Here is a 72,089-nt window from a genome sequence, read left to right as displayed (position 1 = left end):
TTCATAGTGTACAAACTCCACCAATGTTCATATTTCATCCAATTTGGCTTAGATAACCAAGGAGCTCCAGAGAGCTGAGGAAAGTATAAAAGATGGAAGCCAAAACAAACAGAAAGTTCTTTGGAGGGAAGAGAAATGATGTACTTTTAAGAAAACTTAAAAAAAAATACCCTACCATTAATTATTTTAGATATATAAGATGGGATATTACATGTATGAAATGAGAATGGAATGGTATTAAAAAGCAATTAGAGGACAAGACAATTCTTAGAAATTTCCAACATGCTAACAGAAATAAAAAATGCAATAGAATGACTGGAAGATAAACTTGGAGGAAATAAAGAATTAAGATAAAGAGACAGAAAAGAGAAAAGTAAAGAAAATTAGAGGATTTGTCTAGGAGATCTAACATCTTACTAGTAAGATTCCAGGAGACATCAGAGGAAATGGATAGAATAGCCTAAGAATTTATCACAGAAATAATTCAATAATTTTCCCCAAATGGAAGGACATAGGTTTCTAGATTGAAGAATTCCATTAGGTGATCAGCACAGTGGAGAGATACAGACCCACACTGAGATGCATCACTTTTGGAACACTGTAGATAAGGAGACAATGCTCAAATTTTCCAGAGAGAAATAAAAGACCAAGAATAAAAAATCAAATGGCACTGAACTTCTGAAAAATAACTGGAAACTGATTAATCATGCTTTCACAAACTTTATTACTTACTCTTTTTTTATTGAAATGTAGTTGATATACCATTTTATATTGGCTTCAGGTGTACAACATAGTGTGATTCTACAATATATACATTACTCAATAAATGTAGTTACTATCTGTCAACATACAAAGAAATTAAAATATTTTTGACTATATTCTTAATGTTGTACTTGTGTCCCTGTGACTAATTTATTTTATACTTGGAAGCCTGTACCTTTTTAAAAATTCATTTTATTATCATTAATCTACAATTACATGAAGAACATTATGGTTGCTAGACACCCCCCTTCACCAAGTCCTCCTCCCCACAAACCCCATTACAGTCACTGTCCATCAGCGTAGTAAGATATTGTAGACTCACTACTTGTCTTCTCTATGTTGCACATCCCTCCCTATGCCCCCCCCCACATTATACATGCTAATCGTAAGGCCCCCTTTCTTTTTCCTTGCCCTTATTCCTCCCTTCCCACCCCTCCTGCCCAGTCCCTTTCCCTTTGGTAACTGTTAGTCCATTCTTGGGTTCTGTGATTCTGCTACTGTTTTGTTCCTTCAGTTTTTCTTTGTTCTTATACTCCACATATGAGTGAAATCATTTGGTACTTGTCTTTCTCCACCTGGCTTATTTCACTGAGCATAATACCCTCTAGCTCCATCCATGTTGTTGCGAATGGTAGGATTTGTTTTCTTCTTATGGCTGAATAATATTCCATTGTGTATATGTACCACATCTTCTTTATCCATTCATTTATTGATGGACACTTAGGTTGCTTCCATTTCTTGGCTATTGTAAATAGTGCTGCAATAAACATAAGGGTGCATCTGTCTTTTTCAAACTGGGATGCTGCATTCTTTTTTTTTTTTTTTTTTGTTTTAAATAATTATTTTTTATTGAAGGGTAGTTGACACACAGTATTACATTACATGAGTTTCAAGTGTACAACACAGTGGTAGAACATTTATATACATAATTCTAGGTTCCAGCTATCACCCTACCAGGCTGTTATAATATCTTGACTATATTCCTTATGCTATACATTACATCCCGGTTTTTATTTTACCATTGGAAGTCTGTCCTTTTTTTTTTTTTTTTTTTTTTTTTGTGAGGGCATCTATCATATTTATTGATCAAATGGTTGTTAATGACAATAAAATTCTGTATAGGGGAGTCAATGCTCAATGCACAATCATTAATACACCCCAAGCCTAATTTTCGTCAGTCTCCAATCTTCTGAGGCATAACAAACAAGTTCTTACATGGAGAACAAATTCTTACATAATGAATAAGTTACATAGTGAACAGTACAAGGGCAGTCATCACAGAAACTTTCGGTTTTGCTCATGCATTATGAACTCTAAACAGTCAGTTCAAATATGAATACTCATTTGGTTTTTATACTTGATTTATATGTGGATACCACATTTCTCTCTTTATTATTATTATTTTTAATAAAATGCTGAAGTGGTAGGTAGATACACGATAAAGGTAGAAAACATAGTTTAGTGTTGTAAGAGAGCAAATGTAGATGATCAGGTGTGTGCCTGTAGACTATGTGTTAATCCAAGCCAGACCAGGGCAATAAAACATCCACGTATGCAGAAGATTTCTCTCAGAACGGGGGGGTGAGGTTCTAAGCCTCACCTCTGTTGATCCCCAATTTCTCACCTGATGGCCCCCCTGCGACTGTGCCTGTCTTAGGTTGTTCCTCCCTTGAGGAATCTTACCCGTCTCTGGCTAACCAGTCATCTTCCGGGGCCATACAGGGAAATATGAAGTTGGTAAGTGAGAGAGAAGCCTTATTGTTTGAAAAAGTTAGCTTTTTACTTCTTTGCATATTTATGCCCTGTGGCTTCTATGCCCAGCATTTGTCTTGAGGTATCTTTACCACTTGGAAGAGTTATGATACTTGGTAAATTTGATATGAGGCATGAATTCTATTTAAGGGTTGTAATTAGGAAGGAAGAAGAAAAGCTATAGAAGTAGCAGGTGGAAGAAAACATGGGAAGATTGATTATTTCTTTGATATATCTTCTTGTAGAGTAACTTCAGCATGTATAGGTTTTAAGCTACTACTTAAATTGCAAACACACATTAACATAATAGGAGTATAGTTACATAACCAAAGCATATCTGTAATTACCAGCCATCTGCAGTGAAACCAAGAAAACCAGTAAGGCACCTTAGGCATTTGTGAAAAATTATCTATGATATGGTGGATATTGTCCAACTGAACTTGAACAGTCTGAGAGAAATCAGACAAATTAAAACAACCCATTCCTGGGGACTGTTCACATGCCATATGTTCTTTTAACAGTAAATAGTTTGTAGTTGTAAGACTTTGGAGCGCTGCAATTTGCACTTCTCCAAATTCTTGGTTGAGTTCCAACAGTATAGATCCAGTCCAATTTTGTTGTTTTACTGTATGCACAGGCCAGCTTAGATATCTCCTTCCTCATTCCCATGGCAAGTCCAGGAACTGGTGGGATGACTGCATCTACAGCTGTAGCAGTGCGTGGATCTTTGTTGGGGTTTTTTGATGATCATCTTCTGGCATGAGTCTTCCAGAGAGTGCAGATGTTGGAAGTTCTTTTTCATATCGTATCTTAGTTCATTTTCGGGGTAGCCCAATTAGGCTTTGATCCTTTGTATAAACACAAACAGACCCTTTGCCTACACTTTTATATGCCCTTTATACCCTTGTGTAGAACTCGTTGGAGGTTACCACACAGGAACTGCTCTTTTTTTTTTTTTTTTTTCTATCACTAATCTACACTTACATGACGAATATTATGTTTACTAGGCTCTCCCCTATAAACCCCTTTACAGTCACTGTCCATCAGCATAGCAAAATGTTGTAGAATCACTACTTGCCTTTGCTGTGTTGTACAGCCCTCCCTTTTATCCTACCCCCCCATGCATGTTAATCTTAATACCCCCCTACTTCTCCCCCCCTTATCCCTCCCTACCCACCCATCCTCCCCAGTCCCTTTCCCTTTGGTACCTGTTAGTCCATTCTTGAGTTCTGTGATTCTGCTGCTGTTTTGTTCCTTCAGTTTTTCCTTTGTTCTTATATTCCACAGATAAGTGAAATCATTTGGTATTTCTCTTTCTCCGCTTGGCTTGTTTCACTGAGCATAATACCCTCCAGCTCCATCCATGTTGCTGCAAATGATTGGATTTGCCCTTTTCTTATGGCTGAGTAGTATTCCATTGTGTATATGTACCACATCTTCTTTATCCATTCATCTATTGATGGACATTTAGGTTGCTTCCAATTCTTGGCTATTGTAAATAGTGCTGCAATAAACATAGGGGTGCATCTGTCTTTCTCAAACTTGATTGCTGCGTTCTTAGGGTAAATTCCTAGGAGTGGAATTCCTGGTTCAAATGGTAAGTCTGTTTTGAGCATTTTGATGTACCTCCATACTGCTTTCCACAATGGTTGAACTAACTTACATTCCCACCAGCAGTGTAGGAGGGTTCCCCTTTCTCCACAGCCTCGCCAACATTTGTTGTTGTTTGTGTTTTGGATGGCAGCCATCCTTACTGGTGTGAGGTGATACCTCATTGTAGTTTTAATTTGCATTTCTCTGATAATTAGCGATGTGGAGCATCTTTTCATGTGTCTGTTGGCCATCTGTATTTCTTTTTTGGAGAACTGTCTCTTCAGTTCCTCTGCCCATTTTTTAATTGGGTTATTTGTTTTTTGTTTGTTGAGGCGTGAGAGCTCCTTATATATTCTGGACGTCAAGCCTTTATCGGATGTGTCATTTTCAAATATATTCTCCCATACTGTAGGGATCCTTCTTGTTCTATTGATGGTGTCTTTTGCTGTACAGAAGCTTTTCAGCTTAATATAGTCCCACTTACTCATTTTTGCTGTTGTTTTCCTTGCCCGGGGAGATATGTTCAAGAAGAGGTCACTCATGTTTATGTCTAAGAGGTTTTCGCCTATGTTTTCTTCCAGGAGTTTAATGGTTTCATGGCTTACATTCAGGTCTTTGATCCATTTTGAGTTTACTTTTGTATATGGGGTTAGACAATGGTCCAGTTTCATTCTCCTACATGTAGCTGTCCAGTTTTGCCAGCACCACCTGTTGAAGAGACTGTCATTTCGCCATTGTATGTCCATGGCTCCTTTATCAAATATTAATTGACCATATATGTCTGGGTTAATGTCTGGATTCTCTAGTCTGTTCCATTGGTCTGTGGCTCTGCTCTTGTGCCAGTACCAAATTGTCTTGATTACTATGGCTTTATAGTAGAGCTTGAAGTTGGGGAGTGAGATCCCCCCTACTTTATTCTTCTTTCTCAGGATTGCTTTGGCTATTCGGGGTCTTTGGTGTTTCCATATGAATTTTTGAATTATTTGTTCCAGTTCATTGAAGAATGTTGCTGGTAGTTTCATAGGGATTGCATCAAATCTGTATATTGCTTTGGGCAGGATGGCCATTTTAATGATATTAATTCTTCCTAGCCACGAGCATGGGATGAGTTTCCATCTGTTAGTGTCCCCTTTAATTTCTCTTAAGAGTGACTTGTAGTTTTCAGAGTATAAGTCTTTCACTTCTTTGGTTAGGTTTATTCCTAGGTATTTTATTTTTTTTGATGCAATTGTGAATGGAGTTGTTTTCCTGATTTCTCTCTCTGTTGGTTCATTGTTAGTATATAGGAAAGCCACAGATTTCTGTGTGTTGATTTTGTATCCTGCAACTTTGCTGTATTCCGATATCAGTTCTAGTAGTTTTGGGGTGGAGTCTTTAGGGTTTTTTATGTACAGTATCATGTCATCTGCAAATAGTGACAGTTTAACTTCTTCTTTACCAATCTGGATTCCTTGTATTTCTTTATTTTGTCTGATTGCCGTAGCTAGGACCTCCAGTACTATGTTGAATAACAGTGGGGAGAGTGGGCATCCCTGTCTAGTTCCCGATCTCAGAGGAAATGCTTTCAGCTTCTCGCTGTTCAATATAATGTTGGCTGTGGGTTTATCATAGATGGCCTTTATTATGTTGAGGTACTTGCCCTCTATTCCCATTTTGCTGAGAGTTTTTAACATGAATGGATGTTGAACTTTGTCAAATGCTTTTTCAGCATCTATGGAGATGATCATGTGGTTTTTGTCTTTCTTTTTGTTGATGTGGTGGATGATGTTGATGGACTTTCGAATGTTGTACCATCCTTGCATCCCTGGAATGAATCCCACTTGGTCATGGTGTATGATCCTTTTGATGTATTTTTGAATTCGGTTTGCTAATATTTTGTTGAGTATTTTTGCATCTACGTTCATCAGGGTATTGGTCTGTAGTTTTCTTTTTTGGTGGGGTCTTTGCCTGGTTTTGGTATTAGGGTGATGTTAGCTTCATAGAATGAGTTTGGGAGTATCCCCTCCTCCTCTATTTTTTGGAAAACTCTAAGGAGAATGGGTATTATGTCTTCCCTGTATGTCTGATAAAATTCCGAGGTAAATCCATCTGTCCCGGGGGTTTTGTTCTTTGGTAGTTTTTTGATTACCTCTTCAATTTCGTTGCTGGTAATTGGTCTGTTTAGATTTTCTGTTTCTTCCTGGGTCAATCTTGGAAGGTTATATTTTTCTAGGAAGTTGTCCATTTCTCCTAGGTTTCCCAGCTTGTTAGCATATAGGTTTTCATAGTATTCTCCAATAATTCTTTGCATTTCCGTGGGGTCCGTCGTGATTTTTCCTTTCTCGTTTCTGATACTGTTGATTTGTGTTGACTCTCTTTTCTTCTTAATAAGTCTGGCTAGAGGCTTATCTATTTTGTTTATTTTCTCGAAGAACCAGCTCTTGGTTTCATTGATTTTTGCTATTGTTTTATTCTTCTCAATTTTATTTATTTCTTCTCTGATCTTTATTATGTCCCTCCTTCTGCTGACCTTAGGCCTCATCTGTTCTTCTTTTTCCAATTTCGATAATTGTGACATTAGACCATTCATTTGGGATTTCTCTTCCTTTTTTAAATATGCTTGGATTGCTATATACTTTCCTCTTAAGACTGCTTTTGCTGTGTCCCACAGAAGTTGGGGCTTAGTGTTGTTGTTGTCATTTGTTTCCATATATTGCTGGATCTCCATTTTGATTTGGTCATTGATCCATTGATTATTTAGGAGCGTGTTGTTAAGCCTCCATGTGTTCGTGAGCCTCTTTGCTTTCTTTGTACAGTTTATTTCTAGTTTTATGCCTTTGTGGTCTGAAAAGTTGGTTGGTAGGATTTCAATCTTTTGGAATTTTCTGAGGCTCTTTTTGTGGCCTAGTATGTGGTCTATTCTGGAGAATGTTCCATGTGCACTTGAGAAGAATGTATATCCCGCTGCTTTTGGATGTAGAGTTCTATAGATGTCTATTAGGTCCATCTGCTCTACTGTGTTGTTCAGTGCTTCCGTGTCCTTACTTATTTTCTGCCCAGTGGATCTATCCTTTGGGGTGAGTGGTGTGTTGAAGTCTCCTAGAATGAATGCATTGCAGTCTATATCCCCCTTTACTTCTGTTAGTATTTGTTTCACATATGCTGGTCCTCCTGTGTTGGGTGCATATATATTTAGAATGGTTATATCCTCTTGTTTGACTGATCCTTTTATCATTATGTAGTGTCCTTCTTTATCTCTTGTTACTTTCTTTGTTTTGAAGTCTATTTTGTCTGATATTAGTACTGCAACCCCTGCTTTCTTCTCACTGTTGTTTGCTTGAAATATGTTTTTCCATCCCTTGACTTTTAGTCTGTATATGTCTTTGGGTTTGAGGTGAGTTTCTTGTAAGCAGCATATAGATGGGTCTTGCTTTTTTATCCATTCTGTTACTCTGTGTCTTTTGATTGGTGCATTCAACCCATTAACATTTAGGGTGACTATTGAAAGATATGTACTTATTGCCATTGCAGGCTTTAAATTCGTGGTTACGAAAGGTTCAAGGTTAGCCTCTTTAGTATCTTACTGCCTAACTTAGCTCGCTTATTGAGCTGTTATATACACTGTCTGGAGATTCTTTTCTTCTCTCCCTTCTTGTTCCTCCTCCTCGATTCTTCATATGTTGGGTGTTTTGTGCTGTGCTCCTTCTAGGAGTGCTCCCATCTAGAGCAGTCCCTGTAAGATGTTCTGTAGAGGTGGTTTGTGGAAAGCAAATTCCCTCAGCTTTTGTTTGTCTGGGACTTGTTTAATCCCACCGTCATATTTGAATGATAGTCGTGCTGGATACAGTATCCTTGGTTCAAGGCCCTTCTGTTTCATTGTATTAAATATATCATGCCATTCTCTTCTGGCCTGTAGGGTTTCTGTTGAGAAATCTGACGTTAGCCTGATGGGTTTCCCTTTATAGGTGACCTTTTTCTCTCTAGCTGCCTTTAACACTCTTTCCTTGTCCTTGATCTTTGCCATTTTAATTATTATGTGTCTTGGTGTTGCCCTTCTTGGATCCTTTCTGTTGGGGGTTCTGTGTATTTCCGTGGTCTGTTTGATTACTTCCTCCCCCAGTGTGGGGAAGTTTTCAGCAATTATTTCTTCTAAGATACTTTCCATCTCTTTTCCTCTCTCTTCTTCTTCTGGGACCCCTATAATACGGATATTGTTCCTTTTAGATTGGTCACACAGTTCTCTTAATATTGTTTCATTCCTGGAGATCCTTTTGTCTCTCTCTATGTCAGCTTCTATGCGTTCCTGTTCTCTGATTTCAATTCCATCAATGGCCTCTTGCATTCTATCCATTCTGCTTATAAACCCTTCCAGAGTTTGTTTCATTTCTGCGATCTCCTTTCTGGCATCTGTGATCTCTTTCCGGACTTCATCCCATTTTTCTTGCGTATTTCTCTGCATCTCTGTCAGCATGTTTATGATTCTTATTTTGAATTCTTTGTCAGGAAGACTGGCTAGGTCTGTCTCCTTCTCTGGTGTTGTCTCTGTGATCTTTGTCTGCCTGTAGCTTTGCCTTTTCATGGTGATAGGAATAGTCTGCAGAACTGGGACGAGTGACGGCTGGAAGGACTTCCCTTCTTGTTGGTTTGTGGCCCTCCTCTCCTGGGAGAACAGCGACCTCTAGTGGCTTGTGCTGCGCAGCTGCGCGCAGACAGGGTTTCTGCTTCCTGCCCGGCTGCTATGGAGTTAATCTCCGCTGTTGCTGTGGGCGTGGCCTGGCTCGGGCAGCTACTCCAAAATGGTGGAGTCGCGTTGGAGCAGGAGCTGCTGGGAGGCTATTTATCTCCGTAAGGGGCCTCCCTGCTCCCTGCAGCCCAGGGGTTAGGGGGCCCAGAGATCCCGGATTCCCTACCTCTGGATTAAGTGACCCGCCCTGCCCCTTTAAGACTTCCAAAAAGCACCTGCCAAAACAAAACAACGACCACAAAAAAAAAACAAGAAAAAAAATTTTTTTAATTAAAAAAAAAAAAAAAAATTTTAATTAAAAAAAAAAGGTGGTCGTTCGTTTTTCTTTATTCTCCGGTGCCAGCCTCAGGCCTCTGCTCACTGGTCTTTCTGCCCTGTTTCCCTAGTATTGGGGTCCCTGTCCCTTTAAGACTTCCAAAAAGCGCTCGCCAAAACAAAGCAGCAAAAAAGCAAAAAAAAAAAAAAAATGGTCGCGCGCTTTTCTTATGTCCTCTGTCGCCCAGCCTCCAGTGCCTGCTCACTGTTCTTGCTGCCCTGTTTTCCCAGTATCGAGGGCCCTGCACTCTGGCCCGGATGGCTGGGGCTGGGTGTTCTTCAGCCCAGGGCTCCGTCTCCCTCCCGCTCTGCCTGCTCTTCTCCCGCCGGGAGCTGGGGGGAGGGGCGCTCGGCTCCCGCCGGGCCGGGGCTTGTATCTTACCCCCTTCGCGAGGCGCTGGGTTCTCTCAGGTGTGGATGTGGTCTGGATATTGTCCTGTGTCCTCTGATCTTTATTCTAGGAAGGGTTGTCTTTGTTATATTTTCATAGATATATATTGTTTTGGGAGGATATTTCCGCTGCTCTACTCACGCCGCCATCTTCCGTCCCTCCCTGGCTGCTGCATTCTTAGGGTAATTCCTAGAAGTGGAATTCCTGGGTCAAATGGTATTTCTATTTTGAGCTTTTTGAGGAACCTCCATATTGCTTTCCACAATGGTTGAACTAATTTGCATTCCCACCAGCAGTGTAGGAGGGTTCTCCTTTCTCCACAACCTCGCCAACATTTGTTGTTGTTTGTCTTTTGGATGGTGGCGATCCATACTGGTGTGAGGTGATATCTCATTGTGGTTTTAATTTGCATTTCTCTGATGACAAGCGATGTGGAGCATCTTTTCATGTTGGCCATCTGAATTTCTTCTTTGGAGAAGTGTCTGTTCAGCTCCTCTGCCCATTTTTCAATTGGATTATTTGGTTTTTGTTTGTTGAGATGCTTGAGCTCTTTATATATTTTGGATGTCAACCCTTTATCAGATCTGTAATTTTTATGAATATATTCTCCCATACTGTGGGGTACCTTTTTGTTCTATTGATGGTGTCCTTTGCAGTACCGAAGATTTTCAGCTTGATATAGTCCCACTTGTTCATTTTTGCTTTTGTTTTTCTTGCCGGGGGAGGTATGTTCATGAAGAAGTCACTCATGTTTATGTCCAAGAGATTTTTGCCTATGTTTTTTTCTAAGAGTTTTATGGTTTAATGACTTACATTCAGGTCTTTGATCCATTTCGAATTTACTTTTGTGTACAGGGTTAGACAGTGATCCAGTTTCATTCTCAAGCTTGTACCTTTTTAACTCCTTTATCTATTTCGCCTCCTCCCCACACCCACCATGGTAACCAACAGTCTGTTCTAGAGCACAGTCTTCTAGAGGTGGCATCAAGGAAACGAGGAATCCCCTAAAAGATAGAGGGGAAGAGAATCTCTAAAATGATGGTGAAAGAAAAAGACAAAAACAATGATAATTTAGTCCTCCATAATAAGATTAGCCTTTATGGGTTAGTCAAGGTTTAGAAAGGAATAAAGTTAAATTTTTAACAAAATATGAATTTTTAATATTTTATTGGAAAAATCACTTCAACCTCTTTTAAATAATGCACAGTGGCTTTAAAACATGTCCACAGACTTTTTTTTTGAAACTCCATCCTTGAGGATATAGAGGTTAATTCCCTCTCTTGATTATATGTTGGACTTAGTGACTCATTTCAAAGGAACAGAAAAATGTGGAAGTGATGATATACATCGTCATAGGTCTTTAAAACCCCCTTTCTCTCACTCTCTCCTGGATTGCTTTCTTGATGGAATTCAGCTGCCAGGTTTTGAGGATTTTGAAGCAACTTCTGGAGATGCCAAAGTGGTGAGGAACTGAAACCTCCTTCAGTAACTAAATGAGTGTCCTGTCTAAGCCATTGAGTTATAGGGTTATTTGTTACACAATAGAAGCTAACTAATACATAGTCTTTTGAAATTTACAACTTATGACTATAATGTTCACCCTCCCAACTATTGGTGAGTGACTGTACATCTTATTTATTTACCTGAATGTCACAGGCTTCACTTTCCCAGCTCATCAAGCGGCAATTTCTGGAGAGTTTTACACTGTACGCATGTGTGAAAAGAACTGTAATTTTGATGGGTGTAGGAACTGGGACTTTTATGTGTCCTGGCTGCTCAGCACCTCTTGTGCCTTCCTGCATTGCAGTTCTCAACAACATCAAAAGCTTATTTAAATTTTGAGTCAGTTCTTTCCATGCTGTAATAGTTAAGCAACAGGACAGCATCAGAAAGCTTGAGTCTTCTTTAAGAAGTGAACTGATAGAAAACTAAATGTGCTTGAAAATAATGAGAAGAGATTTATGCAAGGGGGGAAAGAGTTTGAGGATTAATGATAAGAACAGAGAAAGCTGAGAAACTAAAAACTATTCTACTATTAAAACCAAAAGCTGTGGAGGAAAGGAAATCTACTCTTATGCTGCTTGGTCCAGTGGTCAATAGTGTTTACACAGATATGTGTAACCACTGAGTATTGATTTAACTCCAATTACATAGTAATAGTGGGGATAAGGGTCAGGAAGGTTGCCTGTGTGGGTGGTTATGATGGAAGCCGTGTATGAGAAAGTCTTATAATTCTTATGTGAAAATATAACCATACTATTTACAAAAACGAAGCAAATGGCAGAATAATTGGTTACAGGAGTAGGAAGGAGACATTGATTGTGAAGCAGGAAATGGCAGAAGTTTGGAGAGGTGAAAGACAAGGAGGGAAGGTAGGCACATGATTTGCACTTTTATCTGACTCTGAATTGTTTGCATGAATACGTTTTTTTTCTATTAAGGTATGATTGATATACACACTTATGAAGGTTCCACACGAAAAAACAATGTGGTTACTATATTTACCCATATTATCAAGTCCCCAAACATACCCCAATGCAGTCACTGCCCATCAGTGCAGCAAGATGCCAAAGATGCACTATGTCCCTTCTCTGTGATACACTGTTCTCCCTGTGATCCCGCACACCATGTGTACTAAACATAATACCCCTCAAAACCTTCTCCCTCCCTACCCACCCGCCCTCCCACACCCCTCCCCTTTGGTAACCACTAGTTCATTCTTGGAGTTACTGAGTCTGCTGCTATTTTGTTCCTTCAGTTTTGCTACATTGTTATACTCCACAAATGAGGGAAATCATTTGGCATTTGTCCTTCTCCACCTGGCTTATGTCACTGAGCATAATGTCCAACAGCTCCATCCATGTTGTTGCAAATGGTAGGATTTGTGTCTTTCTTTTGGCCAAATAGTATACCATTGTGGATATATATGACATCTTCTTTATCCATTCATCTACTGACAGACACTTAGGTTGCTTCCATATCTTGGCTATTGTAAAAAGTATTGCGATAAACATCGGGGGACATATGTTTTTTTGAGAAGTTGTATTCTGTGGGTAAATTCCAAGGAGTGGGATTCCCAGGTCAAATCATATTTCTGTTTTTTGTTTTTTGAGCAACCTCCATATTGCTTTCCACAATGGTTGAACTAGCTTACATTCCCACCAGCAGTGCAGGAGAGTTCCCCTTTCTCCACATGCTCACAAGCATTTGTTGTTCTTAGTCTTTTTGATGCTGGCCTTCCTTACTGGTGTGAGGTGATATCTCATTGTGGTTTTAATTTGCATCTCCCTGATGATTAGTGATGTGGAGCATCTTTTCGTGCATCTGTTGGTCATCTGAATATCTTCTTTGGAGAATTTTCTCTTCATATTCTCCGCCCATTTTTTAATCAAGTTATTTGCTTTTTGGGTGTTGAGGCATGTAAGTTCTTTATATATTTTGGATGTTAACCCTTTGTAAGATATGTCATTTACAAATATATTCTCCCATACTGTAGGATGCCTTTTTGTTCTGTTTATGGTGTCCTTTGCTGTACAGAAAGTTTTTAATTTGATGTAGTCCCATGAGTTCATTTTTGCTTTTATTTCCTTTGCTTGAGGAGATGCATTCAGGAAGAAGTTGCTCATGCTTATATTCAGGAGATGTTTGCCTATGTTGTCTTCTAAGAGTTTTATGGTTTTATGACTTACATTCAAGTCTTTGAACCATTTCAAGTTTACTTTTGTGTATGGGGTTAAACAATAATCCAGTTTCATTCTCTTGCATGTAGCTGTCCAGTTTTGCCAACACCAGCTATTGAAGAGGCTGTCATTTCCTCATTGTATGTCCATGGCTCCTTTATCATATATTAATTGACCATATATGGTTGGCTTTATATCTAGGCTCTGTAGTCTGTTTCATTGGTCTATGGGTCTGTTCTTGTGCCAGTACCAAACTGTCTTGATTACTGTGGCTTTGTAGTAGAGCTTGAAGATGGGGAGCATAATGCCCCCAGCTTTATTCTTCCATCTCAGAATTGCTTTGGCTATTTGAGGTCTTTTGTGGTTCCATATGAATTTTAGAATGATTTGCTCTAGTTCATTGAAGAATGCTGTTGGTATTTTGATAGGAATTGAATTGATATAGATTGCTTTAGGCAGGATGGCCATTTTGAGAATATTAATTCTTCCTATCCATGAGCAAGGGATGTGTTTCCATTTATTGGTATCTTCTTGAATTTCTCTCATGAGTGTCTTGTAGTTTTCAGGGTATAGGTCTTTCGCTTCTTTGGTTAGGTTTATTCCTAGTTATTTTATTCTTTTTGATGCAATTGTGAATGGAATTGTTTTCCTGATTTGTCTCTCTGTTAGTTCATCATTAGTGTATAGGAATGCTACAGATTTCTGTGTACTAATTTTGTATCTTGCAACTTTGCTGTATTCAGATATTAGATCTAGTAGTTTTGAAGTGGATTCCTTAGGGATTTTTATGTACAATATCATGTCATCTGCAAACAGGGACAATTTAACTTTTTCCTTGCCTGTCTGGATGCCTTTTATTTCTTTGCGTTGTCTGATTGCGGTGGCTAGGACCTCCAGAACTATGTTGAATAGAAGTGGGGAAAGTGGGCATCTTTGTCTTGTTCCCAATCTTAACAGAAGCTTTCAGCTTCTCACTTTTAAGTATGATGTTGGCTGTGGGTTTGTCATATATGGCTTTTATTATGTTGAGGTACCTGCCCTCTATACCCATTTTGTTGAGAGTTTTTATCATGAATAGGTGTTGAATTTTGTCAAATGCTTTATCAGCATCTATGGAGATGATTATGTCGTTTTTGTCTTTCTTTTTGTTGAAGTGGTGGATTGTGTTGATGGATTTTAGAATGTTGTACCATCCTTGCATCCCTGGGATAAATCTTACTTGATCATGATGGACTATCTATATTTGAATTTGTTTTGCTAATATTTTGTTGAGTTTTTTTGCCTCTGTGTTGATCAGGGATATTGGTCTGTAATTTTTTTATGTGGTGTCTTTACCTGGTTTTGGTATTAGAGTGATGCTGGCCTCATAGAATGAGTTTGGAAGTATTCCCCCTTCTTCTACTATTTGGAAAACTTTAAGGAGGATGGGTATTAGGTTTTCACTAAATGTTTGATAAAATACAGCGGTGAAGCCATCTGATCCAGGAATTTTGTTCTTAGGCAGTTTTTTGATTACCAGTGTGATTTTGTTGCTGTTAATTGGTCTGTTAAGATTTTCTGTTTCTTCCTTGGTCAACCTTGGAAGGTTGTATTTTTCTAGAAAGTTGTCCATTTCTTCTAGGTTATCCAGTTTGTTTGGCATATAATTCTTCATAGTATTCTCTAATAATTCTTTGTATTTCTGTGGTGTCCATAGTGATTTTTCCTTTCTCATTTCTGATTCTGTTTATGTGTGTAAACTCTCTTTTTTTCTTGATAAGTCTGGCTAGGGGTTTATCTATTTTGTTTATTTTCTCAAAGAACCTGCTCTTGCTTTCATTATTCTTTCTATTGTTTTATTCTTCTTGATTTTATTTATTTCTGCTCTAATATTTATTATGTCCCTTCTTCTACTGACTTTGGGCCTCATTTGTTCTTCTTTTTCTAGTTTCATTTATTGTGAGTTTAGACTGCTTATATGGGATTGTTCTTCTTTCCTGAGGTAGGCCTGTATTGAAATATACTTTCCTCTTAGCACAGCCTTGGCTGTGTCCCACTAATTTTGTGGTATTGAATTATTGTTGTCATTTGTCTCCATATATTGCTTGATCTCTGTTTTTATTTGCTCATTGATCCATTGGTTATTTAAGAGTGTGTTGTGAAGTCTCCATGTGTTTGTGGGATTTTTCATTTTCTTTGTGTAATTTATTTCTTGTTTCATACCTTTGTGGTCTGAGAAACTGGTTGGTACAATTTCAATCTTTTTGAATTTGCTGAGGCTCTTTTTGTGGACTAGTATACAATCTATTCTTGAAAATGTTCCATGTGCACTTGAGAAGAATGTGTATTCTGCTGCATTTGGGTGTAGAGTTCTGTAGATGTCTGTTAGGTGCATCTGTTCTAATGTGTTGTTCAGTGCCTCTGTGTCTTTACTTATTTTCTGTCTGGTTGATCTTTCCTTCAGAGTGAGTTGAGTGTTGAAGTCTCCTAGAATGAATGCATTGCATTCTATTTCCCCTTTTAATTCAGTTAGTATTTGTTTCACATATGTAGGTGCTCCTGTTTTGGGAGCATAGATATTTATAATGGTTTTATCTTCTTGTTGGATTGACTCCTTTATCATTATGTAATGCCCTTCTTTGCCTCTTGTGACTTTCTTGGTTTTGAAGCCTGTTTTGTCTGATACAAGTACCGCAACACCTGCTTTTTTTTCTCTATTAGTTGCATGAAATATCTTTTTCTATCCTTTCACTTTTAGTCTGTGTATATCTTTGGGTTTAAAGTGAGTCTCTTGTAGGCAGCATATAGATGGGTTTTGCTTTTTTACCCATTCAGTGACTCTATGTCTTTTGATTTGTGCATTCAGTCCATTTACATTTAGGGTGATTATCGATAGGTATGTACTTATTGCCATCACAGACTTTAGATTCATGGTTACCAATGGTCCTAGGTTAACTTCCTTACTATCTACAAGTATAACTTAACTCACTTAATAGGCTATTACAAACACAATCTAAAGGTTCTTTTCTTTTTCTCCTCCTTTTTCTTTCTCCTCCATTCTTTATATATCAGGTATCATATTCTGTACTCTTTGTCTATCCCTTGATTTACTTTGGGGATAGTTTATTTAATTTTGCATTTGCTTAGTAATTAGCTGTTCTACTTTCTTTACTATGCCTTTATTTCCTCTCATGACAGCTATTAAACCTTAGGAACACTTCCATCTATAGCAGTCCCTCCAAAATAGACTGTAGAGATGGTTTGTGGGAGGTGAATTCTCTCAGCTTTTGCTTACCTGGAAATTGTTTAATCCCTCCTTCAAATTTAAATGATAATCTTGCGGATAAAGTAATCCTGGTTCCAGACCTTTCTGCTTCATTGCATTAAATACATCTTCTGGCCTGCAAGTTTCTGCTGAGAAGTCTGATGTTAGCCTGATGGACTTTCCTTTGTGTGTGATCTTATTTCTCTCTCTGGCTGCTTTTAATAGTCTGTCTTTATCCTTGATATTTCTCATTTTAATTACTATGTGTCTTGGTGTTGTCTTCTTGGGTCCCTTGTATTGGGAGATCTGTGCACCTCCATGGCCTGAGAGACTATCCCCTTTTCCAGATTGGAGAAGTTTTCAGCAATTACCTCATCAAAGACATTTTCTATCCCTTTCTCTCTTCTTCTTCTGGTATCCCTATAATGCAAATGTTGTTCCATTTGGATTGGTCACACAGTTCTCTCAGTATTCTTTCATTCTTGGAGATCCTTTTTTCTCTCTGTGCCTCAGCTTCTTTGCATTCTTCTTCTCTGATTTCTATTTCATTTATCATCTCCTCCACCGTATCCAACCTTTTAGTACCCTCCATTGTGTTCTTCAATGATTTTTATCTCTGACCAGAATTCATTCCTGAGTTCTTGAATATCTTTCCCTACCTCCATTAGCATGTTAATGATTTTTATTTAGAGCTTCCTTTCAGCAAGAGTCTTGAGGTCCATGTCATTTAAATCTTTCTCGGGAGTTGTATTAATAATTTTACTGTGGACTAGGTTCCTTTGGTGTTTCATATTTGTATATGGCGCCCTCTAGTGTCCAGAGGCTCTACTCTCTGGAGGTGCTCAGCCCCTAAAGCAGTGTCGGGGGTCAATACCACAGGGGAGTGGTATTGGTGCCTGGGGGGAGGAACGAGCTGTTTCCTGCTTCCTGGCTGCTGTGCTTGTCTCAACTGCCTGAATCAGTGGGCCGAGCACACAGGTATAAGGTTTTGCCCAGAGCAGCCGGATATGAATCCCTGCTTTCCACAAGCAGCTGGAATCCCAGTCTCCCCAGGAACTCTGCCTGTCCCAGCTTTCCCACCCCGTAATCACGAGAGTATGATGAAAGCACCATGAAATGTAGGTTTGTGCTCCCAGAGCAGATCTCTGGAGCTAGGTATTCAGCAGTCCCAGGCCTTCAATCCCTCCTTGCTCTGTTTCTCTTCCTCCCACCAGTGAGCTGGGATGGGGGAAGGGCTTGGGTCCCACTGAGCCACAGCTTTCATAGGTTACCCTGTTCTGTGAGGTCTGCTCTTTTCTCCAGGTGTATGCAGCCTGTCAGATTCCTCTTTCCTGTTGCTCTGTCAGGGTTAGCTGTATTAATTATATTTTCTTATTATATGTGGTTTTAGGAGGAAGCCTCTGTCTCACCTCTCACGCTGCCATCTTTCTGCTTCTACCCATTTCTTTTCTGCTCCTGCTCCTAGGCTGCCAAAGGCACCTGGGAAAAATCTCACAGCATGAATATGTTTTTAAGTAAATTTAAAAAGAAAAGAGAAAAAGACAATTACTAAAAAAGTCACTGAAATGTGTGGAGAAAATCTGTAAATGTTTCCATGTTACTAACAGGTGCTTTACATCTTTTACAATTATCTTCCAGGGATTTCCCAAGTACAGTCTTTACATCTACAGAAAGGAATATGTACATGATATTAACTTCCACTTAAGATCTTCCAGCATTTTCTGAAATTATTAAAAATAATCCTATGACTTGAGCCATAATAACTGGCTCTTGGAAAGGAATGTTTTTGTGTTCTGAGATGGAACAAAGTCTCTAGTGACCACTTGAATTGGTTCTGGTGTCTATTATTTCTCTCTTGATTTCAAGTATGAAAAACAATATTCTTGTTATTAAATAGGCTTTGCTTATTTTAGCCTTTCCTTCTTGTGGCAATGTTACTCAAACATTTTTGAAGCAGGAGTCAGTTTGATTTAATAAATATTTATCAAGCATTCATTACATTGACCATTGTCTAGTGTGTGATCCCTGTAACCAAATAACTAAATGAAATGAGATTTGTGCAGAGATTAATGTGTGTACCTTTCAAAGAAATAGTAGAGTGATAACTTGCCTTGGAACTGCCTCAGATATTTAAGGAATAAGGAAAGATGATAAATTGTCTAAGGAGTGGGAGAGAGGTGATAAAGGCTTTAGAGAACATTAACCCTGAAGAGGTTTTTGGAAGATGAATTGTTTGCCAAGTGTACAAGCAGGGAAACTGCACAAAGAAGGAATAGCATGTGAAGAGACACAGAGGCACAAAGAGTACTGTATATTTATTTAGCAACCATTACTTCAACATTGCCCTAAACTCAAGGGCTGGAGAGGACAGCAAAGGGCCAGTCACAGAGGGCTTCATTCATCATCATAGGCAATTTATACTTTGCCATGAGGACAGTGGAGAGGCAGGCAGGAAATTGGTGATACCATCGGGTATAGGTGGATCATTCTGGTAAAGGATTTTTTAAATTTGATATTATGAAAATTATATAAACATAGAGAAAATATAACGAGACACTACAGACATAGGTTGAACAATTGTTAAAAAATTTAAAAAGTGTTTATAATGGGAAATTTCAAGAATAAACAAAATAGAGAAAATATAATGAAGTCTCATGTACCCATAAGTCAGTTTCAACAATTAACAATTTCTTATTAATCTTATCTATGCTCCAACACACTTACCTCCATCCCCAGATTATTTTGAGGCACATGTTAAATATCATATAATTTCTTCTGTAAATATAAATACATCTCAAAAGAAAAAGATGCTTAAAAAAAAACACCCATGGAATGCATACAGTGAGCCATAGTATAAACTATGGACTCTGGGTGATTATGATGTGTTCATGGAAATGTTGATAATGAGAAGGCTATGCATGTGTATGGGGAAGGATGTAAATGGGAAATCTCTGTATCTTCTTTCACTTTTGCTGTAAATATGAAACTGCTCTAAAAATTAAAATTTTAATTGAAACAAAAACAAAAATCACCTCAAAAGCAAACAAAGAAAACTTGACAATACTGTTATCACACACACCTAAGAAATAGCAGTAATTCCTTAATATCATCAAATATCCAGCCAGCATTTAACTTCTCACTTGCCTTGTAAAGAAAGGTATTACTTGTTTGAATTGGTGTTCAAATAAGGTCTAAGTACTGCAAAATTGATATGTCTCTTAAATATCTTTTAAAAATCAATTCTTTGTTGTAGTCATCAATCCATTGTTATATTTTAAACTGTTAATTGTGTTAATTATTATGTATGTTAACATAACACAAAATGATAACCATGATTAAGTGTACGATTCAGTAGTACAGGTATCCCCAGGGTTCTGAAAATTCCATTTGCAGATCTACTATACATAGTTTACTCAATCAGTCCTCTAATGATAGACATTTGGTTGTCTTTATTCTATAGTTAATAAATGTATAGTCTTTTACGTACATCTTAAAGTAATATTTTGCCATATTTGATTAATCTTTGTGAATTAGCTTAAGGAAAAACAAAAATATGTTATATTTTCCCAAAATTTTTTAATATATATCTCTAAAAATATGCTATTTCCTATATAACTACAATGCCATCCTCACACATAACGTAATTAATAAAATGGTAGTTGTGTTTCAGGGAGAGCAAGAAGAGAAAGCCATTTCTCTTGTGGTGATAAGAATGAAAACCAGAGCAGTGGCCATGTATAGGGAAAACAGGAAACTGATTCAAGGAACAGGAAGGATGGGTATTACTCAGCAAGACTTGGTTGTATAATTAGCACTTCTTTTGTGGTTCTTTTAACATAACTTTAACTATGAGGGTAAATTAAACCTCTTTTGATAAAAATGTGCCCACTTTCATGCTATAGTAATTTATAGGGTTTTTAATTTTAAGAAGCATATGCCTTGAGGAAAAATAGCCTTGGAGAGAAACAAAGGACAAACAGAACATTTACCCTATTTGTCATGGAGACTGGTCACACAAGAAAATTAAGAGGCAGAGCAAATATGAGTAAAGCTATGGCCTCCAGCCTAATCTCCACCTTCTTGAGCAGAGCAAAGAACATGGTTCTGTGCATGATCGGTAAAGGCCTCCTAGGTATGCTCATGACCAAAAGAATCTGTGATTACCAGGGCACGTTCTATGTGCTTTATTTTGGTATTTTGGGGAACCTTGTTGTAAAAGCTTGACATTGGCAATAAAAGGCCAAATGAATAAGATAAAATGGAGAAAAATCTTCCAAGATGGGCCAGTTAGACCCATCTCATTCATTAGTATCTCATTCATTAATTCATTCTGCACGTTTGTCTCTCAAAAAACAAAATGCTATCTAGTATTGATTGAATGTCAGAGACTGTGCCAGGTACTGGGAATACAAAGATAAGTAAGATGTGCTCTTTGCCAAAAAGAACTCACAGAGTAATTGGGAAGGAAGACATATAGGAAAATAATCAGCATATAGGGGAGAGATATGTGAAAGGCACTAAAGAAACCAGAGATTAGGGGGCAACTCACTCAGTCCAGAGGTGGGGTGGGGAGATGGATCAGTTAGGATAGTCTTCACTGAGTAGATGACATATGCAGGAGGTTTGTAAGCTGGATGTCACTTGACGGCTAAGGAGTATAGTATGTTCTAGAAGCTATAAACGTCTGAGAGGCTTGCTGTGTAGCTGTTCCCTATCTGATTTGTATTTTATAAAGATCATTTGATTTCAGTGTGAAGAGTGAAATGGACATGGGAAACCAGTTGGGGAACAACTTAAAGAGTATGGAGGAAGCCCTGAACTAAGGAGAAAAGAAAGATCTAGAGTAGTTCAGGATGTAGAGTTAATAGAACTTAGTGACAGGTTGGATGTAAGTAGTGAGAGGAAGGGAGTTAGAAATGAATGGGAGGCTTTCAGTTTTAACAATGGGACCATTAACTAAGAAATGGAATGTTGGAAGAAGAAGAGATTTAGCAGGAAGTAAGGGGAAATAATGAACTGAATTTTGGATACACAAAATATATGCTTCTGGGATATGTAGGTAGGTGGAGTGATAGTAGGGAATAGGAGCAGATGGGTGAAGAGTGTAGAAAGCAGAGGTTTTCTGTGAAAGGGTTGTATTATCTAGGGGGAATGTGTACCTTGAGGGAAGTGCCAACTACAGAGACTGCATATATCAAAATTTGGGGAAGGAGGAGGGACCAGAGGAAAATGAAAGAGCTTTAGGAATAGTCAGTTGAGATACAGGGGAAAGTATCAGGGTAGAGAAATTTAAGGTAAGTATTTTGACACAGGTTTGTCCAGTTTCAAAGCTGGTACTCTGTCTTAGTTTAGGGTGCTATAACAAAATTTCATAGACTTGGTGGTTTAAACAAAAAAAACTTTTATTTTCCACTGTTTTGGAAGCTGAGACATCTAAGATCAGATGCTAGCAAACACAGTGTCTGGTGAGCCCCTCCTCCCAGAAGGCCGCCTCATATTGAGCCTCTTTCTTTAGGAGCACCGGTGCCAGCAGGAGAGAGCACCCTCAAGGCCTTGTCCAGCCGTGATCACCTCCCCAAGTTCCCACCTCCAGATATGATCGCATCGGGGATTACAGGGTTGACATAAGGAAATCTGAGGGAGGCAGTCAGTCCATAGAAGGTTCTTTCTGCTGTATCATGTTTTCTTAAAGTTTGCCAGTGAAAGGGTGAAGGAAGTACTGTTAGGGAAGCAGTGTCAAGAGAGTGATTTTTCCAGAATGGTGGAGACTTAAGCATGCTTTTAGATTCATGAGACAGAGCCACGGGGAAGGGGAAGGTGGGTAAGGGACAAAGTTAAGGTCCCTGAGGAAACTAGGGAATGCTTGTGTCTCTTTACAAATAACCAGTTCTACAGACCAATGATTATTTATTCAATTTACTCCTCCCTGGGGTCTTCCTCATGACATCATTATCAACTTTTCCAGTCTCTGTAATCTTATCAATTTAAAAAAGTAGGATACTTTAGATAATACCCATGGCCATCTTTGGTCCTCAACTTTTGTATTTATAGCTTTTTCTATAAAGCCTACCGTCCCAGAACTGGAAAAGGCTTTTGGAGTTAATGCATGGTTGGTCTCCCTGCTCCCAAGCCAAATTTGCTGTAAATACACTCACCTTCAAAAAGCAGCCACCATGCATATTGTTGAGACCCAGTTCAACTATGTTTAGCCATATTAAACTTTAGACTATAGAGTACAAATCTTTGTCAAGAGACAGCTGGCCCAGTCTATGCATAGGAACACCATCTTAATTAACTAGTGGTCTGGAGAAGTGGAATTCTTGGCAAAGAATTGCACTTTGAGCTGTCTAAACTCAAGCAACAAGTTTTGGGGCTCTTTTCCCCCCATTCGTTCATTTTGGTTTTACATCCTCATATAGGACTCCACCCAGCAGGTGCTTAGAAAAGCTGAAGAGGCAATTTTTTCACCTTCAGGGGGATTGGAAAGTATACACTGTTTAGACCTGGAGCTCTTCCAGACTGTCTGAAATGTCTAGGCAGCCCAAGACAGTCACATGGTACAGTTTTTAGGGACTGCTGACAGTGGGGGAGGGGATTTTCTTATTTCTGTCAATTTTTTAAGTGTCTCTCCAGCAGTAAAAATTATGCCTGTGGACATTTTACTCATTAGCTTCAGTTTTTGTGTGCTTTTCCGGGAGTGTTTTTTTCAACAGTGGCGTTTGTCAGCTTTTCATGGGATTCTGTGTGAACCCTTGGAAAAATCTTTTCTAAATGGGAGCAATGCCATTTCTTTTACATCTTTGTGAAAATCACTTCAGAAGTCTTGGTAGTCCAGTTATGTTGCTCAGTGGTCATTTCTCTGGGTACCATCAGTAGTTAAAGAATGCGGGAATCCCTGGGAGCAACTCTGTAGCCACAAGTCTTCTCTGCATAGAAGAGCTCTCTAGGAGAGCTCACAGTGCAATCTTCTGTCTGCTTCTGAGACAGAGGAAATCCTGCTTATGATCCAGGTGGAGTCTCAGGTAAGCACATCCAGTCAGAATGTTATCCCTTTTCTGTTGGTGTGAGGGTGGCGAATCGTTCATTGGAGCACAGGTGATTCTATTTCTACCCCCAACCCTCCAGGCATATGTATGATCATTCCACCTGAAGGTTAGGGCATCCCCTTCTACCTCCTCACAACGTTGCTTCATCAGCTATTCCTCTCTCCTATATTTTCCAAATGCCTACATTCTTTTTTTTTTTTTTTTTTTTTAATTATTTTTTATTGAAGGGTAGTTGACACACAGTATTACATTACATGAGTTTCAAGTGTACAACACAGTGGTAGAACATTTATATACATAATTCTAGGTTCCAGCTATCACCCTACCAGGCTGTTATAATATCTTGACTATATTCCTTATGCTATACATTACATCCCGGTTACTAATTTATTTTACCATTGGAAGTCTGTACTTTTTTTTTTTTTTTTTTTTTTGTGAGGGCATCTCTCATATTTATTGATCAAATGGTTGTTAACGACAATAAAATTCTGTATAGGGGAGTCAATGCTCAATGCACAATCATTATTCCACCCCAAGCCTAATTTTTGTCAGTCTCCAATCTTCTGAGGCATAACAAACAAGTTTTTACATGTAGAACAAATTCTTACATAATGAATAAGTTACATAGTGAACAGTACAAGGGCAGTCATCACAGAAACTTTCGGTTTTGCTCATGCAAATGCCTACATTCTTAAGAAATAAAAATAAAAGCAAACCGCCCAGCTTTACATCAAGTACCCCAATGTCTCTTCCCATGTGTGGTCAAGGTCCAAGATTTATCTAAACACAGCGTCTCACTTCCCGCTGACTCTTCGACCCCCCACAGTGAGGTTTCTGCTTCTATTTTACCCTGAAATTGCTCTGAGGCAAAGAGCTCCCTACCAAATACGATGTCCCTTTTCTGGCCTAACTTTCTTGGTTTTTCTGTGGCATCTAATACCTCTGCCCACACTTTTCTCCTTTGGCCTCTCTTGGCCCCAGTGTTACCAGCTTCTCCCACCTCCATCTCTGACGGGAAGTGTGGTCTCACTTGTGCTCTTCTTTCTGGCTGCCTCTTGGAGGGCGGCATTTTTCGAGATTATATCTTTGTTCCTTATCTTTTCTTTCCCCAGTGTTTCCATCCACATACACTGCTTTTACTATTAGCCATATACTGATGACTCCAAAGTCTATCTTCAGTTCAGAACTCTCTTCTGAGCACCTAATGTTGTTTGGATGTTTCATAGGTACCTCAGTCTCAAAATACTCAAAGCTTATTAGCTTCTTTCCTAAACTGCTTCTTCTTCCTGTGGTCCTTCATTCAGCCTCTTAAGTTAGACACTCTGGGGCCATTGCCACCTCCCTTTACTCACCAGCCCCAGGTCTTAATGCAGTTAAACCACTAGCAAATTCAACTCCTTTGTGGTTCCATATCCAACCCCTTCTACCTGTTACCACCCTAATGCCTCACAGATTATTATGAAAACTAAGTGACATACCACATAATTAATGTGCCTAGCATCTGATAAAAATCTTAATTGAATCTCAAACCAAGAAAGCAGCATTTCCAGGTGTTTCTATAGTTTGTTATATACAGTCCACTGGGAATTAACATTTCCTCTTTTAAGCCATTACAATTTATGTGATTTACACACTAAACTGAAATAGCAAGGCACTAAATAAAGATTTAAGCCACTGAGAGTCTCCAGAAATTAGAGGATTATTCTGACTTTGTAATACTCAAGTGACTCCTGATGTGATTTAAATTTCCAGTAAAAAGTTATGTAGTGACAACGACTTCTAGAAGAAAAAAAATTGAAGACATAAGAAAATGAAGGGGAAAAAAAGCAAAGAAAGATTTAATTGGGGAAGACAGTCTGAGTTTAAGGGAGAACAAGGAATTGTCCTAGAACATTTATTTCTCAACTGTTCTCCTCTCCTAATTAACACTCGAAAAATAAAATTTTGCTAATGATTGTTGTAGTAATATGCTGTTTTCAATTTTAGGGTGACTGTTGCTGATTGAATAAGAATTGGGTATTTCCTTCCAGATCATAGACTGGTACATTTTACCAGCTGCATCCCTTTTCTGTCTACTGTTTATCTGCCATAGCCACTGCTTGTTGACCATTGTTCTGGAAGGTTTACCAGAATTAGGAAGTATAGAAACTGGACAGATTTTTCAAAGAATATTTAATCAAGCAGAATAAACAGAACTTTGCTCTCTTTTTAAAGAAGGAAACAGAGTTTTCTTGTTTTCATGGGACTACACCTCACTGTAAGCTTTGAAAATTTTAGCACTGAATTGAGATGTACTAAAAATATAAAATACACACTAGCATTTCAAGACATAGTATTAAAAAAAGAATGGACAATGTCTCATTAAATGACTAAAGGTTGAAATAATATTTTGGATAATTAGTCTAACTGAAATACATTAATAAAATTAGTGTTACCTCCTTTTTATTTTTAAATGTGGCTTTTAGAAAAGATATAGATGTGGCTGTCATTCTAATGAACAGGACTTTCTAGATTGTCACATTCTTTAGGATGGAGTGCCTACTGAATACAATAGTCCCTTATCTTCAATTTTGCTATCTGTGGTTTCTGTGACCTGTGGTCATCCACAGTCCAGAAGGAGATGATCCTCCTGACATACCATCAGAAGGCCAATGGTAGCCTAACTCTGTGTCATCCACCTCACTTCGACTCATCATGTAGGCACTTCATCATCTCACATCATCACAAGGAGGGTAAGTACAGTACAATGAGAGATTTTGAGAGAGAGAAATCACATTCACAGAACGTTTATTACAGTATATTTTTATAATTGTTCTATTTTGTTATTGTTAATCTCCTACTCTGCCTTATTTATAAATCAAACTTTGTCATAGGTATATAGGGAAAAACATGGTATATATACAGTTCAATACTGTCTGTGGTTTCAGGCATCCACTGAGTCTCTGGGAACATACCCTCACAGGTAAGGGGGGACTGCTGTGCAAACAAGACTCTTGGATATACAGATCACCTTCCATTGTATAAATTCAATGCCCAGAGAGTAGCCTCCCTCTTTAAGGTGAGGAAAAAAATGGGTGGAGGAAAAAAGCTCATACTAAAGCAATCATCAGTTCTAAAACTCAGTATCATTAAGAGTAATAGTTGCAGATGCCTCAGGGGGTGGGTAATGAAGACACTGAGCCAAGGGAGTTGTGATGGCTGGCTTGAGGGAGAGAGGACAGGAAGGCATTACCAGGCATGAAATACTCCAGGGACATTTTCAAGAGGGCCAGTCGGGTGCTGATTTAAGAGCGAGGCCCTTAGACATTAATATCTTGGGTTCCTGGAGGGGTGAGTGTACTGTAAAGGAGCAGGAAATTGAGAAAAAGAGGGAAACATCTTGAAAAGAAGCTTTGGGATACATTGTAGACAAACATTCTTCCAGAGGCATAAGTTTAAAATGCATGGCATTGTGATATCCCTTCTGGTATCAGATAATATTCTTCTTCCCGATTTACTCCTGGTCTTCTGTGGAACTGGCTTGAAGTTCTTTCATGGATGCCGCAGCTGCCCCTGTCACCATATTTGGTCCTTAATGCCTACCTCAATGTCCTGTTGAAGAGACAGCTGGGTAGGTGGGGAATAAACTAATTTCCCATAGTCTTCTAAAGTCCAAAAATGTGAGATTTCAGTGGTTACTGATGTCATTTGAACTCATGGCTATAATGTTAGATATTTATCATGTCCAATCTTGTCGTTTTACAGATGTGAGAGAAAGAGAGAGAGGAGAGAGAGAGAGAGAGAATGTTGAGAGTTTCGGTGCCTTGCCCAAGCTCAGACAATAGTCAGGATCAGCTGAAGCTGCTGCAAGTAGAGCAGGGACTGTGTCTTCAGGCTCCTGAATCCCAGCTGAGCTCTACTGCTACCATACCGCTTAAGCCGGTTTTAACTGATGTGCCAGACTAGCTGTAACTTTTACTTGTAATTTGAGTTCTCTGTAGAGCCCAGTAGATTCTGGACTGCTGGCTGCCCCTGTGTGCCAATGATCTGGTAAAGATTACTGTGTTTTATTCAATCCAATACATTTTGAATTTTAAATATGTTCTAGTCACAAACAAAATAAATTTTCTAAGATTTTTAGGGGATAAAAATGATAGCAAAAATTCTAACTGCCTAAGTTTGGCGTTAAGAAAGTACTCTCAAAAATCATTATTTACTATTTGTTTTAGAGATTTCCACTTGATCATCAGCAGTATATCATGAGAGAAGGAAGAAATTTGGTTAAAACTAGCTACCTGAAAATTAAATGAATTAAAATTAAACGCTATTTTTAAAATTGTTATGTAATATGTGGAATTCATGTTTGCTATACTTATAAGGAGTTATTTATATATGAAGTCCTGTGGACATGAGATAAAAAATGTGTGATTTACGAGCAAAGAAAAATAACAGCTTTAAATCCTACTGCCCTGCATTTCATATTTCTAGCTGACTTATAAGCCTTTTAAAGTCCATGCTATTAAACAATTTAAAATTTCTTTAGCTATATGTGTTTCACTAATATTAACTCCTCAACTAGCCACCCTGTGGCATTTTGCATGTTATTCTTCATTTTTTCCGTCTATATTTTTTCTCATCTAGCTTTTTCAGAAATGTTATTCCTATTTCTGTAATGCGGTCACCTTTTAGTCTGTCTTGCAAAAATGTAACATCAGCAGCCAAATGAACCTAGGAAGGAAAGAAAGACAAAAACAGCCCTGGGTCATTAGGGTGTTTATTTAAAACTAAATTTTTCTGTCTCTTTTTTCCAGCTTTATGTACCCTATAAGGAGCTAACTTTATGGAATGATAAAAAGAGCTTGTTCTGTGGATGAAGGGCCCTTTGCTGAGTGTTCTCCAGTTCAGTGGTGTGAGTCTGCAGAGAGAAGGGCAGTCCAGGCCAGGCCCAACTTGGATGACTCTGCTGCAAGACCAGCCAAATGGGCCCATTGTTGCTCACAGTGCAGGGCTGAACATGGATCCATCTCAAGAAGAACACAAATTTCCAACTCAAAGAGAGCCTTGACCCAGTGTGCCTTGCCAAGTGGAATTTCCAAGGATAAATGGATTCTTAACTGATTCCTCTCCAACTGACTTGCTATAAATCATTCTGTCATGAGCTAAATAACATAATCATGTGTCCTCACAACATTTAGCAATCACTTAAGGCTTTGAGAGCTTTGGAAAAATATTGATTAAATAAATTATAAATATAAAATTAAAGATTAAAATTATAGACATGAATATTTGAAAGCCAGGCCTTCTCTTCCACCGTAAAGCATTTCCCATTTCCCAGACATTGAAGCCCTTGGGGTTACTTCTCTATTCATTAAAATATATTCACTTAAAAGCAGCATATTGCTGATCTATCTTCAATAGAGTATCCGTTCAGCTATTTAACTCATTGAGATGAATAAGATAAATAAGCAAAAGTACCTAGTGAAAGCACATAATGAGTGAAAAAGCCTGGGTCTAGTAGGCAATTAATTACTATTTATTGAATCTTATTTGACCCACTCCCCTCTCTTACTGAGAATCCCTTGACCCACCCATCCGTATTTGTTAAACCACAGACTTTGTTGTGCCAAATTACCCAACTCATGGAGGGTACAAAACCCTTGCCTTTGTGAAGCCCACCTACCACCCAGTAGAAAGATACAGACTGCATTTTGAAATATAGAAGCTAAATTAACCCTCATTCTCCCCTGCTAAAGATTTTCTTTGTCTTTGTTAAAATGTAACAGAAAATCAATTAAAATAACAAGGAATCTACATTGAAGCTACTTGGGTATTTGGGGCCACATGAGGCCTGATATCTCTTTGTCATTCGATATATATAATGAACTGTCAGCCGTGAAAGCTGCAGACCTTCTTCATCCTATTTTTGACTTGGTTTTATGGTTCATCCCTTTGCCAGTAAGCTCTCAGAACAGTTTCATTGCCCTTTCTTGACTTCATGGCTATCAGTTGTTAAGAAAAGCCTGAAAAATAGGGTAGAAGCATGAAGGATCTGTGTGAATAATACATTATTTATATTATTTTGTTCTTTTGGATTAACTGTAACTATATCCTTCCCATAATTACCACTCATAAATAAGAATTATATGGCTGCCTCATTAATAGGCCAACACATGTCTAGCCTTTGGCTACTCTCTGGTCCCACATTTCTTAATAGTTATACTTTTGGAAAAATGAGACTTATTTGACTATAACCTCTTTTTAAGCTGCCCTTGGCTCATGAGTCTTTGACAGATTATCTTCTTCCTGCACATCCCCAAAAAGCTTTTACCAAGGTCTTTCTTGACTTTTTAGTCCTTACAAATTGTGAATATCTTTCAGGCTTTAACTTAGCCTCTCTGCTATCCTTGATCTTGTGAGTCACCCCCTCTTCTTGCAATATTCTCGGCCTTTGTGTGGCTCCATTTTTCCCTGGTATTTTTCCCTCATCTGATTCCTCCTTGTTTGTGTCCTTTGCAGCCTGTGTACTCTCTCTCCCGTCTACTGATATTGTTTCTTCGTAGGGTTCCATCTGTGACTCCTTTTACTTCTTCCTTGACACTCTCCCTAGACATTCTCTGACAGCTCCAATGCCTCTTTGGTTTGCATCTCTGTGACTTCCAGAAATCTCTAACAGCTGCTTGCTGGACATGGCCACTTGTGTGTGTGTCAGACATCCCATCCCTACGGCTTTGAAAGTGAGCTCCTCACTCTGCCTCTCCCAAGCCCCGGTGTACTCCTCCTGGCTTTGCTCTCTTGGTTAATTGTGCCATCATCCTTATGTATTGCTCAAATCCTAAAAATAATTCCTGAATCTTTTTTTTTCTCAATCTTATCCCTTTTAGTCAAATGATAACCAAGTCTTAAGTCTCTTCTACATTCTTACTGTTGATCAAATCAGTCTTCTCCTCTCCACTACTACTATCAGGGCTTTATTCTGATTTTTCCTGAGGTTACCCTCATCAACTGCTCTCCCTCCCTGCAGCATTGTACCTACCAATACACTTTCACTTTGCTGACAAAGGCATAAAATTCCTAGAATGTTGATTTCAAAATATCATTCCCTTGTTTATAAACCTATAATAAGTCTCTATTGCTTTCCATTTAAAAATCCCAATTCCTAGGCTTGTCATATATAAATCCCTTTTTTAAAAATCAGGCTTCTGTAAAGAATTTAAACTTCCTTTCTCATGACAATAATTTTCTCAATCTGCATGTCACTCATATTGAACTAATTGAAGTTCCTAGTTCCTTGAATCAAACATATTGTTGTGCCTTTGATGTCTTCTATTACTTGGAATATTAGTTTCCCCTGCCTTCCTTACCCCAAGGCCTTAACCTCACTCCTATTTATCCTCCAAATGCCAGCTTAGAGTTTCTCTAGGACATCATCCCTTCATCCTCCTACCCTACCCCAGGTCCTCCCTTAATCATACTTCTTTACACATCTGACTTCTCTACTGGAGAGAAGATTCTTGAAGGGCAGCAATGGTGTTGTTCATCTTTGTATGTTCAGTGCCTCTTCACATGCTGATCATTGTCTTAGTCAAATCAATGAACAATACAGTGTGAAGGCCAGCCTCCAAGAGAGCCCTCAATGGTCCCCACCCCTGTTATTCACACCCTCAGGTGGTGCCCTCCCACACTGCCCCAGGTTTGGCTGCACCTGTTGTGATTAGAGCTACAAAGAGGCCTATGTGGCAAGAAACTTCCTGAAGCCTCTAGCCAACTGCTAGCAAGACATGGAAGCCATATGAACTAGCCTGAAAATTGGTTCTCCAGCCTTGGTCAAGTCTTCAGAGACTGCAGCCCCAACCAAGAGCTTGACTGCATGCGTATTTAGCTGTGAAAGGCTCCAAGCCACAGCCATCTAGCAAAGCTGCTCCTAGATTTCTGATGCTCAGAAACCATGTGAGATAGTAAACATTTGTTGTTTGAAGTGGCTCTATTTGGGGGTAATTTGTTACACAGCATTAGATAATGAGTATACAAGCAAAATGAAATATGTGCTTTACCATTTCCAGGGCACCTCTGATAATGCCACAAAGTAAATTGCAGTAGCACAGAGAAGATCGCCCAGCAGGGAGCTCCTCCACAAACTCCACCAGAGGATTCTTGTCTAGAATCAGGGAAAATTCATTTCTGCTTGAATTATTACAGGTCACACTTGGTGTAACTCCCAAGTACATCTTGAAAGCAACCTAATAAAGAAGGGGAAAAAATTTACTCAAACTTGATCTAGAACAAATATCTATTAGTAGGGCACTCAAATACCCTGTTCAGTCATGCGATACAATGATTAGGCACATGGAGTTTGTCATCAGGAAATCTAGGCTCACACTTAGCTTTGGAATTTACTGATCCTCTCTGCCTTGTGCAAGTCTTAACCCCTTTTATTCTTATCGAATATCCTAAGGGACTAGTTTTCTGTGGGTACAATATGGTTTATGAAATAGTTGAAGCATTAGTTCAAAAAACCTTTTTCAAAAATAAATATTCTTTAGGAGGGTAACAAATTACAGAAATTAAAGTATTATTAATCATGAACATACTAGCATGATGGTTGTCAGTGAGCCTAGTAAAGGATAAGATCCTGAATTAGAATGGACCTAAGATACATCTACCAGATAGGAAGGTGATAGAGCAGAGGGTGCTCTGGGAAGATTAGACCCAAGAGTGTGTTTTGGGAAGTAATGGGAGTCGTATCACTAAGGATGAAAAGTCTTTGCGAAGGAGCAAGTGGTAGTTGGTGGGAGGCACATAAATGAGTCATGAAATAACGTCTCAAAAATGTCTGCTCTCTTAAAGGGTTTAAAGAATTTTACAATGTAGAAATTGTGGAAACCTTGGAAACTATTTCTTTTATACATCCAGTTTCACAAATGAGTAAACTGGGATTCAGAGAAGTGAAATGACATGGCCAAGATTATACAATAACTTAGCTCCTTGGTTTCTAGTCCCAGGCACTTCTTTTTCACAAAATGCATTGGCCTGGAATTTGAAATTTATTAATGGAAATTTGTTAGCTTGATTGTTGTAGTCTTTCAAGTGCCTTAATTAATTCAATTTTAAAAATTAAGAGCAGTGTAGCTCAGAAATAGAAACAATTACCTTAAATGATTTATAAGTAGAAGTACTAAAATGTTCATCATACATTCATTCATTCATTCATTTATTACTGACTGAGTACTGCCTGCCTATCATAGTGCCAGGCACACAGTGGGAGTTTAATAACTATTTGAAAAACAGATTATTGAATGAGCATCCATTCTCTGTTTGACACCACTATTAGACCCAGAGTACAATAGTTAATAAGAAGTAGTTCCTGTTTCATAAGAGCTCATGGTCAAAAGGGGGTTGCAGATATTAAACAAATAACTACAATTGTATGATAAGTCTGGCAAGTTCAATGTTATATGCTAGGAAGTAACCCTGAAAATATTTCCAGAGGAAGATGTCTATCCTGCTTATGAATATTGAGTAAGAGTTTGTTGGGTGGACAAGGTAGGGCAGGGTAGGGGGTTATTTTAAGTGGAGGGAACATGTCACGGATGTGTAATACCATGGTGAGGTTCAGAGGAGGTTGCATCTATCAATATGGGCAGCAGGGAGCCCCAGATGTGTGAATCAGCTAGGGCAGAATTGAATTTCCATTTTAAAGAGATATTCTTTGCATCATCATGGAGGATGGATTTAGGGTTGAGGGTTAGGGTGGGCATGAGATCAGAGGCTAAAATAAGAAGTTACCATGATAGTGTAGGGAAGAAATGAAGAGTATCTTTCTCATTTTGTCTTTCAAAACTCAAACTCTCCCTAAACTTTTCAATATAAATTTCAAATAGTCCAAATCCTAAAATTTGGTTCAAGTCTCTAATGCTAGTCAGTTTTAAAATATATAAAATAAATCTTCCATATCTTAAGCTGAAGTAGCAAAAATAGTAGTTTTGAGTAGCAAGAGAAAATAAACATCATGGACCTCCAGACTTTGAGACTTGATTTGGCTCCAAAGCAATTGACTGAGACCCATTTCTGCTAATGCTGATTCTGCTGGCTGGAAAATTCTTAAACTAATTTTTTTTTATTTTATTGAGAGTAAGAATTTCTTTGAGAATCAGAATTTCTTTCAGATTCTCAATCAAGTGCATGGCAACTGAAAATGGAGGCTGTGCCTTTTAAATTTACTCTAGTTCTCAGTGTTTTGCCTCTAGTTTCATGGCCCAGTATCCACCAGTAGGAGGCATTATCTGAACGGGGTTGGGAAATATTCATTCCTAGGGAATGACATTGTTTCCTTATCTGGCTGAATTCAGTCTGAGAAGGAGGACTGTTGTTTGTAATGAAGAAAGAGCTCCACCCTCGGTCACCGACACAACTGCTCTGCTAATAAATAAGCACAAAGCATTTCCCTTTGTTCATCTCCAACATGGATGCTTTTCAGAGGATTTTAAAATTCTTCCTTAACCAGAAGACTGCTATTGGCTACAGCTTCCTGGCTCTGCTGGCCGTGGGAAGTGAGCGTCTCTTTTCACTCGTGGCTTTTAAGTGTCCCTGCAGCACTGAGAACATGGTCTATGGGCTGGTTTTCCTTTTTGCTCCTGCCTGGGTGTTACTGATCCTGGGATTCTTTCTAAACAACAGGTCCTGGAGACTCTTCACAGGTTTCTGTTTGAATCCCAGGAAGATCTTCCCCAGAGGCCATAGCTGTCGCTTCTTCTACGTCCTCAGCAAGATCACTCTGAGTTCATTGGTGGCTCCCACAATGTGGCTTTCTGTGGCTTTGCTCAATGGGACGTTCTACGAATGTGCCGTGAGCGGGACGAAGAGCTCAAGACTCCTAGGACTGATTTGCAAGGGTAAGCCCCAGGAGTGCTGGGAAGAACTCCACAAAGTATCTTGTGGCAAAACCAGCATGACCCCTGCGGACAATGAAGAGCTGAAACTGTCCCTGCAGGCCCAGTCTCAGGTAAGGAAGGACAGACTTGCCTTTTTGTCCAGCATAAGCAGTACTGTTGGCTCTGTACTCCTCAGCCCCGGCTGAGACTGAGTCCTGTTAGAACGCTTTAAAACTAAATGGAAATTGCAACATGAATCAGGGGTAAGACACTCTCAGGAAAAGCTTTTTAGAGGTTAGATGGCTTAGTAAAATTGCTGATTGGATTGTCTTTCCACTTCTGAAAGAAAATATCCTCTGGGTTATGCAAATGTAAATACTTAAGTACTTTAAAACAATCTCTCTAGGTTGACTCTCTAAATAATGCATGACACTAACTCATAATTGAGTGTTAAGGGCAGAGCTGTAATTAGAAATTGCTGCCTTCTATCAATTATTTTCAAACTGGTTTCTCAGAAAAACCCACACACAGAGCATTCACCTATTACAATGTAGCTGAACCAAATGAGTTAAAACTTTTCAAAGTTGCACGAAATATAATTACTGTGGAGATTCCCTTGAATGATTTCTGGCAACTGCTATCTCTCTATATAAATATTGTCAAGATTGAAAAGAATTTCCCCATAAAGTAGGAGTTGGCCATCTTTAAATAGTCTTTAGTGAAAAGTGACCATATTCTCTGGGGACGTTACGTTCTATGCTCTTTGTGCTGTACAGCTGAAGTTCTTACCTTACTTTAGAAAGCTCAGGATTTGGGGCATTGTTTTATTTAACAGAAGGAAAGCATAGCTTTACCTAATTGATGCAGGGAATCCTTCCAAGCGTATAAGCACAAATCCAGATGTGAAGCCTTGCCCGGCCCTCAGGAAAAGACTGAATTCCTGCTTGTGAGTAGTAGGAATTGCATTCTTCAAATCAAAGCAAGCAATAAGAGTGGATAAACCAATCCACAATTTGTCAGGCATATAATTTGTTTCAGAATAAGTGCACTGAAAATAGTAAAATTTTGCTTTTCAACAAGGACTTGCCTTGTCAACAACACAGCAAGGCAAAGTCTGTTTTTCAGATCATACTTTCTGAAGCTAGTCATACTCTTTTCATAAACTGGTTAAGTCTAAAAATACCCGCAAACAAAATCTTTTGTTTAATGCACAAAGCACATCTTAGGTAAAAGTAAGCCAGGCTCCCAAATGTCTTTCTTCTTTTGTTGAAGGAAGATATGAATTACAAATGTTATGGTACAATGAGTGATTTATGATTTACATCCTCAGGCACCAGCCTCCATTCAGTTAGTGCCAGATCCAGATATTTATCACTGTGTGAGTTTTTCTTCTCTAAACACAGGCATGAGGAAATCATGCACATCCTGTCATAGCTTAGCCTGGGCACAGTGACCTCTTTACTGTTCAGCAGAAAAGAGAAGGACCTGGGCAGATTCATGGGGGAAGATGGATGAAGGATGTGGAAAGGGGAGCTGTGTTAGTGGCAGGTGCTGACCATGGTGGTTCAGATAAGCAGGAGCAAAGAACAGTCCAGACTTATAGCTGGGAATGCGGGAAAAGGGCCCCATCCATCTCGCCAGGTGGCTCTCTGTTCTTAAGGAAGGTAAAGTGGAGTAGTGGCAAAAACTCAGTCTGGGAGTCGGCCAGCCTTGGGCTTGAATCCTGACTCTAACATTTACCTGCTAGGTGACATAGAGCTAATGGTTTGATCCCTCTGAGTCCCAGTGTCTTCATAGTTGGGGGTAATAACACCTACCCTGGGGGGTAATAACACCTACCAGATGAAGATAATAACATCTTCATTATAGAGAAAATGGATATAGATGGGCTTAAAGCTGCTGGGACAGTGAAAATTCTTAATTGAGAAGAAAATGGCCAGGGCTTGAGAAGGATACTCATGCAGAATGGGACACTGTTGAGGGCTGGGGTGGGAGCACCTACCATGTCTAGTTAGATTCTGGATACTGTGAAGTGGGGAGACTGAGAGAGCTCAATGGTCAGCATTCAGGAGAGAGAGCAAGGTAACGTGAAGGCCATGGTGTGTGGGGAGGAGGAGTCTGAAGCTGATCGAATAGTTTACGACTCAAGCAGAACTGGCTCAGACACTGAGGTGGCATGGCCCATGGCTCTGGAGACCGGGCTTTGTGCAAGATGAAGAAAAGAGGCAGATTTGAGATAGCCACCCACGAGTGATTTAAGGCAAATATAAGGACACTAACATGATAGGAGCTGTCCTTCACTCATTAATCATAATGACAGAAAGATACTGTGAGTTCAGTAATGCTTTTACACAAACATATGTGCATTTGAAAAATAACAGCATGTCATGATAGCTAATATTGAATGCATGTGTATGTCTGCATCATCTCATTTTAATCCCCAAATTACCCTCTGAGGTGGGTAACCCCATTTCACAGTTGAGGAAACCGAGGCACAGATAACACCCATAGTAATGGGAAAGTGGACAATTAAACCCAATTAGTGCCATTCCAGAGATGGCATTTATGTGAAGTCTGAGTCATGTGCAGTTACAATGACTCCATGGTCTAAGCCAGAGTGTGGGAACCACTGGTTTAAAGCATTGAGGCTTATTTGTGGTTCTGTTACTGTGTGAATGGATTCATTTGTAGGTTATTGTTTCTATTCTCAAATAGGCCCATCTGAGAAATACTATGGGTCATTTAACTAAAATGTCAAGAGAACTTTGAAAGAGCTCTGTTAGTTTTCTGAATATGAAATTAATTCCAATTGTAAAAAATATAATTAGAACAACAAAAAACCTTAGAAGATAAGTTGAAAGAGGCATATGCTTTTAAAATTCAGAAAAAACCCAGTTTGTATTTAGAGAGGAATTTGTTTTCTCCAATTACCAAAATTCAGAACCAATAATACTAAAGGTTTCAAATGAATCTAATTATTTTTTTCTCCACTTTTACACAGGGTTTCAATGATTATAGCTTCAGTTTCCTTATTGTATTACGTCTTTGTTGCCTTATCATGGGTAATCAGTAATATTTCTCTCAGTAATGAATCACAGAGGTTCTGATGTTCTCTGTAAATAATGTAACATGTATATGGAATGTAACATGTAACATACAAACAATGTAACATGAAAAAATCAGTCAGTAGCCATGAATATGTATTTATTATCAGTGTCTGAAAACACTTGGCTAAGGAACACTTACTCAAACGACCACATTTACTCATGCACAGAATTCTTTTCTCTAATAACTAATAGTACTTGAGGGCTTGGTTTATCTGATTCTTAGATAATCTATACTTTCTGCTCTTCTCCATTTTCCTGCCTTCTGGTTATTTCTTTGCACACCAGCAATGGTGGGCAGAGTGGCAAATAGAGATTAGGTAAACCCTAACTTGACTTTGTTAAACAATTCAGGTGAAATATTTCAGTTGAAGTATGGCAGTGGCTGTGGTATTAATTCATCCTTAATCTTCCCAATAACACTACCCCAGCACCCTAAGAAATGGCTTTGCTTTTTTACATGCCCTTAATATTTCCTTCTTTCTAAGATTCTAGGATGGTGCCTGATTTGCTCAGCATCTTTCCTCTCTCTGCTCACCATTTGTTATGCTCGCTGCCGATCTAAAGTCAGCTACCTTCAGCGGAGTTTTTGGAAGATGTATGCACAAAAGGAGAAGGAGCATTTGGAAAATACGTTCCTGGACTATGCCAACAAATTGAGTGAGAGAAACCTGAAATGCTTTTTTGAAAACAAGAGGCCAGATATCTTCCCCATGCCCACTTTTGCTGCCTGGGAGGCTGCTTCCGAGATGCATTCCTTCCACCAAAGCCGGCAACACTACAGCACCCTCCATAAGGTGGTGGAGGATGGTCTGGACCTTAGTCCTGAGGACGATGAGACCACAATGGTACTCGTGGGTACTGCCCACAATGTGTAGCTCATCCACCATCGCTGACTCATGGTGTCCAGATTACACTCATTCTGACATCTTCCTACTGCTTAACAACAACCTCTGTATCTCGGTGTTTTCTCACATTTAGCATTTCTTTATAAGCCAATAACACAAAAGAAAGCAGCTTGCCAGCTCCCAAGTCCAGACAGTGTCATCATGTGCTCAAACTGATGCTGGGAAAGTGGCAAGCACAGTGACAAAGGTGCTCCTGCACTGCTTGGAGCTGGGCTTGGTGACTTTGAGTTCTAAGATTTTAGGATTCAACAGTGGACTCATGCAAGGTCTGCCACTCTATATAAATACTGGTCATTGCATCTGGGGTCAGCAGTGGTGACTGGTGAGTGAGCAAGTGACTTTTAATAGACGGCTGTACCCAAGGGGACCTGTGGTAAAGTCAGTGGAAATTCTTGTCCTGTAAATCTATCCTACTGATTTTCAAGGACGTTTGAAATTCATTCCCTCAGAATCTGAAGATAATCAGTTCTTAAAAATAACACACTGAAAGGATATGATGCATAAAATTCAGAGTTTTTCACATATTCCCACTGTGCACTGAAAATATGCTCCTACAGATAATTTTTCCCTCTTTGACCCCTTTCTACATTAAAAAAATACACATACACACAGAAATATACACACACATATGTGTACTTATATTTATGACTATATTGATATAAAGACAAATATATTAATACTATATATTAAAACATTTTTTTTCAATCCAAAAGTTTGGTTATTTCTTTCAGATTTTAAATAAATTCAAAATACTTTTGTGAGCCCCTACAAGTATTACGGGCTCTAGGCACAGTGTCTACTGTGCTGAATGAGTAAGTCAGCCCTGATTGGAGATCTGGGGAAATTGTCCAAAGTGGTGTTGGTTTGAAAATGTTCTGAAGTTTTATATTTATCAGAAATAACACTTATTTTTCATTTTTCATCCCACATTAGTTTAAATACATATGTTGTATGTGCCATATATATAATATATATTTAGAATTCCCCTTATACCTCTGAGTGCAACTGATGTTTAAGGGACAGGCGCAGTGTTTTATATTGTGATTCACACCTTATTTCACTAAGAGTCCTTGTCTCCTAGTAGAGAATCCTGGGGATGAAACCTTTTCACCATGGAACATTATCCTTAATTGGAGAAAGGCCCTTATTAGGTATAAGACCTGGAAAATACCCTTGGGAACTTGGAGGTACAGGATCTGGTGTGTGTGTAGGTGGGAGAGTGAGAGGTGGGGGTCGTGAGGTTTCAATATTAGAAATATTATTTGGGTTTTAAACATGGTGCATGATAAAAGTTTAACCACTGACACTCAAAAGAAAAAAAAAGTCTTGATTTGAAGTGTTTGCCAATTTCCATGTGTAATTTCAAGTTACCAGGTTATGTCATTGAAGGCAGAATTAGTGCCTAACTTCAGTGCATCTGGGTTTCACTTTAATAAACTTAACCATGGTAAATTAAACATGGCTCAATGTCTCCAGTTGAGAGATGGCATCTTATTCTCTTCCTCTTGGATATGGCCTGAATGAACCAATAGAATGTAACCAAATGGAAGACAGACTGTAAAAGTGTTGCATCTTATGCCTTAGTCTCTGGCAATGCTCAGCCTGGTGGAAGCCAGCCACCATGTAGGAAGTTCAATAACCCTGAGAATTCCAAGCTCTGAAGGAGGCCATGATAGCCAAGTGGAGAGACAGAGAGGTGGAGTGAGAGAGAGAGAGACAGGTGCCTGATCAGGCCCAGGACTTCCAGTTATTCTAGATTAGGTGCCAGACATGTGAGTGAAGAAACCATTTTGGACATTTCAGCCTCAGTGGACATTCATGGAGAGGAACCAGGGAACCCAGCAAACAGCCAACCTCAGACCTGTGGTCCTCGTGAAGCCATCCCAGCAATCAGACTTCTGAGCTGCCCTGTCTGAGCCTGCAGACATTGTACTCCCCATTATGTCTTCTTCAAATTCCTGATGCAGAAAATCATGAGCTTAAATAAATGTTTGTTTTTAAAGCCACCAAATTGTGGTAGTCTATGAAGCAATAGATAGCCTGAACACTAATACATGAAAATAAGAATTTATTAAAGGAGAGAAATTAGAGGCAAATTGAATTTAAGCATAGATTTATACAAAGATTTTGTACATAGGCTTTTCCTTAATATGTTTTCCTTCTAGATCCAGTTAGCAGTATATCTCCTATAGAATGATTTGATAGATGCTGAATAGGTACCTCTCCAAAAGAGCTTCACCAAAGCCTGAGGTTCATTTTTAATTATTTCTGGTTAAACTTGGTTTGAGAAAAACACAATTACTACTGGTTAAATTCTTTTTAAAGTAAATATTACTGGGAGGAGTAACATCTCATTTGTCATTAATAACTAAAAAATGGTAGGGGAGGGTACAATACAGGTCTTGAGTGAACTAGAACCAGATTGTCTTCTAGTCTTGTTCCTCAACATGTTGTATTCAGATCGTCAGCATCATATCATGAGGAATTTTGTTAGAAATGCAGAAACAGACCCCATCTCAGACCTGCTGGATCAAGTCTGCAGTTTCACAAGATCTAAGATGACTCCTATGCAACCTAAATTTTAGAAGTGCTGGGGAGGATTAAAGATGGCAGCGTGAGAGGTGAGACAGAGGCTTCCTCCTAAAACTGCATGTAATACAAAAATTTAATTAATACAACCAATCTTGAGGGAGCAACAGAAAAGAGGGCTGTGCCAGACTGCATACACCTGGAGAAAAGAGCAGACCTCACTGAACGTACCAGAGCTGTGTCCCAGGGGGACCCGAGCCCTTCCCCCACCCCAGCTCACCAGCGGAAGGAAGAGAAACTGAGCAGGGAGGAAGTGGAGGCCTGGGACTGCTGAATACCTAACTCCGGAGATCTGCTCTGGGAGCACAAACCTACATTTTTGGTTTCATGATACTCTCGTGATTACGGGGTTGGAAAGCTAAGCAGGCAGAATTCCCGGAGAGACTGAGATTCCAGCCACTAGTGGAAAGCAGGGATACATATCCAGCTGCTCTGGGACAAAATCTTATACTTGTGTGCTCGGTCCACTGGTTCAGGCAGTGGAGACAGGCACAGGAGCCGGGAAGCAGGGAACAGAGCGTTCCTCCCCCCAGCCACCAATACCGCTCCCTTGTGGTAATGACCCCCGGCATTGATTCAGGGACTGAGCACTTCTAGAGAGTAGAGCTCCTGGGTAATAGAGGGCGCCATATGCAAATATGAAACACCAAAGGAACCTGGTCCAGAGTAAAATTATTAATACAACTCCCAAGAAAGATTTAAATGACATGGACCTTTGGGAATCTTGCTGAAAAGGAGTTCAAAATAAAAATCATTAACATGCTAATGGAGGTAGAGAAACATATTTAAGAACTCAGAAATGAATTCTGGTCAGATATCCAATCATTGAACAACACAATGGAGGGTACTAAAAGCAGGTTGGATATGGTGGAGACGATAAATGAAATAGAAACCAGAGAAGAGGAATACAAAGAAGCTGAGGCACAGAGAGAAAAACGGATCTCCAAGAATGAAAGAATACTGAGAGAACTGTGTGACCAATCCAAACGGAAAAACATTTGCATTATAGGGATACCAGAAGAAGAAGAAGAAGAGAGAGAAAGGGATAGAAAATGTCTTTGATGAGGTAATTGTTGAAAACATCCCCAATCTGGGAAAGGAGATAGTCTCTCAGGCCACGGAGGTGCACAGATCTCCCAACACAAGGGACCCAAGGAAGACAACACCAAGACACATAGTAATTAAAATGGGAAAGATCAAGGATAAAGACAGACTATTAAAAGCAGCCAGAGAGAGAAATAAGATCACATACAAAGGAAAGCCCATCAGACTTCTCAGCAGAAACTTGCAGGCCAGAAGGGAGTGGCATGATGTATTTAATGCAATGAAGCAGAAAGGCCTGGAACCAGGATTACTTTATCCAGCAAGGTTATCATTTAAATTTGAAGGAGGGATTAAACAATTTCCAGATAAGCAAAAGCTGAGAGAATTCACATCCACAAACCATCTCTACAGTCTATTTTGGAGGGACTGCTATAGAGGGAAGTGTTCCTAAGGTTTAATAGCTGTCACCTTATTAGGTGGAAATAAAAGTGTAGTAAAGAAAGTAGAAGAGCTAATTACTAAGAGAGAGAGGAAATAAAAGCACAGTAAAGAAAGTAGAAGAGCTAATTACTAAGCAAATGCAAAATTAAATAAACTATCCCCAAAGTAAATCAAGGGATAGGAAAAGAGTACAGAATTTGATACCTAATATATAAAGAATGGAGGAGGAAGAAAAAGGAGAAAAAGAAAAGAACCCTTAGATTGTGTTTATAATAGCATATTAAGTGAGTTAAGTTAGACTCTTAGAAAGTAAGGAAGTTAACTTTGAACCTTTGGTAACCACGAATCTGAAGCCTGCAATGGCAATAAGTACATACCTATCGATAATCACCCTAAATGTAAATGGATTGAATGCACAAATCAAAAGACATAGAGTCACTGAATGGATAAAAAAACAAGACCTATCTATATGCTGCCTATAAGAGACTCATTTTAAACCCAAAGACATACACAGTTTAAAGGGGAAGGAAAGGAAAAATATTTCACACAACTAACAGAGAGAAAAAAGCAGCTCTTGCAGTACTTCTATTAGACAAAATAGACTTCAAAACCAGGAAAGTCACAAGAGACAAAGAAGGATATTACATAATGATAAAGGGGTCAATCCAACAAGAAGATTCAACCATTATAAATATCTATGCACCGAACATAGGAGCACCTACACATGTGAAACAAACACTAACAGAATTAAAAGGGGAAATAAAATGCAATGCATTCATTCTAGGAGACTTCAACACTCCACTCACTCTGAAGGACAGATCAACCAGACCGAAGATAAGTAAGGAGACACAGGCACTGAACAACACATTAGAACAGATGGACCTAACAGACATCTACAGAACTCTATACTCAAAAGCAGCAGAATAAACATTCTTCTCAAGTGCACATGGAACATTTACAAGAATAGACCATATACTAGTCCACAAAAAGAGCCTCAGTAAATTAAAAACGGTTGAAATTGTACCACCCAGTTTCTCAGACCACAAAGGTATGAAACGAAAATTAAATTCCATAACAAAAATAAAAAATCCCACAAACACATGGAGACTTCACAACATGCTCCTAAATAACCAATGGATCAATAACCGAATGAAAACAAAGATCAAGCAATGTATGGACAAAAATGACAACAATAATTCAAAACTGCAAAAGTTGTGGGACACAGCCAAGGCTGTGCTAAGAGGAAAGTATATTGCAATGCAGGCCTACCTCAGGAAAGAAGAACAATCTCATATAAGCAGTCTAAACTCACAATTAATGAAACTAGAAAAAGAAGAATAAATGAGGCCGAAAGTCAGCAGAAGGAGGGACATAATAAAGATTAGAGCAGAAATAAATAAAATCGAGAAGAATAAAACAATAGAATCGATGAAAGCAAGAGCAGGTTCTTTGAGAAAATAAACAAAATAGATAAACCCCTAGCTAGACTTATCAAGAAAAAAAGAGAGTCTACACACATAAACAGAATCAGAAATGAGAAAGGAAAAATCACTATGGACACCACAGAAATACAAAGAATTATTAGAGAATACTATGAAGAACTATATGCCAAACAAACTGGATAACCTAGATGAAATGGACAACTTTCTAGAAAAATACAACCTTCCAAGGTTGACCAAGAAAGAAACAGAAAATCTGAACAGACCTATTACCAGCAATGAACTTGAACTCATAATCAAAACACTACATAAGAACAAAACCGCTGGAACAGATGGCTTCACTGCTGAATTGTATAAAACATTTAGTGAGGACCTAATACCCATTCTCTTTAAAGTTTTCCAAAGAATAGAAGAATAGGGAATACTTCCAAACTCATTCTATGAGGCAAGCATCACTCTAATACCAAAACCAGGTAAAGACACCACAAAAAAAGAAAATTACAGACTCATATCCCTGATGAACATAGACACAAAAATATTCAACAAAATATTAGCAAACCAAATTCAAAAATACATAAAAAAGATCATCCATCATGATCAAGTAGGATTTATTCCAGGGATGCAAGGATGGTACAACATTCGAAAATCCATCAACATCATCCACCACATCAACAAAAAGAAGGACAAAAACTATACGATCATATAAACAGATGCTGAAAAAGAATTCAACAAAATTCAACATCCATTCATGATAAAAACTCTCAACAAAATGGGTATAGAGGGCAAGTACCTCAACACAATAAAGGCCATATATGACAAACCCACAGCCAACATCATACTTAACAGCAAGAAGCTGAAAGCTTTTCCCCTAAGATCGAGAACAAGAGAAGGATGCCCACTTTCCCCACTTCTATTCAACATAGTACTGGAGGTCCTAAACATGGCAATTAGACAACACAAAGAAATAAAAGGCATCCATATTGGCAAGGAAGAAGTTAAACTGTCCCTGTTTGCAGATGACATGCTATTATATATTTAAAAAACCCTAAAGAATCCACTCCAAAACTAATAGATCTAATATCTGAATTCAGCAAAGTTGCAGGACACAAAATTAATACACAGAAATCTGTGGCATTCCTATACACTAACAAAGAACTAGCAGAGAGAGAAATCAGGAAAACAATTCCATTCACAGTTGCATCAAAAAGAATAAAATACCTAGGAATAAACCTAACCAAGGAAGTGAAAGACCTATACCCTGAAAACTGCAAGACACTCTTAAGAGAAATTAAAGAAGATACCAATAAATGGAAACTCGTTCCATGCTCATGGATAGGAAGAATTAATATTGTCAAAACGGCCATCCTGCCAAAAGCAATCTACAGATTCAATGCAATCCCTATCAAAATACCAACAGCATTCTTCAATGAACTAGAGCAAATCATTCTGAAATTCATATGGAACCACAGAAGACCTCAAATAGCCAAAGAAATTATGAGAAGGAAGAATAAAACTGGGGGCATTAGGCTCCTCAACTTCAAGCTCTACTACAAAGCCACAGTAATCAAGAAAATTTGGTACTGGCACAAGAACAGACCCATAGACCAATGGAACAGACTAGAGAGCCCTGCTATAAACCCAACCATATATAATCAATTAATATATGATAAAGGAGCCATGGACATACAATGGGGAAATGACAGCCTCTTCAACAGCTGGTGTTGGCAAAACTGGACAGCTACATGCAAGAGAATGAAACTGGATTATTGATTAACTCCATACACAAAAGTAAACTCGAAATGGATTAAAGACTTGAGTGTAATTCATGAAACCATAAAACTCTTAGAAGACAACATAGGCAAAATATCTCCTGAATATAAACATGAGCAACTTCTTCCTGAATGCACCTCCTCAAGAAAGGGAAACAAAAGCAAAAGTAAACTCATGGGACTGCATCAAATTAAAAAGTTTCTGTATGGCAAAGGACACCATCAACGGAACAAAGAGGCATCCTACATTATGGGAGAATATATTTGTAAGTGACATATTTAACAAGGGGTTAATATACAAAATATATAAAGAACTTAGATGCCTCAACATCCAAAAAGCAAATAACCTGATTAACAAATGGGCAGAGGATATGAAGAGACAATTCTCCAAAGAATAAATTCAGATGGCCAACAGACACATGAAAAGATGCTCCACATCATTAATCATCAGGGAAATGCAAATTAAAACCACAATGAGATATCACCTTACACCAGTAAGGATGGCCAGCATCGAAAAGACTAAGAACAATAAATGCTGGCGAGGATGCGGAGAAAGGGGAACCCTCCTATACTGCTGGTGGGAATGTAAGCTAGTTCAACCATTGTGGAAAGCAATATGGAGGTTCCTCAAAAAACTAAAAATAGAAATACGATTTGACCCGGGAATCCCACTCCTTGGAATTTACCCACAGAATACAACTTCTCAGATTCAAAAAGACATATGCACCCCGATGTTTATCGCAGCACTTTTTACAATAGCCAAGATGTGGAAGCAACTTAAGTGTCCATCAGTAGACGAATGGATAAAGAAGATGTAGTACATATACACAGTGGGATACTATTCAGCCAAAAGAAAGAAACAAATCCTACCATTTGCAGCATGTATGGAACTGGAGGACATTATGCTCAGTGAAATAAGCCAGGCAGAGAAAGACAAATGCCAAATGATCTCCCTCATTTGTGGAGTATAACAATGAAGCAAAACTGAAGGAACAAAATAGCAGCAGACTCAGAGACTCCAAGAATAAACTAGTGGTTACCAAAGGGGAGGGGTGTGGGAGGGTGGGTGGGGAGGGAGGGAGAAGGGGATTGAGAGGTATTATGTTTACTACACATGGTGTGGGGCATCATGGGGAGAAGAGTGTAGCACAGAGAAGGCACGTAGTGGATTTGTGGTATCTTACTACACTGATGGACAGTGACTGCATTGGGGTATGGGTGGGGACTTGATAATATGAGTAAATGTAGTAACCACTTTGTTTTTCATGTGAAACCTTCATAAGAGTGTATATCAACCATACCTTAATAAAATAAATTAAAAAAAAAAAGAAGTGCTTGAGTACTGGTTTTCAAACTTTTGCCCATGTTGAAATCATCTGGAGGGCTTGTTAAAATGTCAGTCGCTGAGCTCTAGGGTGAGGCAGGAGCATTTGCAATTCTCCTGACTTATTATGTGATGCTTATGCTGTTGGTCCAGGGATCACATCTTAAGAACAACTGCTCTGAAGCATCAATCAGGCCATGCTGGAGAAGGCAGGCTAGTAGAAATTCAGAATCTTGAGCCTCACCTCAGATCTGCTGAGTCAGACATCTTTGTTATGATGCTATCCATGTATCTGAGAACATGGATGGGGTGCCTTTCCATTTATTTTCCATTTATTCAAGGCTACCTTGTCCTTTGGGAATATTTTAAAGTTTTCCTCACATGAGTTTTCCAAGTTTTGTGTATTTGTAGGTATTCTTCTTTGCTGCTATTTTATATGGTTTCTTTTTTCCATTTTATTTCTAAGAGATGGTTATTTGAGTACATGAAAAAGCTATTTATGTATATAAGTTTTATACTTCTCTATTTTTCATTTATTGTTTTATCCTTTGTTGAGCTTTTCAGAATTAGAAAACCACCATTTTTCAAACTCTAGTGATGTAATGTATCTGGGCAATAAATAATGAATTCTAAACTACCAGGTGAAAGCATGATGGGGTAAGGACTATGCAATTGGAAGCCATTCATCCATCTTATCATCCCTAAAAATGGACAAATACTATGTGCCTCCTAATGTTATGCAGTGAAAGAGTAAGTGCATGGTACTACCTATAAAATATTGTTTCCTAAAAAATTGAATATGAATCTAACCAAGACCTTAGACTAAAGAACTAGCTTCCAGGAAACACAGGCAAAATAATAATTTAATTAGCACCATGAGGAAGCAATCACATAAACCTAGAATATAAGACATTCTATTTGACATATGACATAGTGTTGCACAGACCAATGACATTAAAAAAGGAAGAATAAGAACTGCATAAGAGATACAGCAAACAGAAACAACATGTGGGCCTTACTTGCATCCTGTTTCAAACAACCAACTACAAAAGGATATTTCTGAGATCATTAGGGTAATATGGATGGGTATAAAATGGATATTAGATGATTACAGGGAATTTTTCATTTTGTTTTTCATAATAGTAATGTGGTGATTTATGTTTTTTAAAAAGTCCTTGTCAGTTACATACCAAAATATTTATGTTATTCTAGTCTGGAATAATAATGTGTAAAATTTTCTTCAAGGTATTTCAGAACAAAAGGGAGAGCTGAAAAATGAAACAAGATATGCAAAATATTGATAATGATTAAAGCTGGATAATAGGTACATGGGATTTATTACATATTAGTTTTATATTTTTATGCGTTTGAAAGCTTTCATAATAGTTTTTCAAGGAAATAAATTGTACATGCTCCTCAGTTCTTTTGCTGAAGTTTAGTCAATCAACTCCTACTTGCCTGGAGTTTACCTTCTAGTATCATTCTCAGAAAACGTTCTCAGGAATACTATTTCCTGAATTTCTGTATTCAAAGTATTAGTCTGTTCTCTATTTGAAGGACAGCTTAGCTGTTTCACACTTTCACTACTTGAGTATATTTTGTGTTACTCCATTGCTTTCTGTCATTAAATGTTGCTAAGGAAATACTAGATGCCATCTTGATTTATTACTAACACGATGTTTTTGCTGTATCCTCACAGGATTATTCTTTATATTTAAAGACCAATAATATTACTATATATGCCTTAAGATAGATCTACTGGGTCAATTTTCTCTGCTAAAAGTTATATTTTCATTATTGAGAAACATTTTCTTTAGTTTCAAAATAATGAAGTTTGTGAGTTTCCCCTCCATCACCTTATTGCTGTATATGATTTTCAAGAAACATTATGGTTTCAAATTCAGAACTAAGTCACTGCTGTGTTCCTATAGGAATTTCATTAATTTAATAAGCTTTTTAAAAAACCAAGTGTATCTTGTGGCCTTAATTCTTGTTTCAACTAAGCCCACCTTCTTTCCCTCTTGCCACTCCTCTGCAACCCTTCGTTCTGCCATGCAACCAGCATAGACTTAACACTTGGCTTTTTGATATTTGCAGCCCCTGACCTATGAGGTAAATAACAAGGAGCAGTGGATCTGTATGTGGATGTCTTATGTGGCTGCCACAAGGATGAAGATTTTTCTCCTTTTTTTGGTTGCTGCCTTGATTCACCCTACATCCATCACTGCCCAAAATTTCCAAGGCACCCTAGACTGCCCTGAGAAGCTAGAACAAGGAAGGATCTGGCTCCACTTCTAAAAATTTATAGAAGTGGCTTCTGATTAAACCTTAATGCTGCCCTAAATGTGTCCTGGGACGTATGAGATTTTAGGACAGGCCAGAGGGTAAGCTGAGCTGCTGAGGCTGGAGCTTTGAGCACAGAAGGAAACCCCAGAAGGAGGCTTACATTACTTGTAGGCAAGGCAAGTGTCAGTAGATTTGTACTTATACATATTTGAGTAGGATTTTGATCATGGGTGTTAGGTTAGGGGTTGGAACATACTTATTACATACATAAAATGTCATATTTGAGACAGGAGGGAACTTCAAATAATATTTCCATTGTTCAGTTGTTTGTTAATATTGAGTTATGCAGAAAGAATACCTGTCTAGCAATAAGAGACATCATATTCTACATTTTTCTTCTCCACTAAGGAGGAAAGACAGAATGAACATTTATTGAATACCTATTATGTGCTGGATACTTTACATATGATTTCTATTTAACATTTCACAAGTATACTGGGAAGGAAGTATTATTGTTTCTATTTTTATGAATAACACTAAAGTGGAAAATTTTTAAGTCACAGATAAGAGAGACAGAGCCTAAGTCTGGACCTGAATTTGTCTGACTCTTAACTTCCACCACACAAACACGGCCTCTTGTTGGTGGTATCTCAGGTAGTCATTTAACGTTTAAAAGAATGTTCCCTCATTTGTAAAATTAGAGTGTTGGAGAAGTACACCCTAGAGTTTCTTTCTGTCATCCTAAATTTTACAACCAACAGGATGTGAATTCCCAGCCAACTGGCTTTTTAGTATACTCTTGGGAATTGATATCTATTTCCAACTTTTCTGGTTTCTGTCAGGGCCGCTGGCCTCTTTCCCATTCTGCACAGCTTTTTAACCATGGGTTTCAAGATATTTGGTACAGTTATGATCAAACTATGCTGCTCATTCACTGCATCAGTAAGGTCAACTTCCAAATTTATTTCCTTAGATACATATGACAATTGATAAAGAAGGAATTTTCAACTATGAAAAGTTCATGGAAGATAAAGAGTAGTCTCCAAACTTTAATTTTTATGTCTTTGAGAGCCCATTTTTCTGTCTGCATTACTGTGTTTTTGTAGTTTTTGATTTCCTGACCTACAGCCTCACCAATGCCAGAGAAAAATCCTTAAAAATCTTAAATCATATGAAAACTGAGATTAAAATGGGGAAAATGATTTATTTTAATTAATTCAGCAAATTACATTCTCTAGATCATTTCAAAGAATAGGATAAAGTAAGAAAAGTATGAACTCAAGTGATAGTAATTTTGCTTAAGAAGAATACCTCGAAATATGTTCATCCTTTGTCAGAGCACATGATCTATAAAATGGCTATTAGTTGCATTGTAACATCTTATTCCTAGATTTTTACATAAGGGGATGGGCTTCTGCAATAAAAATGATTGCTAATGGTATTAGTAGAACATGATTATTTCTCCCAGGGGTTTTGTTGGTGTTTGTGTCGTGGGAGGAATAGTAATATATGAAGAATAGTAATTCGTGTTGTAAAAGGCTTGCTTCCTTAAACAACTGGCGAACTATAATAGAATTTCCCTGATGCTATATATGCAGTAAATCAGTTAAAAGAAATATACAGTTACAAACTAGTGTTTCATTAGTTCCCATTTTCTTTGGAGCAAATGTCTTGAAAGACACAGTTTCTCTCCCTTTCTCCTCCCCAAGAAATAAACTCATCATACCATTGGTGGGCTGAGCTCTGTTTCCATCAGGACTATCTTTATTATGTCTCTCTGGTGTTTTCCATTTCTTTTCCAGTGACAATTTTATTTGAAACCCAAGAGATAGAGTGAGAGGTAGTCCTGGAAGAATTTGGATGGAGGTCTAGAGGCATGCAGGCCCTCACATGTCCGTGGCCTCTAAGCAATCACCCTGGAGCACCAAGGAACAGTCTGAAGGATTTCCTCTAAAGCAGTGGATGCCCAACAAGATAACTTGGGGAGCTGATACCTGGACCTTATTCCCAGAGACCATGATTTATTGGTTAAAAGTAGGGCCTGCTCATTAGGCTTTTGGGGAAAAAGCCCCAGGTGATTCTGTGGAGCAGTTAAGAATTGATAACCATTCCCCTGAGCAACATTGAAAGATCAGAGCAAGGCTGCACAAAATCTTACTTTGGACACAAACTAAGAACCACACCAAGCAGGGATGAATCACCTCCCCAGTGGGTCCCTGAATCCTCAGGCCGGGACAGATCCTGCTTCAGCCCTTGGGGTTTTGTTTCCCAGAGTTTCTCTTTATAGTTTTCATCTGCTGGTAAAGAATTTCATGTAATCAGTTACATTAATAGAATGTTGCCAACACTTACTGTTTTCCATCCATACTTTTAGGTCTATTTGGTGAAGCCAGTCACAGGAGTTTCATCTAAAAAAAGTTAAGCTATAAAAATAAAACCAAGAATCTCCAAAGGAAAGTTAGGACAGCCTAGATTTACATGTGCTGATGTGCTGTGATATCTGGAAGATTGAAAACTCCACACTAGAATGTCTTTGGTAATAGTGCAGGGAGATGAGACAGCTAGATAAAGACAGATTTCCTGTAAGAACTGATCATGAACAGAAGAGAAAGATGAACATTCATAAGTGAGAGGAAATAACTTGCAGAATTTAGTGAGAATATAGAGCCTTAAGATACTTCTCTGTGACAAAAGGAAAAATAATGTTGTGCAAAGGTAGTCAAAACAAAGGTTTAAGGGTAATTTTCCTACAGGTGCCTTGACTTCATATTGGAACAGTCATAGTAATTGATGTGGTCTTCTAGGGTAGATGCAATCAGTCCACAGACCCCACAGACATTGTAGCTACGCACACATGCTTTTCCACAAAAGAAAACATCCTATGCTTTTCTTTTCTCACCCCTCCCAGGAGTAAAAGGGGAATAGATCAAGTGTGTGGGTGTTTATATAAGACAGTTCTTGCCTATTCAGAGAGAGAATAAAGCCTAAATTGTTATGTTCATTTAAACAAGTTTCTTAGTTTTAATAATCCATCTGCTATATTTCTGGCTGACAGGGTAAAAATTCTCAAAATGTTTTTTGAGTTCCTTTTGGTGTTAACATTCACCATGTTTTAAATATTGAGAATTTTATGACTATAAAGGGTTTTTCTTTTGATTTAATTTTTTTCTATTTCCTTCTTCCCTGCTCAAAAATGTTATTAAGTAGGAAAATGGTCTGTCATTCAACTAACTGTAAGGCCTGCCTTCTCTGGAATGCTGTGTGGTGTTGTGCTGTGACTTCCATGGAATTCAGTCCCTGTTTATCAAGGGATCCCACTTATTTTAATACCATATGTTGGAAAAAGTGAAAAATAGAAAGCAGTTCAATAGGTCTCTACCAGTAAATTGCCAGTTGGCCATTGAGAAATAGTAATTAATAGCAAAGAGAGATGTTTTATGTAGACTTAATCTGATTTGCTTCCATTGTACTGTTGAGGGATGAATGGAAGCAGTAATCCTGTGAAGGTGTTGAGATGAGGCCCATTGGGTGCTTGAGCCCTGGGATCCGCCTGCCTGCACTGCCGTGAGATCTGCTCTCTGTGACCTGGTCTCCAGCTGCCACTGTGTTGCTTGTGAACCTTCACTATTCACATCTGCCCAGACTGTCGGGACTAACTACTGACCCTTTCACGAGGCTCCTATCCTGGCTGCTCCAGCCTCCCTACACAAGTCACCTGGTAAGGGATGGGCTGCTCTCAAACCCAGCCTAGACTCTGAGGCCTCTGCCATTCCAGCACCTCAGTTGCTGCTGCAGTCTTTTGGATTGGGCATGAGTGGCACATTATGGTAATGGCTAAATTCTCAAATGTCTATTCACAAATTAGTATAAAACAGTGGCAAGATGTCTAGGTGTTTTAGGATGGGGGAATCTTTATAACTGAGTTACAGCTGTTGGCTGGCTGGTGGCAGGTGAAGTGAGTGGTAGCCGCCCAGCTCGGGCTCCCTGCGCCCCACCCTGCACCATAACGGTCTCCCCGCAGGTTATCTTGGGTACAGCCCTGAGCTGCTGCAGGTGCATTAAATTTGAGCTGAGTGGAAGGTGCCTTCCCTTAGATTCTGTGTGGGGAGCCCAGAGCCTCTCCAGGTCCAGGAGGGCAAAAGGCTGAGCCAGGGCATGTTATCACCAGGTGAGGCTGACCCCTAGACAGGGGCAGTGATGTGCTCCCAGCCCTGATGAGGTGAAAGCATGAATGAGTCACCTTTTAAGATCATCAGCAAAAAACAGTCACCCACATCAGTGAGAGATTTTAACAAGCACACGGGTTGCCTACTAGTAAGAAGACTCCAGGTCTTCCTCTATTTTGTGCCATTCAGGCTGCACTTCATAGTCTGTCCCTTAAAGTAAGTTGTGTTTTAAGAGGAAAGGGTGTGTGTATCTTTTGTCTTTGTGTGGGGGGTGAGGTGAAAGGGGTGGGGAATGGAGGCAACTTTAAAATTGGGACTTAAATTTTCTTAAAGAAAGAAAATTCAAAGGACAGGAAAAAAGGCCTCTTCATTTTGTTCATAGAATTATGATGGCAACACAATTCCTGTGTTGTACATTGTACCGGGTGCATTACATTTAGGCTTATACACAGAATTGTAAAATACGGTGACTTTTAGGGAAAGTGTTTTTTAAATGCACATTGTTTAGGAAATGAAAGAATCCAGATGTAATCAGAAAGAAGAAAGAAGGGAAAGTAAAATACAGAAGCATAAGGAATTAAACTGTTTTGTTTTCAAGAGAAAGGAAAAACCTAAGACACACTGATGCCTCTGACTGGAATAGCCTGGCTCAAGGTGGCACTTCGGCTGGGTAGGTTTCCTCTTCACATAAAAAATCAGGTCAATCTCTGGTAACATTCTCTCAGAAAACACAGAATGCCAAGAGAAAGGACTGAAAAAGATTTAGAAAAAGAAACAAAAGCAAAATCCCAATAGGATTAAAGAACCAAAGGAAACTTTTTGATTGGTTCCTCTATAAGAAATTCAGAAGAAAACCTAATACTATCCATTGTAATACATCATTTTTCTTAGGAGAATTTGGTTATCTCCCTCCCTCTGAGAAGACTGTTCTGAGAACTGTCTGTTCTACTGTTGCTAATGGTCTAAAATATTTACTTTCTACTGACAGTGTTTTCCCATTTAGACTGCTTCCTAGGGGAAACATTTTTTTTCTAAAGGTTTGCTTACTTGATTATAATCTGTGAAATGCATACCAAAGACAATTCTCTCTACTTCAGTACCTTGTAGTTAGCACGCTAAGTGGAGCTTCCTACACCATTCTGTACAGGAACCTAGCCTCTGAAAACCACACACCAGCCCTGGAAAGATGATAATGTGAGCAGAGGGTTCCTAGGTAAAGTAAGACTCATAAATTACTGTTACTAATTTCTTAGACAGGAAGAATGAGGTCTTTACCAATTTCTTTGCCCCATTTTGGGAAATCTCAGAGTGTTTTTTGTACCAAATGCCCTTCCTGAGGGGGTTCCCTGTGATGACCAGCCTCTGTGGCTCTTTGTCCTGCCCTTCTGACCGCACGTAATGGACTAGGATGGGCATTTGCGAGCTCGAGCAGTCTGTCCATGGTTTGGCTGTGGGCCTAGAAAGCTCTACCCAACAGAGAGCAAGTGATGACTGGGCAGGTTAAAGACTCTCTATTTGGGACTTTAAATATGAGATACACAGAGAGTCTGTTTGGGTGAATGGGCAGAAGACAAGATACCTGGAAAAAGAGGTTAAGCAGAAGCCATAAGGCAGCAAAAACTGTGAGGCAGCAGAATCATTGACAGAAAGAGAAGATAAAGAAGAATAAAAATATATTAGTAGGTAGCTACAAAAGCAGAATAAGCAGAGAATAAGTGAGTCACCAAAATGATGGAGGACTGAAGTAAGGAACACTAATGGCTGCTACTGAGATGACAAGACAGACTGAAAGATTTTCCAATTTTTGTTCTTCTATGAGTCTTAGCTGTTGTGTCCCAGAATATCTTTACAAAAAACCCCTAGGACTTGACATAATACAATACCAGTAATGCAAAGGAGTCTACCTAAAACAATTTGGCTCCATGATGAATTTTAGGATATATTTCAAATATTTTCCATAATACATAGAAATGATTTATTTAAATAATCAACTTTATTTCTAACTTCTCCTAATAATAAAACTTTATTACAAATGTGTTTGGAAAGCATGAAATACATTTTTATGTAATTAAAGAGATACTTTTTAGAACAGAGATAGGTACAATTGTATTTTCTATTTGCTCTTATTGGAAACTGGAAGAGATATATGCCTGTTAAGTAAGGTAAGCAAAATGTTACATCTAGTGATTTGGTTACCTGTTTAATGCTTGCTTTTTGTAATCATAATTGATCTCAGTGTAACAAGAATGAAACTCCCTCTTCTGGAACCTTCTACACTTACTTACATAGTGGGATAAAATAAACATTTCAATAAAATTATCAAGATGAATTCACTGTCGATTATTTAAAGAGAATCAGCTTTTTTCCTGTCCAAGATCCTACTGCAGTTCAAATCCTGTTAACTGAGGGTTTGTTATTGAGAGCAACTAAACAGTTCTGAAGCACTGGATTTTCAATGTAGTGAATATGGCTTAAAATAAGGTGGCTTCTGCAGGTGACAGGAGTGAGGATGGGTGAAGGGACAGGAGTCTTTAATTTGGAGATTAATGTGGGCCCTGCCCTCTTCTGGACAGAACAGGAGGAGCAACAGTGTCTAGATGTGTGACAAGATTTTCAAATATTTTCTAAATCCACTTCAGCAATAGCTAATGAATGTGCCCACATGCTGGTTTGCCATGGTATGGTGGGCCATACTCCAAGAATGCCTGAACTGTCCCTCCTCTTAAAAGCTTACAGATGTGATGGGGAAATGAAATTTCCCCAGAATGAAAGATAACTTCATTGGATAATAAAGTATGAAATCAAACAAAGTTTATGTACATTACCATAACCTGAAAAAAAAACATTTTTTCCATTCTTTGTAAAACACTTTTGCTCTAATTAGGTGAAGAATAGAAGAATATACAAAAGATAAGGGTCAAAATCAAATCCTTGGAAGATCAACAGGCACAAAACACAGTGAAATTTTCTTAGTCTTGAACGTTAAACTAAAATGTAGACTTGTGTTGCTCTATTTTGATAATAACCATGTTCTACGTAGGGTTAATTATGAGTTCCCTTACCTTCCCAAGGTTATTCTGTCATGTTAACTTACTCATTTCAATGCTGCAACTCCTGTCGTCTCCTATAATGCAAACTAAGTTTCGCCCTTTGGCACATCAAGACCCATGGATATTTTGAAAATGGACCAGGTCAACTTAAGGCTGTAAATCTAAGCCTCAGCTCCAGCTACACCTCTCAGGTGGGTAGCAGCGTAAGTGCCAATCTGCCATTGTACCTCATATCTCATGTCTTGGACGGCCAGGGAAGAGAGCACAATCTTCTGGTCAGCTGTGTTCTGGGTTCCTGCCTCATAGTGTCATTTAATAGATCCTCTAACAGTAATAAAGTAGATTTAATAGCTATAGGGGAGAGCACATGGATTTGGTTATATAGAAATTCATAGACAAAGAGTGACACTATATTTAATAAATTTCAGTATTTAACATAAAGAAGAAAGGTGTGTATATTGAGAATTGTGCTCTTCAGTCTATTTTGCATCTTCAGCTGCAGGAAGTTGACACCAGCCTGCTAAGAAGAGAATGCAGCATCTCTTGCCACATCTCCCTTCGACCAGACAGCTGAGCTGCCCTTAGAGCTAAGACACTTCCTGTGTGGACAAGCAGTTTGGATAGGGTCAAACATGAGGCTATTGAAGTAGTAAAATATAGCCACAGAAATGTAAGTAACAATCACAGTGGCTCATGCCTTCTGTGCTGGTTGTTGGATTCTTGCCTTTCAGCCCCAAACCCACTCTGCATTGTGCTGCTTGTGATGTTGGAGGTGGATCTTGCAAACATTTCTCCTTTGCCAGTAGAAGGCTCTGTAGGTACACAGCAGGAAGAAAGGACTTCTCTTCCTGACTCTAGTGTGCCTTTTCTTGGTTTGCTCTTGCTGGAAATGGTGTCTTGTGGTGTGTGGGATACCCTGAGGTGCTCAATTCCCAGCAATATATTGGGTTCCAATTTTTTAACTTGCTAGTTCTTGCCTATGGTTCACTCACTGCCAGCTTTAGCCCACATACACCCCAGTGGAAGTTTCCTGCTTATCAATTTTAATCCATAATTCCCTCCCCACCAGTCTCAGTCTGGAAGGGGCTTTTTCCACCATCCATAGGCTACAATCACAAATCTCCAGAGATGTTTGAACCCCAGCCTTGGGAAGAGGAAACTCCCTTTAAAATGTTCACTACCTTTGGGTATTTTCCCTTAGTGATAGGGTATCTAGTATGTTTTCCTTGTAGCTAACCCCTGTAAATAATTCATAATGTTTTATTAAACCTTCCTTGCTGAATGATGGTGTGGTTTCTGTCTCCTGATCAGGCTCTTATTGATTCACCTTCCAAGTCATGGCACATCTTTCTGAAAATGTCTATTAATGAGTCAGATTTTTTTGTCCCTGTTGAAGTATCAAATCGGTGCTTCTGAGTACAAATCTGTATTAAAGATTGCAATTCTATGGCCATGGAGCTGCCACCATTCGAAAGTGACTTAGGAGTTCTATGCTTCAAAATACTTCAATTCCTTGTAGATTTGCCATGTCAGTTTTGTGCATTCACATTAGAAGCAGGATAAAAGAAATATGACTGCATGATTTGCTGGAATCCTTTTCTGTAGACTCAACTGTAATTTTAAATGGATCACTCCATTAAAATTTAAAAATCCAGTTAAAAGACCCTCTGCCTTTTAAATTCCTTCCTGCATTACATTCCTAAATCTTTTGCCCTAGAACTCATGCTCTAGCCATCACTGTTTAGATTTCCTTCCCCGTTTTTAAGCATCTTCATTTATATTGCTTTCTATGAACATTTCCTTTCAATTATTTCACTGACTTTATATCACTCACCAACAAGAAACTTTGTTCACATTATTTAAGTAAAATTTCAATTTATATCATTTAAAGAAAAAGATCTCATTTTTGCTTTCCAGAATTTCCAACAAGTGCCATATATTGGGTTCCAATTTTTTAACTAAAGTATCAGAATTTCAAGTTTTATAAGTCTCATATTTTTATGTATTTTATACTGTATTTTTCTCTTTTTAAGAATTTCATTTTATTGTGGCAACACCATTGATGTGCTATTTATACTGAAAAATGATAAATTCCTTCTATATACCTCAGAGCAACCATCATAATGACACTAACATGCCAGTGAAAAGCTTTCCCAACTTTCATGAGCAGAGTTTGTGGTAGGCCAAGCAGCTGTGAACAATATTAGTAACTAGAAGGTATGGATATTTTGAGGAAGGCTTTGAAAGCCACACTTCCACCCTCAGCTATTTATGATTACAGTTCTGTGTCCAGATTTTAGCTAGGGAAAGCAATATTTGAAATACAGGAAAACTACAACTGAAGGAGTTCTCATCTTTCAGATTTAGATATAGAAACTGAGGTTCAGACAGGCTAAATGGCTTGCTCAAGGTCACACAGTGGGAAGGATGTAGACTCTTACCTTTTAATCTCAATTACATTTGACTTGGTTGGACTATTGCTCTGAATCTGGTAAGGATCAGAGCTCCTTGTGTTTAAATTACTTTTAAAAGGCAAAATTATAATATTTCTTGTCAAGTTACGATCATCTTTATGACCATCTTAATTTTAAAGATCGTTTGTCTCTAGTTAGCTTCTCCTAATAATAAAACTTATATTATTAATGTGTTTGGAAACCATGAGATACACTTTTGTGTAACTAAGGAGGTGTTTTTTAGACCTTAGACGACAGAGAGGTATAGTTACATTTCCTATTTGCCCTTATAATAAGCTGAAAGAGATTTATGTTTGTTAAGTTATGGTTAAACTTTCTAGTACTTCATTGCTATGAAGTACTTCATTGCTAAATCAGTTATGGTAACTTTATTATTTCAAATTCCATGTTTTCATTTTTTTCAGAACAATGATAATAACAGGAGAAAACTTTCAAAGGTAAATTTAAAAAAAACAGTTTTTGGACAAAGCACTGGAATTAAGTCAGAAGAATTAAATTCTAAGCTGGCTTTTCTTACTATGTGACATGCTGACATCTAAGCCTCATTCAGTGAAATGGGGCTAATGATAGATGCCCTTTTCACATCACAAGGCCCTTGTAAGGAAAAGTAGATAATAGGTGGGAATTACTTTGAGGTTTTCTGGAGAAAATATCTGTATTACTTAAAGCTTTTCAATATCATGTTATAATGCTGCTGACAATTTTTATAAATGATGTCTTGTTTACAATTTAAAGTTGTACTTCGAGGCATCACCCAAAAAGTGGACTTGTATAAAATAAATTCACATTTTTAAAATGGATACATTTTAATGTTGCAGAAATATGAGTTTAGAAGTAGCCTGTCATTTTTCTTTTATATAAAACGTAAGATCTGACTAAAGATCTTTGATCAATGATTTGGCTTCTGTCATGGGATTTCTTTTCAGACCACTAGATGGTGCAATTTATAGTCTAAACCTTGTCAAAAGAATTTTGTCAGAAGCACAGTAATAGAGAGACCGGCTTTTGGAAAAGGCAAAGTGAGGAAAACAATTTGGAATAGTTCTTAATACCTAAAGAATGTTATTAATGCCTGGGGATACATAACCATCCCCTCTCAGAAAAAGAGCAGCGTAGAGCATCAGTTCAGGCAACTGTCCCTATGTCAGTCTTTCATTAATTAGCTCCTGGAGGACTTACTTCAGTCATCTGGGCATAGGTTTCTTCAGCTGATCAATTCTGCTCAAATGCATTCTTTCTCTATTTCCCTCTCTTTCCTTTTCTGGAATCAGGGCAGAGGTCAGGAGCTCTGGGGAAGCCACGGTACAAAGGTGCTGAGCACCTGAGAGGCGTGGTGATGGCACTCTGTGTAAGTGCCTGGTCTAAGGGGGCAGCCAAACAAAAGTCACAACCGTTAGAGCCAGGCTCTGTTCCTGACCCTGCTATGCTCTATGGGCAGCATGTGACTATGGTAAACTTCCTCTGACTTTGCCCCATTTCTTTATAAATCTGACTCTGTAACATTTGACACCTCTTCCCCTGAGAGAGCTTACAAGGATTAATGAGATAATGGTGCCAAAAGCTAGGACTTTTAATGAAAACTGCTGATTATAAGCAAAACATCAGTGGGTGAGTACGTAACTAAAGTCGGATATTAAAATGCTCCTGAATTGGGTGACATCATACTAACATGTAAAAGAACGTTTTTCAGGAGAAGTGAAAATGATTACGAGGGAGGAAATCAGGCCTTTGAATAAGAATGCAAAGTCCAGGAGGCAACCCCTCTGTACAAGAGAAGGAGGCTGATGAAAAAGTCTCTTTACTGACAAGAAGGAATCTTGTATGGGAGTGGGAGTAGGAGTGAATCTTTTCCAATTCCTTAGGACAGGAGGAGCAGACAAGAATGTACATGATGTCGGAAAGGTCAGAAAGACACGAAAAGTTTAGAGAAGAGGTCTTGGAAAGTGGATGTTGTACATGTTCTTAGCTTTATATCAAACAGACCTGTTTCTTTTAAACTTTTTTTATCGTGATAAGAACATTTAACATGAGGCCTCCTCTTTTAACACATTTTTAAGTGTACATTATTGTTGATTATAGGTACAATGTTGTACAAAGACCTCTAGAGTTCATTCTTGCTTCACTGAAGATAAAACTTCATGTTCATTCATTAACTCCCCATTTCCTCCTCTTCCCACTTTACAAAATCAACACACATACAGTGAAGAATCTGGGAATCCCTGCTAGATTTTTTGAACATTATTTAATCAATGTAAGAGAAAACCCAGTGAAATTTCCATGGGAAAAAAAAAATCCCAACAACTTCCAAACAAATTATAGGGAGGCTGAGAGGCAGCTAGTAAACTCACAAATACACATATTGGTTTTCCAAGTGTCCAACAAAGGGCTTAAACTATGGCATTAAGTATGGCAGTGGGGAAGGGATTGCCTCTCTGTCGGGTATGGCAATGGGAACCTTAATAGGTCAGTTATGAGAACCTGGAGACAGTATACCTGGACCTCATAAACATCTCATGTCCAAGCACACTGTCCAGGTCTCCCACAAGTGGGCAACACTAGGTTAATAACCATTGGTCTGCAAATTAAAGGAATTCTGGCTAAGGATGCATTTCCTGATCTCATATTTAAGGAATTTGAGCTGCTCCCAGATGATTCCAAGTTGTCTCTCATATATCAGATCTGTGAAAGTTTTTAGAGTACCTACATTTACAGGAAGCTTTATTTTTCTCTTGGGAAAACATTGCTCCGAGAATGAAATGACTACAACAATATTCTCTGAAACAGCCAAACACTACCTCCTTCCATGTGCTGAAAATGATTATATAAAGAAATTGGTTTGGGACATGCATGTTACAGGGTTGCCCTATTACATTCCCCATCTATTTACCTCCTCAAAACATTTTCCCTGGTGTGGGACATATACTCCACACACACAATGTGGTCAGAAAAATCTATAGATGCCTAAATGCCTGGAAGCATTTACCTTTGTTCACAATAGCTTTATTTCTGTGCTGAAATAAAATGCTTTCCATCAGAATCCTCTCTCTCAGCACCTAATAAAGAATCCAGATGGAACCTGTTCAATCAGAGCAGAAAACCACCAAACTCAAAATAAATAAAACATTTTCAAAACATACTGATAGAACTAAAAGTGCATTTACCTGGGCAATTATGTCTGTAATTTCTGAGTAACTATGGCATCTTCTCACGCAAGATCGAGCTAAAAAGTCTTCCACCAGCCGTGTTCCAATGCCATATCCCCTGTGGATCAAGAAAAAAGTGTGGTCTGAAAATACATTATTAGTGAAGTCTATCAGTGTTAAAGAATAAATTAATCTGTTTAGCACTTGCAAATGTGGTTAACAAAGTAAACCAAACTTGACAAGTCGAACAGCTATTTGGCAGCTGGCTCCTTATTTGTCCTATAGACCACAGAAGGAGCGAACAACTCATCCAGGGAATACTAGTTTCCTATAAGCAGAAGAGTCAGAGGAGTCAAGGTTGGCCCAAATGTGGCAGTGTAAATTCTAGGCTGGTATTGTAGACTAATGTTCCTCATTGGCAATTAACTTTCTCATCATTAGCTGTTGGCAGAAACAGAATGAGGGTCTAGCTAACTTGCTGTCTGCTACAAGTGCACTACCTGGATGCGTATTCTTCTCTCAACATAGTCACCACGGTAGAGGGGCAGGCATGTTTGGAATGGGTGCTGGAAGGAGGGGAAGGGGGAACAGAGAAATGAATTTTTGTTGCCAGTGCAGGTTTCAGCAGTTAGAACTCTGATGCTTAGTGAAAAAAAAAAAAAGGAAAAAGTGTGTCTCAGAAAATTCACTTTTCATTCCTAAGAAACTGAATCTATAGGACCTGGGAAAATGTATTTGTATTATCCTTTAGCTCCACCTCACAGTGAATAGCTTGAGTCATAACTGAAATATAATTCTGAAAGCATTTTACTGAGATGTGATAACCCAATTGAGTATGTGGCTAGGATGGCTGAGGAGACACCTTTAACAAAACAGACATAGAACTTCCCATCTAGCTTAGGAAATCTGACCTTGCTGTGAGAAATAAAATGGAATAAGATCGCTTTTGCCAAATGACTGGCACAAAATTTCACAGCCGCATATACATAAGCAAGCGAAATGATTTGAACTGAGCAACACAAGGCCCAACAAAGTAAAACATCACAGTTTGTAGAGCCAGTATTTGTCCATAGGGACTAAAAAGGGGGAGATGCTTGGTGACTGGGTTGTTGGCGGGAGATGGAGTTGATGTCAGAGTGAAACTAACTCATTCACTTTATGAGATATTCTATTTATAATTCTCAGGGGGTAGAAATATTCAGTTTAGCTTACTGGCCTTTCAAGAAAAATGTCTTGTGATTCTAGCCAGGAAATTCACACTGAAAAGACTTTTAAAGAATACAATGTATACTTTACAGAGATAGTTGTACCAGGATTTAAAAAAAATGTTTACAGTTTTCTCAGGTTATGCATACTCACAGGCTTGCTCACTAAGAACAGTGGGGAAAGCCAGAACTCTGTGGTCAGGGCGGCATGCTTACATATATCTTGCTTTGATCAAAGGCTATGTTTCTGCAAAGTAGATGCTTTCAGCAGAAGCTATTAAAGAAATCTAAATGTGAATTATTGTTTTTCTTAAGCAAGGCCTTTCTGCAGCCTCTCAGAAATATTATTCTTTAATATTTCACCCATATTTGTTGAAGTGTGCACTCAAGTAGCAGCTAAGGTATGTTTTTTTAGTCAAATAAATGAGTTTCTTCATTTTCTACAGCTGTTCCACAAAATAATGCAAATTTAGCATAACTTCTGGAAATGATACATCACATGTTTAAGTATGACCTCTGTGTAAAATAGCTTAAGCAGCTTCCAGCACTAGAGGTGGTTTAGCTTAGGAAGTGCTTCTAACTAATTAGGAAAGAAATGCAAAACAAAACAAAACAAGACAAAAGGTAAGTGGACCAATATAAACACAGAACAATGAAAAATCACTTTCCAAAAGGAAAAGGATAAGCCTATATAGAAAGAGAAGACACCAAGGGTTCAAAACAAACATCTTTCAAGCTTTCCTTTATATTGTCTTTTTCCTGTATTCCAGCTGAAAACACAGGAAACCTTTCTGCAAAGCTCTAAAATACTCATCAAGGCTAAATTTCCCCTTCAATCTGGTTAACTAAATCTTTTAATAAGTACAGGTTTTCCAGTCTTTGCCCTGTTATCATCCTATTCAGGATCCATAATTATGAGGTTCAAAAAATGTTGACAGGTATTTTATTATCAGACAATAATCTGATGATAATATAATTATTCTGAGTAAATTAAAGCCTGAATTTATGTAGAAGCAATATCCATTAATAAAGAGGAGAAATGACATTGTTTTAAAAGGAAGGAGTGGGTTTCTGTAACATATTTTTAAGTAATGGTGAAAGCATTTGAACAATAAAAACACTACACAGGAAAAAATAAATCTCTCTTCTACCAGTAATACCCAGTCTCCCAGATCTCTCAAGCAACTACCGTTAGTAGTTTTTTACATATCCTTTCAAAGATGGTCCATGTCAGCACATATTTATATTGGAAGAAGTTATGTTAGAATAAAAGACTTCTTAAAAGAATCAAATACGATGATCTATCATATTGTTAAAAGAACCTTTGCTTATAAGCAGCTAGCAAAAAAATTGATTTCTAACTAAAAAGAATAAGCTCCATGTTTGATATTCATGGAAAACAAATTCCTTCCTGTTATTGTATAGTTTATGACAACCCAATTCTGGCAGTTGTCAGAAATTATTTTCAGCTTTAAGATGGGATTCATTGAAATAAAGGAAGAGCTGGTGAAATGGAGCAAGTCATTAGAGATGGACAAAATGCAGAGGATGTTAAGAAACAATGTACATTTCACAAGAATGAAACATTTCTACTTACATTTTATCTAAATATTTATTCACATCTTCATCTTTTTCATAATCCTTACACAACTGAGCAACAAGAGCTCCATAGGTGAGGACAAAGAGATCTTTGTTCTGGAGAAAAAAGGGTGTGTTTCCATTATAGGCAACATTATGAACATTATGCTACTTTATTTCTTTTTAAATGAATTGTCTATTCAGTTTTTCCAACCTTCTAACTAATTATTGCAATAAATTTTCACTTCTGGGAAGAAATGGTACCCACATTTGGGCACATTTCCTAGGAGAAAAAAAAAAGCTGTGAAATAAGATAAATTTCTTAACATGAAAACATCTTTCTATGCATTTGCTTACTTTATGTAACTTACAATGTATTTTCATGGAGGAAGGTTTTTTTTTTAAGTAATTGCTAACAGAAATTCCTATTGTTCTGGAATAGTTATTGGTATATGTTAACCATAGTTGCAGTTGGAAGGAATAATTGGAAGGTGAGACTTTTCATGAGTCTGGGTAAATCCCTAATGGGCTCCAGATCTGCCAAGGAGACCATCAGGATGAACCCAACTGTAGCAGAAAACTTGTGATATTTTTTTTCTTTATACTTATAGAAGAAAGGAGAATTTGTATTTTCCTTATAGATCTCCAAAATATATCCTATTATTTTCAGAGTTAATTAAAATGAAAACTAAAACTAAGAATAATTTAGGTTTGGTTTAGCATAGATAGGTAGAAAATATGGGAGCCAGGAAACACAAACCTTAATCAATCCATTTGAAAACATCTTTTATTTTGCTTCTGCTATTGAATACCATCTAACTAAGGGAGGAGGTTATTAGAGATCATTTGTTCCAATGGTCTCCTTCCTATAGAGGAGGGAATGAGGGCTCAGGAAAAATGAGTGACTTGCCCAACTAGCCAGAAGCCGGCAGAGCCAAGATGGTGCCTGAGCCTCTGGTCCCCACTCCGACACAGAAGTTGCCCCCGAGATGCACAAACATGAGCCTCAGAGTAGAGGTGGTGGGAGAGGGTGGTAGGAAGGGGAGCCACTGTGGAAAAGAATCTTATTTTGTGCATTATCCTGTATTTTTATGAAAGGTCAAATGTGGATTCCAGCTTGGAAGAGGTGTCCTTACCTCCAGGCCCATGTACCTCGGGCAGCCTAACATGGAGGGGAAGATAAGGCCCAAAGACATGTACTCCATTTTTTTTTTAAAGCATGGGTAGAAATAGGTCAACAAAGCAATAATATTGTTTTGGGAAGTGGCTTCTATAAAATATATGAAATATATATGTAAAATATTAAAAAATATAAAATATTATATAATTTTCATCTAAATCCTTCCAAAATTGGCCCTATTCTGCCACTGTCTATTCCTTTATGTATGGGTTTATATCACAACAAATATGTTTCTTTAATTAGGTAGAACATTAATTATAACTTAATAAGTTTTAAAAGAATAGATCTAAATAGTATATGCACATATGAACATTACCTATTTTGAAAAATATAAGTCAAAATGCCATAAATTTGTATAGAATATACATTACATACATTAACTGACATTACAGTAAGGGCACTAACATATATAATTCAGGTACAGGAAAATAATGAGTACTTTAATATTCCTATTTGAAACAAAGATGTAAGGCAAGTGCTTTAAACAAAAGTACTGTTAAACAAATCACTGAAAGGTAACCATGCTTTCAATTTTAATTCTGTTCTTATTTAAATTTTCCAAGAACATAATCACAAGTCACAAAAAATGTCTGTAAATTACATATGAAATATCTGCCTAACATGTAAGGAGTCATGACAGAAGATAAATTACTACTATGTGGCAATATTACAGCATAAAAATACGCAATGGTGAAGAAGAGTGAGAGAGAGAGAATGATCATGTGGTTGCTGCTACTAGAGGTAAAACAAAAGAATTTGAAAAAGAGAGAAAAGGGGATAAAGTTATACCCTGCTTACATTCCATAGCCTCAGCATTGTGCCAGTTATAATTAAGACCAAACTGAAATCATGGCATTTTCTTCTCTCTCTCTCTCTCTCTCTCTGTAGTCTTTCTTATTCCGTTGGATGGGAATTAGCTATATTTTACTTCAGCTGAGTTTCAAGTTCAATACCCATAAAAACCAGTTTTCTCCATTCCTCTTCATGGCCAAAAGCCGGACCTTGACCTACATGTCCAGTAGGTTAACAGAAAAGATCAACATAAATATATCTTCATGGTTTATAAAGCAGTAATGGACAGTCATTTCTCACATATGAAAAATACAATACCATTAATTTTTTCAGGAGGTTTTGGATATATGAGGATAAAAATGTGTTTTAACTGATATATAAGTCAAGTGATTATGTGCAATATGAACCAGGTACAATTTTTTTAGTATTTGAAAGCTCCACATAAAAATAAATGAAGATCCCAGAATGCCAGAGAGGGCATCTGCAGGTGGGGTGTGTCTCCTTGCTTTGAGACACAAGTGCTACTTCTATAATTCTGAGTACCATAGCTGAAATTATTTGATTTTATCCAATGCCCATCAGTCTCTTGAAATAATTAAAAGAGCCTTAAATTTAATGATGAGTTTTCACATCTGCAATTTCTGAATTCTTAATGAGAGGATTAAAGAATATCTAAATCTAATCTTCAAATAATTAGGTTTTAAAAATAACTCTGGACTTGAAATATATAAAAAGGGTAATAGCACATACTAAATTACAACAATAAACATACTGAAGATAAAGAAATACATGTTTAAAAGCAATCTCTTAATACCAGGTTTTTTAAATGACTTATTCCTGCTCAGTTTAACACATAATCAACTATTTTATATACCTTTCATTTCCTAGTTCAAGAAGTATGAAATACAAAGAATTGCTTAATAGTTTGATACTTTTCTTTCAGTAACAAAGAAGTTGATACTTCTATAGATTTAATTAGTCCAAAAAAAGATTCTAAAATATGTATAAAGAATTGATTATTCTGTTACAGTAAGAAGAGATCATTGTAACTATTCCCAGAGGTGTCATTTATGATTCACTTCACTAAAGACTCCCTTGCTTCATGCAAAAGTCTATTTTTAGCATCACCTTTCAAAATAAATCAGAAATCACTCAAGAAAACATTTTCTGTGAAGTAGACAAAAAAATCTCTGAGAATATGTTTATAAAAAGATCTTACTATTTTACGGTATTCTGGTCTTCTGTGTGCAGGACGAGACATAGTGCTTGAAAGATGACGAATATGATCTTCAATTCTTTTCTTTGATTTTTACCTTAAAGGTGTATCAGTCTTTGTCCTTGTTTTGTCTTGCAAGCTCCTCCTTGCTTTGAGACACAAGTGCTACTTCTGCACTCTATTGCTTTTGCTTTTCACTGAACTGAAGAGGAAAACAATCCGAAATCAACCTGTTTTATCCTCACATACCTTGCCACTGATCAAATACTGCTTTACTTGTGAGGACAAGTTGTAATCTAGAGGTATAAAAGCTGATAGTCGGAAGTCAGACCAGAAGCCCTGGCTACTGAAAATCCTTTAGCCCAAGGGAGAGTACAAGAGTGGTGCTTTGATCTCATGCCAAGGCGTTCTAAAATCACAAACAGAAACCTTCACAATCCAAAATAGATCTAAATGTTAGCATTATTCAGTCTTCATATTGATTGCTGTGTGAGTTCAAGACAGAATCAGCAACCTATAGGTACTAAATCTTGGGTTTGAACCTAATCAACAATTCTAATGGGTATCAAATTATCACCCAAATAATGGGTATTACAGACCTCCATCTTGTGTGATTACAAAATTCAAATATCTCGTGACATTTTTTTCATAAGCAGCAGTTTTAAGGAGTGATAGAATTTGGTGCTGATATTTTCTTACAAAACTGTTGCTCAAAATGGGTGTTCTACAATTTAATAATGTATATAATGATTCTGTCAGAAAAAGCAAGCCCTTAGCTTCCTTTTGATAGTTCCTGAGATGTGAGCTGTTGAAGGCTTTATTTATGCAGGAGTTTAGATACTTAAAGTTAAAACAAGAAACTCCCTCATCTTGACAACTGCAGGATACAGAAGATCAAAACTGTTCCAGACACAGAAGCACAAAACGCAGTTTAAGAAAATAGTTGCCTACTTATTACAGTCTGAGTCAATCAGCCAGACATGTTCTGGGAAATTCTTGCTATAAAGTGAAAGACTGCTGACACTTTGAAGAAGAGTGTGGTGTAGTTGAAAGAGCCTAGGACTATTGAAAGGCTCAGGCTAAGTTGCAGTTTAGCCATTTACTGGCTGTGTGACCTTGGACAAGCCATTTTATTGCTTATGTGTCAGTTCCACATCTACAAAACGGCCATAGTAATACCCACCTCGCAGAATATTGGTGAATATCAAAGAGATAATGTGGGTTATAAAACATATTATAATGAACTATATAAACAGTAATTATGCTTGCAGGTAAATATATTGAATCATATTCTATGATATTTAGGGTATTTCCCTTAATGCCTACGTTCTATGACACCATTCCCAGGAAAATCAGTTTTGCTGGATTGTGGTACATGGGAGGCTTTTCAGTAGCAGATTAATAACTCTTCATATTTATATGAACTTTATGGTTTACAACATGGTTTTCATTTTCATCTCATTTTAATTTAACTGTTAAGTAGTCAATACTGTAATTTTTACCATTTAACAGAATAGGAATCTAAAAGCCAGGTTGTGAAATTTGTACAAGGTTGGCTGGGTAGTAGTCAACAAAGAAGGATTTGGGTTAAATTTGCTGACTCCAAATCAAATTTTTTATATTGCACACAGTCTACTTATATTAGAGCAAACTATTAAAATTTCAGTGGTAGACTCACAAAAGGTACTAAGGTATGGTGATGACATGTTGCTGGGCCTAGTCTGGAGTAATTCCCAGTTCCGGAAAACACATAGGAAGAGCCTGTATACTTGGTGGTCAGGGAGTGGTGGTACTGGAGTAGATTTCGCTATGAGAATCCAGGACATCGTGTGTGCAGCATTTCTCCCCCTCTTCCATGCCCCTTCTGCCAGGAACACCATATGGCTTAAGGAAGGAGTGCCTGTCAGGTGCTCCTGCACAAAGACACAAGCTGCATGAGCCTGGCTGGTAAGCACAGCAGCAGGACGCTGGCTTGTTGGTGTTCAGACAGGAAAACCCACTTGCCCTCAGCAGCTCTTATGATCTGAGGGAACTGTGTGTTCCCCAGGCTCTTTCCTTTTATGTGAAATTGCTGTTCACTTAAATAGAACACAAAAGATGTGTTCCAGACAAGTAGGTGATATACAGTGTCTGCCCTGGCAGCAAACTAGGAAAGAATCATTTCAAAATAATGCTGAAAAGAAGTTTTCCCTCTTTTGTTTGGAGCTCTCTCAGTCTCGGAGCTGGGGTTGAGTGAATGACACCTTCTTCACAATCTCATTTTATCTGCACTGCAAACCATCCAACCCAAGTAAATGGGGAGCTGGGCCTCCCCCATGCTTGTGCCTTAGGAGACAGGTGGGTGGCTGAGTAGGCACTGGGGAGAAGCTCAAAGAGGAGATCCATCACTGTTTGATCATCATCTGGGATCACCCACTTCCAGCTGCTGTAACATCTGGGTAAGGGGTTTATCTTTTTTGCAGGTTCTTTTTATATTTAAGTCTGCTTTTGGTGTTTATTTTAATCAAATTTCTTTATATAAAATCAGTGTTGATATGCTTGGTGCCCCAAGCCCCTGAGGACAGCTCTGGCCATCAGACCTAATTTCCCTTATCAATGTGTCAGCATACACTTAGTGAATGAACTGGTGGGTCCCTGCTGGGGAGTAGACATTTTATGTGTTGGACAGACAGGGCTAAATTTTAACAAGGAAACCATTTGGCTATAAAGCCCATAAGAAAAGTGATTACTCATAGTTGTAAGCATGCACAATCATCGACCAGTGACACACACATTCGGCAGATGAAGTCATTAGTCTTTTAACAGTAAACAATAAAACTTAAGGATTCATCATCATCTCCTATACCGCAAGACTCTGACACCCCATAGTGACTTCTAATCAACCAATGCTCCATCCTTTCCTACAGTTTCCTGAAAGAATGGCCTACAATTTCCTTCTCTACTTCCTCACTTCCCATATTCTCTATTAAATGGATTTTTTAAAATATGAAAATTTAAACATAAGGAAGATGTGGTACTTACTACCAAGCTCTACTGAACAAATTGTCACATATACTTCAGGCTTTGGTTTAAACAATAAAGCAGTAGAGGCACAGTTGACATATCCTGTACCCTCCTTGATCCTATTCTTTCCTCTTCAGCTGTCACCACTCCCCAGAACTTGGTATTTGTCATTCTTATACATGGTTTTAAATATACATGGTGTTAGTAGCCACAAAAAATATGTAATAATAAAGCTTCCTGTAATATATCACACTGCACACATCCTACAGCTTGCATTATTCTTTCAAAGTTATTTGTTAAGGTTTATCTATATGCATAGTTGTCACTCTAGTTATTTTCACAGCTCTATAGCAGAGGTCGGCAAACTTTTCTGTAAAAGGCCAGATAGTAAATAATGTATGCTTCAAAGCGATATGGACTGTCTCAGCTACTCAGTTCTGCTGTTATGCTGGGGAAGCGGCCATAGACAATTGCAGAATAGGTGTGGCCATGTGCTAATAACTTTATTTATAAACATTGAGATTTGGATTTCATGAAATTTTCACATGTCATAAAATATTTTTTAAAAATGTTCCCAACCATTTAAAAATGTAAAGACCACTCTTAGTTCACAAGCCATACAAAACAGGCAGTGGGCTAGTTTGGCATATGAGTCAGATTGCCCACCACTATTACAGCATTCTACACGATGGTTTATTAATCTGTTTCCTTGTTATTGGACACTAATATTGAAATTTCCTTTGTTATCTTGTACATGATCAACATGTTTTGGCAAATAATTTACTGGGAATTTATAAAAATGTTTCTTCTCTCTTTTCGGGGTATGGAATACTATATATATATATATATCAAAGTTTGCTAATTTTGTTTTTCACATCTTTTGTCCTAATGTTTACTGAATTAATCATTTCTAATATGGATATGTTTAAAACATCTCTCTATAAGAAATCTCCTTATAATTTGATGAGTTTTTGCTTTATTTATTTCAAAGCTATGCAGTCACAGACATACAAGTTGATGATTGT

General features: G+C 38.1%; 2 protein-coding genes across 2 annotated transcripts; one reads left to right on the top strand and one right to left on the bottom strand.

Moving 5' to 3' along the window:
- Window positions 1-25,752: 25,752 nt before the first annotated feature.
- TRAPPC3L (trafficking protein particle complex subunit 3L) lies at window positions 25,753-69,328 on the bottom strand. Its single transcript, XM_036893574.2, has 5 exons — window positions 68,065-69,328; window positions 64,893-64,990; window positions 62,109-62,208; window positions 31,537-31,722; window positions 25,753-28,213 (listed from the first exon to the last, which is right to left on the bottom strand). The coding sequence occupies exons 1-5, from the start codon at window positions 68,104-68,106 to the stop codon at window positions 28,094-28,096; spliced, it is 546 nt and encodes a 181-aa protein (XP_036749469.1). The 5' UTR covers window positions 68,107-69,328; the 3' UTR covers window positions 25,753-28,093.
- On the top strand, window positions 33,843-41,029 carry CALHM5 (calcium homeostasis modulator family member 5). Its single transcript, XM_036893571.2, has 2 exons — window positions 33,843-34,484; window positions 37,946-41,029. The coding sequence occupies exons 1-2, from the start codon at window positions 33,945-33,947 to the stop codon at window positions 38,333-38,335; spliced, it is 930 nt and encodes a 309-aa protein (XP_036749466.2). The 5' UTR covers window positions 33,843-33,944; the 3' UTR covers window positions 38,336-41,029.
- Window positions 69,329-72,089: the final 2,761 nt, after the last annotated feature.

Source organism: Manis pentadactyla, chromosome 12 (assembly GCF_030020395.1).
Source record: "Manis pentadactyla isolate mManPen7 chromosome 12, mManPen7.hap1, whole genome shotgun sequence".
Taxonomy (NCBI): domain Eukaryota; kingdom Metazoa; phylum Chordata; class Mammalia; order Pholidota; family Manidae; genus Manis; species Manis pentadactyla.
Note: the sequence above shows the minus strand (reverse complement) of the source record. Positions and strands in the feature narration are given on the sequence as shown.

Excerpts from the sequence above, each read along its gene's own strand:
- CALHM5 (XM_036893571.2), top strand. The coding sequence starts at position 33,945 with ATGGATGCTTTTCAGAGGATTTTAAAATTCTTCCTTAACCAGAAGACT. Across the intron at positions 34,485-37,945 it reads CCCTGCAGGCCCAGTCTCAG|ATTCTAGGATGGTGCCTGAT; the intron begins GTAAGGAAGGAC and ends CTTCTTTCTAAG.
- TRAPPC3L (XM_036893574.2), bottom strand. The coding sequence starts at position 68,106 with ATGTCTCGTCCTGCACACAGAAGACCAGAATACCGTAAAATA. Across the intron at positions 62,209-64,892 it reads AATAAATATTTAGATAAAAT|GGGATATGGCATTGGAACAC; the intron begins GTAAGTAGAAAT and ends CTTGATCCACAG. Across the intron at positions 31,723-62,108 it reads TTACAGACATAATTGCCCAG|GTTGCTTTCAAGATGTACTT; the intron begins GTAAATGCACTT and ends CTTCTTTATTAG.